Genomic DNA, 59,776 nt, shown 5'->3' on the forward strand with positions numbered 1-59,776 from the left:
CAAAACCAAACTCAACTAACTAAGGTGGCATACTAACTGAGCCACGAACTAGTGTAGATAAGGATAGCTGTCATCCAGCTATTATTCATGGGCGGTGTACCAACCGCATCTCCAGCTAACAAGTCGGTGACATAAATGCACAACAGTCACCCTGGCATATCGCGAGTGGAGCTCGATATCTCAACATGCACTGGGGTGGTTACTCATTAACAAAATGCAAGCTGGTTCAATAAAGGTTATAGAAATGCCATATGGAAAATAGCTTGTTATGCAGCAATTTGCGGATGACACTAATCTCATGCCTAGGAATTCCTCCCAAGATGTTCATGAAGTTTTGGAGTGTCTAGATATTTTCCGTATAACGTTAGGTTCTCAGATCAATCATAGCAAAATTGGGTATTGCACGCTCAGTGGGAAGCTAGAAGAGCATCTACAACACTTGGGATGTTAGAGAATCCCTAAAAGAACTATCTTCAGACTTTTATGCATCCCCATGGGATTTGATGTCTCCATGAAGGATCGGTGGGAATGGGTCCTTAATAGGTTTAGCTCCAAACTAGAGAAGTGGAGAGGCTTTCAGCCCAACCTGGCAGGAAGATGAATGGTGCTCAACCATTGCCTTTATTTGATCACTATTTTTTACCGCTCCTATTGGCACTTGAGCCAAACTGGCTTTGATAAGCTTATTTCCAAATGCAAGTCCTTCCTTTAGGGAGGTTCAAACGTGATTGCAAAAGTCAGATGGAACTTTTCCTCTAGACCAAAGAGTGAAGGTGGCCTTGGGGTAGTGGACATCAAACAGTCTGCAGCTAAACTCACATCGACTTGGATAACAAAAGCCCTACTAAATCCTAATCTTTACTGGGCATTGATCCAAAAAGTTTAAGCATGTCAGATCTGCCAAAGCCAAGGGATAGAAGAGGTACCTAGTTTTGTTTGTATATTTTAGCCCTGAACCTTGTTCTACAAAAGGAAGTACCTTGTGGAAATCCCTATGGACTGGCACTCTTGAGTCAATTAATACCCAACTCAAGTTCTCTGGGAAACGTTTGTTTATGCAACTTGACTCCATCTGGTCCTCTTCAATACACACAGGAATGCTATACTCTAGACAATGAAGATTTCATTAGGGTAGGTCAGCTTTCTAAAGAGGGTCTGCAATCATGGGGGCAGATGTGGCTTAGTAAACAATTCAAATGGAAGACTTTGCTTAAAATAAAGAGGGAATTCAAAAAACTTACAGGAAGCTCATTTTGTCACTGACAGAATATTTGGGGAGTTAGTTTTAAATTACACCTTAGAGTTTAGCTGGATCCTCACACCTCATTTGCTACCTATTCCTACTCCTTTGAGGACATCTCCTCTCAGTCCTAGAAGAGGAGATTCTCTTACACTTGGACCAAATCAATACCTAAGAGCATGTCTACACTACTCTGGCTTATCTTGCACAATGTAGTTTGGACCAATTTGAGGGGGATGAGGATTGGAAAAGGGGATGGTAAATAAATGCGCTAGCTTGGGGTACAAGACAATATCTTCCATCTCTTCATGTCATGCCCTTCTGCTAAAAGAGTCTAGACAAAGTAGTTTGGACTAATTTGAGGGGGATGAGGATTGGAAAAGGGTCTGATGGTAAATGTATGCACTGCCCTATGAGGATTGGAAAAGGGGGATGGTAAATGTATGCATTGCCCTATGGTACAAGAAGATATATTCCATCTCTTTGTGCCGTGCCCTTTTGCCCTTCGTGTCATGCCCTTCTGCCAAAAGAAGAGTTTGGAAAATTATTCAGATGCAACTAGGAGAGCCAGCGAATTGGAAAGCCATACTTTTTGGAGATGCAGCAAAAGTTAGACATTCTCATTGGGCACTTGTTTGAGAATATGACTTAGGGTTTATTTGGATTTTGAGAACCTAATTTCAATTCAATCAGAATGTTACTAACGTAGATCATCTCTTTGCTGATTGGTTAGCAGGCATCTCGAAACTACGACAGTGATCTAGACTAGTTCTTCATGGAGATTCGTGATCATGAGCAGGAACATCTTAAAGTTTTTAATAAATAATTCCAATTCAAAGAAAGAATCTACTACAAATTAAAGTCTGATTCAGAATGATGTGTTTTATGTTTGCTACTCAGATTTTTGTCATGATCCTGAAAAAGTCTTACTAATACTGTACACTTGGCTATAAATGTATATCTTTTGATCAATATATAAAACAATTATTTTTTTGCCCAAAAAAAAAGTAGTGGCCTTCAAGGTCTGGGATACTTCTATAAGGAGGTAGATGTGGTCTTCCTTCCTTGAGCCTTTTCTTTCATGTTGTCATCCAAGCACACAAAAATCTTGTTGCACAACTCAAATGATGTGGTGTTCATGGTGGTAAAAAGATGGTCATGAAGCTTATAGTCCCACAAACCTATGAGGAAGTGTGACAATAGTTTTGCATCACTCATCCTCTCATGAGGTTCACAATGAGAGTTCAAGCGTTTGATTCTAGCGATATAATCCCAAAGAGACTCGATATCTTTTTGCTTGACCTCATAGAGCTGGTTGATAGAACTCTATTTTGGTCCACTTGGGGCAAACACTACTATGAATGCCTTGTGCAAGGTTTCTCAATTAATCTTCTCCTCTAGGTCCAGATCCTTGAACCACTATCTAGCCTTGCCATCAAGGTTCAACACAAAGGAATTGACTTTATGTAGGTCTCTAATATGGGATATTGGATCTCCATTACCTAAGAATTTAGTGATTAGCTTGGAAATTGTGACTGGTTTACTTCTAGAAGGATTTTGGTGGCTCCCTGTAAATATTGGAGGCATGGTCCCCCTTCCTAGTGCTTGCACTAGGATCCTCATTCCCTCATCAGTATAAGTTACCTTTTGTGGGGTGGGAGGAACTTGAGGATATCGAGACCCTGCTCTATACATTGGTGGCCTCGATGGAGGGGTTCCATGTATTTGGTTTGTTGTACAAATGTATGATTAGAGGACTCTGATCCACTAGATGTTTGCATTGTGACTTGAGGTTGATTGGGCCTAACAGGTTGGGATGAAGGTCCTTTAGGGAGTGGCATGTTCACTCCAAGAATAGGCCTATAAGGGGTAGTTGTTCAATATGGCATACCTCCCATGTTCTATGGCCAAGTATGAAATGAAGGGACTTTAGATGTGGGGTGTCTTATTTGTGAACCTTCTATATCACTCCTTTGTCTACTATGCTCTGGCATTTGAAACTCTTGAGGGAGTCTGGGGATAAATACAACCTATATGACTGGCTTTCATCAAAGTATAGGTCTGGTGGTTTGTGTAAGGTGTAAGAACTAACTTTTGCTGACCCTTAGGATATAAAGCTAGGTGTGTAGGTCAACAAGACAAGATTTGAGGCACTATCCTAAGGCTCAGGGTTAGCTCCTAGGATATCAAGTGCATGTGTTGATCAGCACAGTTGAGGCCCCAATTCTAAGTTGATTCCACTTTGACACCAGGTCAAGAGGAGGCATCCCTTTGTGGCTTTCCTTTTTCTCTAAATTTGCAACAAGTTGTTAACACATCGAGTCAATAATGCAACGACTCAAATATAATAGCGACTTGGATAATGTCATGACTTGAGAACACAAAAACTTGGCAGTCACTGCTTTGGTAGTAATGCAACGACTTGATAACATAGTGACTTGATTATTGCAATGACTTGATAATGCATAATGTAGTGGGTTGGGAGTCACTGCTTTAGCACTAACGCACGTGGTGGTTGAATTTTTGATCTGGCCACTACTAGTGCATTTAATGACATGTGACAGGTGGTAGGTAAATTGTCAATGGTAGATGGTGTCAATACTTAATGTAATGGGTTGTTGCATTATTAACGCAGCGACCACTACATTACTAATGCAACAACTATTGCACTAAGAGTAATGCGATAGCGACACATGGGCATGCAACTCACCGACAAGTTATTACATTTTCTTGATTTTAACACTTTTTGTTCAGGGTTTGTGGGGTGGGGGGGATACTATACTACCTAATATACCTACTCAAACTGCAAAAAACAACAACAAAGAACAAAATTTTAAGGGAAAATGGCATATTTTGCAAAAAGTGAGAGTTTTCTCCTTTTCAACCCTTTGAAAATTGCTCCTAGCATCATTTCTTAGTGTTTTGTTTGGATTTTCTATCACACATACCTTAGCAATCACCTAAACTACGTTTCTATAAACTTTCGACACTTAGAAGTACCAAAATCACTTCAAAATACTCCAAATGAATTTCAACAATCTCTTTCACTCACACCTTCCTATACACCAAAAGACAATATCTTTTCTCTACAGTACTCAGCATTGGGCAATGGGTGGGTAACAAGAAAAGAAAATTCAATACAAAAGTGCACCTTGAACTCCCCAGAAATGATGCTAAAAATATGTAGTCTAGCAGTGACTCCTGTGTCATGGGAATCTTATAGTAAATGCTAATGTAGTGCTCCTCCAAGCTTTTCTAGGTTGAGAGTAATGCATGCAAATGCCATCCACTAGCATCACTCTAGTGACTCTTGACAGTTACAATCATGAATCCATAAGGAGAAGAAGAGGGAGGGGAGCGAGAAGTGGAGGAAAGAGGGGAGGAGAAGAGGAAGGGAAGAGAACATGGCTTTCACAAAAGGCACTATGAGCGAACAAGAAACAAATCCAAAGAGGAGGAGGAGAGCTTGTATTCCAATGTTTGCAACCAACAAGTAAAGACCAAAGTCAAATGCTTGGCCTTTTATATATGAAACCTTTTAAAGGGAGGGCCAACCCTATTCCCTTTATACCACTATCTTTCCTCATTCTTTACAATCACATTGGGCCCATTTGGCTCCAAGTCACATCTTAGTTCTACGGACTTTAAAATTTGTTGAGGTCTTCCTATGCTTGCTAGTTCTCTCCTCTACTTCAGGTGAAGAAGTGAAATCAGAGGAAGCTATGATAGTGACAAGAAGGGTGATGGCAACACATAAGGAGGTATTAATTGTAGAGGGTGATTACAGAAGGAGGTAAGGACATAGAGGTCTTATACAAGAAGAAAATACACTGAAAAATATCATGGCATAGAATTTGAAGCACCCATTTATTGTGTATGCAACAACAATTCATTGGAGAGATGTGCCATTGGAGTAACTACTACATGTGACACCTTGTTAAAATGATCTCCATTCCCACCCAATCATGATTGCTAGACTAGTCTAGATTAATAGCTCTATTACCACATGGCAGTTCATCACATATACTAGATTTGTACGATGTGACCAAACGAGTTGGGGATGGTTTCACTTAGATTCATTGAAGGGATTGAGAATCACCTAGCCTTATTTTCCAGTGCTAAAGACCTCAATGAGCATATAGAGACCATTCCATCCAAGTTTAAGATTGGTCTTTTATGGCCTTAGCTTGGCATAATACAACATGAGCATGGCCTTTGTTAATATTCTTCTTGACAATGTGCCAATCATGCCAAGATTTCCTTCTCCTTTGTGTCACTTGTTGTGACCATGTTGCTTGGATGCATAGCTTGTCTAGCTCAACTAGCTAGTGAAATCATCTACTGATTGCTTCTGGTTCCCCAAGCTAATGCTCTATATCTATTCGGAGAATTGGAACCAAGAATTCCAATGGTACCATGACTTCCAAGCCAAGAAATCTTGAAAGGTGTTGGATTAATGGTTTCCTTATACACCAAGTGATATGCTGAGGGTGCAAAGTGTTGCAATGAGTGCTCACGGTCTTTGTAAGCATTGACTTGAGAATTTTATTGGTTGATTTGATCTACCATTATGCCAAGGATAGTATGTCATTGCAACTTGATGCATGACCATGAACTCTTTGCTATGAGTTTGAAAGACATCGTACATGAAATGGGATTCCTAATCACTAACAAACCCAATGAGGTAGCCATACATGCATATAATGTTCTCAAAATGGAGCTTGATTGTGCTATGATCTAAGTCTTGGCTTCTTCCCACTTAGTAGCATAATCTGTGGTGATGAGAATATAATTGTTCTATGCGTACTTTGCCCCATATTCTTAAGAGGACCCCTGTAATCCAAGCTCCAATTTTAGAAAGCTTCCCATGGTTAACTCACCTGTAATGGCATGTGATCTTATCTCTTTGTTCTTTGATAAACATCACATTCTACACATGGAGCATGGTTAACTCACTTGTAATCTTATCTCTTGGTTCTTTGATAGACATCACATTCTACACATGGAGCATGCGTATCTTTGAATAGAGTGCTCCACGATAACTCTCTCTGCTGCAAAACTCTTTGAGTAGTTAGCTCACCACCATTGTAACCTCTAGCTAGCACAATATTTGTATTATGGCATGTCCCATCATAACCATGTGTGCAAAAATTTCTAAGTAGTTGGCTCACCACTAAATTGACATCCAATTGCCCAGTATGTGTACAATGGCATGTTCATGTGGTAGAACCCATCACCTCAACACTTCGTCTCAGCACCTTGGTGATACACTTGACCACCAATCAAATTATGCTTCCAGGCTTTCAAAGCCAACTGCCTATTCCTATCTTTGGGCATGTGTTCAAGAAAGGTTCCTTGTGGCAAATAGTGTAGCATCTCATCATACTTCGTTTTTGTAAAATCTACAGTAAATAAATGAGCATCTGGTATCTCAATGTTCATGCTTTAGCTTCATCTAAAACTCAGAGAAATAGTTTGCTTGCACATGATCTTTACTTGGTTTATGAATAATTCTAAAATTGAATTCCTATAATAATAGCATTCACCTTACCAAATGCCCCTAAATCATTGTTTTATTGATCAAGTAGAGAAAAGCTTGGTGATCAAGATAAAAGATGAATGGATTGTCAAGAAAATAGTGGAGAAATTTTTGTACATTGTATGCCATCCCAAGAGTTTCATGCTTGGTAGCATATAGTTGCATTCAGGTGGCATCATTAATTGGCTATTGGGTAACAATTTTCCATCCAGCTGTGCCAATATAATGCCATGGCATATCTTGAAGCATCTACATCAACATGGAAAAGAACATCCCACTACGATTGTTCATGGTGTGAATATGAGCTTTGACATCAACAAATGTACTTTTGGGCTCCAACCCAAGTCACACACTGATTTAGCTAAGTTAGCTTGCTGATAGGCTAAGTTAGCATTTTGTTTGGATAAAAGCCTTGCTAGAGGAATTTTGAGTCAAGGCATGATCTAGCTATCCTTGAGTGTGTAAATGAGGCCTGATGTCATCATATGAAAATTTTGGGCATTTTTCTATATCAACATCTTGAAGTTAACATCCTAGAGCTAAGTTAGTACCTTGGAGCTAAGTCAGCCTCTTGGAGTTAAGTGAAAAATTGGCTATGTTAGTGCATCTAAGTTAGTTCTTGCTAAGTTAGTGCTTGATATGTTAGTTCCTTGCTATGTTGGCACCTACTAATTCAATGACTGCTATGTCAGCACCTACTATGTCAATGCCCTATTAAGTCAGCATCCTAGAATGAGCTAGCTTGCCAGTTGACCCAACATTAGTTGTCCAACTGGCAATAAGTGAAATTGTCAAAGGTAGGTGGGTACTAGGCTAAATCAATGGCACTGACTTATATGTGAGTGTCCCAATTGCTATGTCAGCACGTTGGCTTAGTACTAAGTCACTGCTTGGCTGCTAAGCTATCATTCCAAAATGTACGTTTTCATCGACTAATTTTTAGAGATTTCAAGCTCACATTTGTTCAAGGTATTTTTGTTCCCTAAGGGTTCTATACCTCCTACTCTACCTACTAAAAACAATAAACAATACAAAATAACAACTTTTGTACTTTTGAAGGGGATTTCCTACTTTTTGAAAAAACTGCCTACTCTACTAATTTTGCAAATCATCAAAAAACTCAATTCTAAGTAGCTTTTCTAGCTATATATCACTTTAGCAATTATGTTGCCTTCCTCTTCTTTCAATTTCAACTTGGAATAACACTTAAAACACTGAGAAATCCAAGAAAAGTCCCACCAACTTCCTACAACTCCAAGACTAGCCACCTTTTATTACTTTGCTTGGTAGTGGGCAATGTGAAAGTAAAGCGTACCTCTAATCCTTGGCAATCATCCATGGATGCCACCTTCATAGCTCCCAAATTGCATCTCTTGAGTTGCTCCACAAGAAAATAATACCAGGAAGAGAGAGGAAAGGGGAGAGCTTGAGAGTCTTGAATGGGGAAGGGAGCGTAGGGCATAGAAGAAACAAGGAGGGAGTAGATAGGAAGACATCAAAGCTTGGAAGCAAGAGAGCTTGTATTATCCACAATGCATAATGGGCTCCAAAGCCAAAATTTTGATTTTTATACATGACCCTTGTCCAAACCATAATTTGACATAATCCTCCACTAGCCTCTATTCTCACTTCTTTAGGCAAATGTATTCTCTGGTAGTCGTAGTGGAGGGAACAAGTTACATGGCTCATCTAACCAATGATATTACATTTATTCTCCTACAAATCATAAGGTATTACAAGTATTTCCTATTTGCTAAAGACATACTATTAACCAAATCGGTTAACATGGGTGCAGAAAGACATAGCCTTCAAAGGGCAAGAGGCCCACTATGGACTTCTTGGTGGGAAAATAAACTCAATTTTATAGATGCTTGGTAGATGTGGTGAATGATATTCATTTAAGCCCAAAGGATATAAAGAGAGCCATCCTCAGATACAAGTATTACACATACGTTGAAATTTATGATGAACAAATCTTCTAGATTTATTCATTACATATGAGTTTGGTAACCTATCATTTGAGTCACTTGAACACAAGGTAGGTAAGAAGATGTATACCACAAGGGTAATGTCCATTATTTGGTGGATGGCATTGAAAGATCATAAAGGTGGTCTACTAGAAGTTATTAAGTAATGAATGCTTCTTTGGAAGGAAGAACAAACAAGGGAGCCTCTAAGTACCAAGTAATGAAAGCTAAAGTAGCATACAATGCATTAATGTTTTTACTACATTCAAATGAAGAAATGGTGGACCAAAAATGTAAAGTGAACAAGAAAGAAGCATGTAGTCTAGGAAAAATGGTTGAGAAGTGTTGGGCCATCAAGTGTATGAAATCTTTAGACAGTGATGTGGCACCAACAAAGTATTTATGAGTGAAGATTCTTGTCTACATGGAGTTCATGTATGCAGAGGTAAATTGAAATGCCCTCAAAAGTACAATAGGTTTCCATGCCTAAACTGTTGGGAGTTCATCCTCATGAGAGACTTGTTAGTGAATAAGGTTTAGAGAAGGTCATTGTACTCGAGCATTGATTGGTCATTGTGATCAATCAAGGGCTTTTGATTGGACCATCATCAAACTCACGTGTAGCCAATGCATAGTAAGATGTGGAAGATCCTAGTGGCAGTTTGCATAGTTTGCATGGCTCTTGGCAATGAACGAGGTGACAATAGACTCTTTTGGCTCCTATATTTCAAGAACATGACCTCTGAGGTCCTTTTACCGACCTGGTCAGGTCCGGGTGCGTGTGTGTTTCACGAGAGTTGGTGTAGGGATGATTCAAGAGTTGTAGTTATCGCCATGTTCTTGTGAGCTGGATCCAACAAGGTCGATCAACCTGAGAAGATTTTCATGGCAGTTTTGATAGGTTGAGTTGTTTTTCAAAGTGTCTTCACATTGATCGCGCATTAGATAGATTCAATAGAAGGCTTTCATGTGTTAGTTATTGTGCAAAATCTCTTGTCGTGTCATGTGAAGCTAAGCATCATTTTATGCAGTCCAATTATCTTTTTACTTTATGAGAAACGAGTTGTTTATGTGAGAATTTCCTTCAGTGGTATCAGAGCGAAGAACAAGTCTTGGGAGGTTCTATAAATGTCGAAGTATTCGAGTTTGAAGGTGATCACTACTCCAAAAAATGTAAGGAAGCCAAGGTCAAAGAGAATCCCGAAATCATCATTAGGAGAAGTGTGCTTTTGTGTTCGACTGAATCCTTTGCATCTCTGAGATGGATACAATGCATAGAGAGAAGTCTGGACATGGGGTAGCTCTGATTACCTTTAGTGGCAAAAATTTCCTATCGTGGCAGTTAGCCACCCGCTTATTGTTCATGTAAAAAGGAGCTCTGGAGAGTTGTTGCTAGAACACAGAAAAAGCCAAAAGGAAATGCTTCAGAAGCAGAGAAAAGTTCATGGGAAGGCGGTTGGTTACATGGGACATGCTCTGGGTCCTGAATTTTTTCATCATCTTGATGTGAAGGCGTCAGTATCAAAAAATTGGCAAATGTTGGAGACTCTTTTTGGGGTTTGCGTGAAGCACTCAAAGGTGAATTTGAAACAGGACCTCTTTGATTTGAAGATGCTCGAGGGAGAGAATTCGGGTATGTTCCTTAATAGGATGCAAAGCTTGCTTAGACAACTAAATGATGTATCGGAAAATTGGCAAATGTTGGAGACTCTTTTTGGGGTTTGCGTGAAGCACTCAAAGGTGAATTTGAAATAGCACCTCTTTGATTTGAAGATGCTCGAGGGAGAGAATTTGGGTATGTTCCTGAATAGGATGCAAAGCTTGCTTAGACAACTAAATGATCTTGGAGCTAAGGTTGAGGATGAAGACAAAAAGGCAAAACAACGAGATGAAAACCTGAAGCAAGAGAAAGGCAAAGCATTTACAGTTGATGGCAAGGAGGACAAGCAAGACACAACCATGCTAGTTGAAGCAGATCAATTGAGTGATCAAGAGTGGGCATTTTAATTCCAAGAGGGCAGTATCGACTGTCAGGCTCTTTGTGAGCAACTGTCGGTTCTTTGTGAACATGTTATAGTTGCTTTAGATCTTTGTGAATCCAAGGTGAGTTGCTCTTTGTGAGCATAAGCATTTTTTTGTCCCTCATTTTGGCTAAGGCAGGGTTTGGAGTTCATCCTCATGAGAGACTTGTTACTGACTAAGGTTTAGAAAAGGTCATTGTACTCAGCATTGATTGGTTGTTGTGATCAATCAAGGGCTTTTGATTGGACCATCATCAAACTCACGTGTAGCCAATTCATAGTAATACACGTGGTTGGCAATAGCTTGCATGCAAGACGTGGAAGATCCTAGTGGCGGTTCACATTGCTCTTGGCACAATGAATGAGGTGGCAATCGACTCTTCTAGCTCCTATATTTCTACAAGAACACGACCTCTGACTCTCCTTTTACCAACCTGAGCAGGTCCGGGTGCGTGTGTGTTTCATGAGAGTCAATGTAGAGCTTTTACATATAGCCATGTTCTTGTGAGCTCCAACAAGGTCGATCAACTTGAGGAGACTTTCATGGTAGTCTTGATAGGTGGAGTTGTCTTTGCAAAGTTTCTTCTCTGATGCGCATTAGATTGATTCAATAGAAGGATTTCATGTGTTAGTTATTGTGCAAAATCTCTTGCCATTTCATGTGAAGCTAAGCGTCAATTTATGCAGTCCAATTATCTTTCTACTTTATGAGAAACGAGTTGTTTATGTGAGAATTTCCTTTATAAACCTAATGTTAATCAAAATTAAAGCTGTGACTGTCCACAATCCTTCAAGACCACCCTCATTGTCTACATGGTGGAACCATATATTTTAAAATTTACTCTCGAAATTATGCATCTATTTGACAAGTAAGAAACAATTAAAAGCCCTTAACACAGATTATAGTTAAGGATGCAAAATTTTCATAGTTTTTCTTTGACATCCTCATTTGTGAATTTAAGACAGGAGCTTCATGTGCATTGCCAAAGCATCTTTATGACATGTCCCAAGATAATTGAATTTTATTTAATAAAAAACGCCCATTCTTTGAGCTCACAACGACAATGGTGGTTTCTTTTCAAGGGATCTCAAATTAAGTACCCATTATGTATAGATCAGCTTTTATCTCAACCCTAAAAACTACCTAAGAAGAATCTTACTTAAGTAGTTTTCCCACTACCATTGTCAATTTGAACTCTCATTTTATATATTCTAATTAGTTTCCCAGGGGTCCATGAAGTACCTATGTGAAGTGATTCAAGCGCCCCATTGCTCCAATACTCCCTCTTTGTACCTAAAGCTGTGACTATCCACAATGCTTCGAGACCACCCTCGTTGTCTACATGGTGGAACCATATATTTTAAAATTACTCTCATAATTATGTATCTATTTGGCAAGCAAGAAACTGTTAAAAATCCTTACCACATTTTATAGTTGCATGAATTTAAGGAAGGAGCTTCATATGCATTGCCAAAGCATCTTTATGACATGTTAGCCCAAGATAAGTCATTCAAAAATTTATTTATTTTTACATTATGACACCCATGCTTTGAGCTCACGATGACAACGGTCGTTTCTCTTCCAAGGATTTCAAATAAGTACCCATATTGTATAGGTTGGATTTTACCTCAACCCTAAAAGATATCTAAGAAGAATCCTACTTAAAGTAGTGTTCCCACTACCATTGTTAATTTCAACACTTATTTTATATATTTTAACTAGTTTCCCTTCATCACAAAGGGTCCTTCAAGTACCTATCTGAAGTGAGTCAAGCATCCCATTGGCCCAATTGCTTCGATGTTCCCTCCTTATATCCCATTTCTCCCAAAACCCTTCTTATACCGTATTGCTCCCACCTAGGTCTCTTGCAACTCATTCTTGCTCCTCACCACATTATTGTACCCCTCCCAACATCCCACTCATCATCCCCTATTCACCACTTCAACATTTCTCACCTATGCTTAACTAGTCCTTTAACTTGTTGTGACAATAGGCCTCTCTATGCAATGAGAAGAATACCACTCATGAAGTGGCTATGCTATCAAGATAATTTTGCCACTTTTAGTTTGAATTCAAAATATTAAGAAAGGATTAGATGAGCATAGCTTGTGAACTAACCAACCTTGCTTTGAAAATGAATGCTTGAAGAGAAAATCTCAAGCCATGTGTGTTCATGTAGCTCATGTAATTTGCAATTGTACTTTAACAAGAAACTTCATTTCCATTGTTATTTGTGATCCTAAAGTGTGTAAATCATGAAGTCATTAAACTTTAAATGTAGCAGCTTAATACCTTTATGAGCACTACCTCCTTAGCGTGAGTGCTATAGTAGAGAAGTGGAATCCCCTTTGTGAATTTCAAATGTTTTTAAAAAGTTAATTGAGTTAGGCTACTTTTTATGGAGATTATTCTACAAAGCGTTTACTCTTCAAGGTAAACCTATCCTAATGCACTAAAAATATCATATCTTCTTCTTACCGCTAACCACTATGTTAGGACATAGTGCACTTGTGCACTCATGTATGGAGTAGATTGATAGTTGATGGAGAGAGAGAGAGAGAGAGAGAGAGCAAGAATAGAAAGAGTGAATGGAGGGGATGAGTGTCCAAAATTGATTGGCAGGATGGGAGGGGTGTTGAAAAGTGATTGGGAGGATACTTTTTTGGAAAAGTGCTGTAGAGCATTGCCTTTTAGGCAGCGCTCATAAAATAAAAAATAAAAAATATATCACTTACTATATCGTAGCCAGCACTACTTTGTTGTGATGAGGTTATCTTCAGTGCCGACTTCAGGTCAGCTGAAATTTTTGAAATTCCTTTCAAACTTGAAAAGGCCCGATAATTGTTTGACCAATTTTGTGACAGCACACATTTGCAAAGCTCCTTGTGTTAGCCACAATGATGTGTCAAGAATGGAAGCCCAATAAATATTGGATCTGGATTGTTTTTTTAATTGTACGCAGAGAGTGCAGTATGTCCAGGCTTCCAACCATCAAATTCCCCCAAATTTTCATAAGAAAGGTACATGGCTATAATAGGAGAGTTGTGACATATACATAACATAAGCTGTACAGTTACATCATGAGGCACATAATATGTTCTAAAAAACAGTTCTATTGTATACGTCAAGTTTTGAAGATTTATATTAATCACTTTCAGAATAAAATAAAGAGGGGCAGAAATACTTGCCACCTAGCTGAAGCTACATGATCTGGGCTCTTCTGTGCTTCTATGGTAAATTTCTCTCGTTGCACTCTGGCATATGCCTTTCTATCTACTACATTTCCCAGACTTGAACAAATTATCATTTTGGTTGTACTGCAAGTCTACAAACACTGCCCTTGTGGGAAAATGCCCAAAAGCCTGAAAGAGCAATGTTTTGGCCAACAGATATGTTACTGGTGGACAGTGGATCTACCCTTGCTTCCAAAGCTGTTCCTAATGACATTATGTACCACAATGCAACTAGATATTAGACCCTAAGCGACAGAATCTAACTTTACTCCCAACACTGTTAGTGCCATTGTGTACAATCCTAAAAAGATGCAAAGTGTGTTGGAAAGTTCACCTCCCCATCTGTAAGCCCCCACATGAGGAGAGCATGGAGGGCAGACCTAGGGCAAGATATGCCCACAGAAGAAAGAGAGAGGGGGCTGCCACATGGGCAGCACCTCACAGAAAACCAGAGCTTCAGAGGCTGCATCAAAAGGAGCTACTGTGCAGGAGAGGTGGCAGGGCATCTACCCTTGGATCTGGCCTGGCAGGAGTTGACTGAAGAGCAGCAAGAGGCGCAACAAATGGCAGGGGAATCCTTGAAGGGTTCAACCATTGGACAGGCCTCATTATTAGGGCTGGTTGGAGCCAGCCAACCAGGGCACGTCATGGGCAGACTCAAAGGGCTGGGCCACTGCATACAAGAAGGGCTGCAAATGGGCAGTGCCCCTTAAAAATAGGGCTGGGCTGGCCAACCAGGTCGGCCAGCACACAGCCCCAAAAGGGGTGCCCACAGCCAATAAATAGGGCTATGTGGGGTCGGTTGGAGGGCAGGCTAAGTCGGCTAGCAAGGCAGCAAAGTCGGCCAGTTTTGGGGCATATTGGCCTATAAAGGGAGGCCCTTGGCCTCACTTTATCATCCAGCAGTGCAGCCTTCCAGGAGCAGTAAGGAGCAGCAGCAGACCTACAGTTGGGTCTATTTCAGGGAGGTCAAGGAGGATCAGGAGTGTGCAGAGTTAGCTCTACATCGGCTGAGACCTAGGCTGTCTACCAGTGCAGTAAGGTACTGAGATCTGGACAGAGAGTCTACATATGCTCAAGGTGGAGCACACGGGCTCAGAGATCTAGAGGCATCTGGCAGATAGTAGAAGAATCTTTTGGTAAGATCAGAGGACCACATCCTGGCGGGACTCTAGATCTATCTTTTGTATTGTGTCCGTAGCTTTGGACGGAAATATATTCTTTTTGGTGGATTCTATATCTAGCTTGGTTCACTGTCTATTTGCTAGTCTGCACAACACATCTATGTGAAGCACATTAAGTAAAGAAGTTTGTGATTCCACCCACACCACACACTGTGTGAGCTCAGTCTTCCACTGTGTGTACCCTCTGTTGGTCGATTTCTAACAAACTGGATATTAGCTACAATGAGGACTAACTCAATTGACCCAAATCAACCCACTGCATTTCTTTGCAGACTAAAATGAGGACTAACTCAATTGACCCAAATTAGCCCACTGCATTTCTTTGCAGACTAAATTTCCATATTGCACATGTGCAAAACCAATTTGCTTAGACAGCTTTATTCTCTCATTCAAGACCTGCCACAGGACTCAAGAGTAGAGATCTCTTCCCATGGATTAAAATGGGTATTTCCCTGATTCAGAGGTCAAGTATTAATCTCTTTGCCTCTTCCTTTGTGGCTTGGACAGTGTGCCAGTTAAGAATTGGGGACAGCAAAGCAAGTGCTAGGGCAGAATGCCCGGACCTCACAAGTTTCTGAAGCAGTGGCTCCATGGTCTTTTCATTGATAAGGCCACCTGCAGTGAGAAAAAACCATAGGCCTTCGTGCAAAGGAGTCATCTGTATCATTAGCCGCACACGTAACGTTGGGTGCTTCAGGTAAAATTGCACGCCGTTCCGCCCTCTTTCTCTCTCCTGTTCGTGTTATAAAAGCATAAAGCAAACCAGAAAAGAGGCAACTGCGTCAACCACATAATTGATGACAGATTTTGCAACTACCCAAAAATGACTGAAAAATCACTTTACCTTTGTGATAAGCATCGAAACTTGGTCATATGTAAAAGCTGGATGCCAGTGATATCCAACTGCAGCTGGTGCATGTTTGATCCTTGCACCTTGCTGCCTCAATCGCACTGCCATATAGGACAGAGATATAAGATGAGCTCATGAGAATGAAAATATAACGAAGCATAAATGCAGACACATCAGACAAATAAATCCAACATACAAAGAATTTCTGAGTACAATGAGGAAAGCATCTTAATGTGAAAAAAGCAAAGGACAGAGCAAGTACCCAGTGCATTTCACTTTAAAATAGAATACGTATAAAAATGTAGGCAATAGGATTGTCGAGACCTGATGCATTTACATATAAGCCGAAATGTTATGGAATTCAAATGTTATAAAAATGACCATAAAAGACTAAGAAGTGAGTTGCTATGCAACTGCTACATGAGTACTACTACAGCTACAGAGTAATGATACCGAACAGTGCATCCATACTAGATAGCAGACTACTGTCTAGGAGCATAGTTCCAGATCTGATTTGATGCAGAAGCTAGAGTGTATGGGCTTTCAGGGCAGAATACAAAGTATCCGGGCTCATGTGTAATAAAAAGGGAGAAATCTGAGATGCAGATCAGAGACGGTGTCATACGTAGTCAACCACTACATCTTTTGCCTTTTCCTTCCTCACAGGGACAGCCTCTGTCTTTAAACTATGGGTGCAGGGTCCGTCCCACCTCGAACTGTAAAAGAAATGCCCATATGGCATGATGGGGGTATAAATGTTTCCGGAGACCCTGTAAGAAAAAGGAATCTGCTATTACTAACATAATCTCATGAGACATTGCAAACTTTGACTCTGTGTGGGAGTAGCAAACTACGATAATCACATGGCCCCCATGCATGCAAAAGCTACTGACTTGACAGAAAGGATTTGTACATAGAGACATTGCATACTTTGACTCGGTGTGGGAGTAACAAACTATGATGATCACATGGCGAGAAAGATGGCCTTTCTTTGAACCTCACACCGAGGTAGTTTGCGATGTGCGTGTTCATCCTCCTCTGCCAAAGTGAGCAGCAGTTCTGTCTTTGGCATTTTCAACCCTGGATCTTTCAACGAATGCATTATCAATCTTACTTCAATCGACAAACTATATCCAAACATCAGATTCTCATGTCTATTTGCAAGGGTAATAACATTCCCTTTCCCAATGCATTCAGACAAGTTCTTTGGCAGAGTATATGAAACCTTTTTTTTTCAATGAACAGACTTCTATAAAACCCAACAGCAAAGCTCTTGGCAGAAATAGATCATGCAAGGCATGAGAAACAAAACAACCCAAGTGGGTAAAAAGCATGCTCCTCACGGCGAGGTAGATGGCAAAAGCCACCCGGAAAGACCCCTCCATGCGCACCCACAACTGGCCATCAAATTGTGTATAGTATCTATCCAAACACTAGCTAGTTTGTAAAGGGTGGGTCTGGGAGCCATCTAAAGCCTCTATGCACTTGGGTCCCCACATATGCCACATTGAAAAGCTTTCCAGAATCTCCCAAAAAGTATACACCGCAATATGTGCAAGTTTGTAAGGAGAGCGGGGATTATCATCCAGAGAACATGACTCGGCTAAATGTCAGCGAGCCGAAAGAGCCCAAGAAGAGTCATGCCTCTTGTAAAAGACATGACGTCCCATAAAAGAGCTAAGCCACCAAACCCCTAGTCATAATAAAGGAGAGGGAATAAAAATGCTCAAAAGACTAGCAATCCCCTTCTAGATGAACCTCTCTCTCTGCACTCCAATAGACAATGCTGAATAGACTCCTCAGCAAAATGGCAAAGAGCACAAGTAGAGGCTGTGTCACGATCTGTGACGTATTCCTTTCTCTATACCTTAGACTTATGGATGGTTTGATGAATGGACACTTATGGAAGGGTATGTCCTTTCGACGGGACACTTCCTATAAGGCACAACCCTTCACAAGAGACATTCTATTAAAGAGACACTTCTATTGTAATGTACCCTCTCATCAAGGGTCACACCCTTCACAAGGGGTACACACCTCTTCATGCACATACACTTTGGAGTACACACCTTTTCATGTGTGACTCTTCACTCTCTATATAAGAGAGGCCCAACTGTATGGATGACACTACAGCTACACTACAGACACTCAAGCAATACAATTATTCCTTGTTCTCTGCTATTTCAGTCTCCTTTCTGTTCCTTAGCACATTTCTAAATATAGTAAATCTAGGATTTCTTACAGTGGTATCAGAGCAAATTTCGCTCCTTCCTGTAGGAAATGCCCCCCACCTTCTAGCGCCTATCTGATACATCTTTTTCCGCTAGAAGGATATCCATGCACATTGTGCATGGAAGAGATGGAGAGAATGAGCGTAAAAATTTTTAGCGCCAACCCTGCCTAAAGTCATCATTGGCCTCTCCATCTCCCACACATCACGAGTTGATGTGAATGGACACGACAAAAATCGTGTCTTTTCATGTGCTTGGGCTGTCCCAAAACCAAGGGACGCACCTTTTCCACCATCGGACACACCTTTTGATAAAGAGTTTTGACTCCTCACCCAAGGGACACACCCCATCGTGGAAAAAAGGACACACCGCTTCATGTGGGGACACCCCTTTTGAAAACAGGGTCACACCCCTTCATGAAAAGGTACACCTATTCCAAGGGTCACACCCCTTAGAATAGGCACACCTTTTGGCACCAAGCACGTCATAAAAGGGTACCTAGAGGGGCTAAAAAGGAAAACCCAGCCCCATACCTTAGGCCTAACCCTAGACTACCCAAGGGTTAATTAAACCCACGTTTTAATTTTTGGCAACCACCCAACCTAGGCAGCCACACAAAAAAAATGACGATTCACGTTTGACGCCCGTACGGAATTTCATCACGCAGGATTCGCCTCCCTTCCACGCCATACGCAGCTCTCCATCAGCTGATTTGCTGCCCTGGGTTCGTGCCAGTCTTTCAGCGCCAGATCCCTGCCCATGCTGCCGCGAATCAGCCCTGGAAGCACGCAGCAAGCATCGCCAGATGCAAGCAGTCTCTGCCAGCGAATTAAATCAGCCTGGTCCCTGCTGCGCATAGCCTGTGAACAGCGACTTTTGGCAGCCCTCCTTTTCAGTCTAGCCAGGCTCGGTCCTCATCTAGTACCCTACAGGTTTCAGCGCAGTCCATCTTCGCCAGGCTACGAACTTCCACACAGGAAAAGTGCGCCAGATCTCATGCGATCTGCAAAACGCCTCTGCCAACGTCCCTTCTGCCTCGAAAGTCTCGCCAGGAACTTTTTGCTTGTTCACACATCTACGTGGACTTGAAAATACAGCAGTATGGACCTCCGGACAGCGATTTGCAGGCCTTTTCTACGCAACTAATTGGCAGATCTAATCTATGCCAGGTGGATTCTTTCCATTTTATTTCTAAGGATTCTCTTTCGTATTGTTATTTGACGCTGATTATCAAATTACAGCAAATGAAAGCCGCTTCCTTAAAGCATGGAAACCCCTGGTAATTCCCCAATCCTTTCAAGGACACCTCAGGCATCATCAACCACACAATATCGTGTTCAGATTGCACAACCAGCCCATTTCGGAGCTTTTGCATCGTGGGTCTTCTGTGTCACGTGCCCTTCCAGTGACTTGGACCACATCCTATACCTTCTGCGTGAGGCACCTCAGTTACATTACTTCCTCAGCACAGTCCAGGTTGTGTTCCACGAGATACGTAGATACCCAGAACCCGATATTCCTCACGAGTTTGCTGTCCATCTTTGGAGAGATTTTTACCCCTCATCTTCAACATCTCCAGGGTACTCTCCACCTCCTTCAGCTCCTAGATATCCTCCTATACATGTTGTACCTCTCCCAAGACAGTATTTACACTCTGAAGGCATTCCTTCTCTTGGATATCCTCCACTTCCGATAGCAGCTCCTTATCCCTTCTCAGATCCATGGACTCTGCAACCTACCCCTGTACTCTCACGAGCAGTAGGACCCATTTCGGCATCACCAGTGTTACCTCAGACAGGACCTCCTTTACCAGATTTCCACGGCTCGTTCCATCCTGCTTCTCCTACCCCCTCCAACATGAGCAACCTCAGGGAGCAGCCCGAATCTTCTTCCAGGAATGGTACAAACTAGAGCGTAGGTTCGTGCTTTTCTCACAGGGACCTCAGATATGTCGCAACACTCGCGTGCAACCTCTCCGGAGATAAGTGACTCAAGTCCAAAGAAGACCCCTAAAGTCAACTTACAAGGCGAAGCACTACTTCAACTTCAAATTTCCCAGCTTCAGGGCAGCATCTCCGACTTGGTCCAGAAAGTCCAACAACTCCAAGATTCTCGCAGTACCACACATACAGAGGATGACGTGACACAACCAGACGACTATGTGGACTCATTCCCACCACAGGTAGAAAACACTGAACTCCGTGCCCTCTACCATTTACTCCAAGCTTCCAAAACTAAAAGACTTGACATTAAACTTCCGGAAGCCTACACTGGTCAACGAAATCGCTGGACAATTGACCAATGGCTTGCAAAACTGCGCATGTACTTTGATACTGTTGACCTCACTGAAGGCAAAAAGATTGCCTTGGCAGCCTCCCTCCTTAAGGATACAGCTTTCCTATGGTGGCAACGACGCTTAAAGGACGGCAAAAGTGTGTTAACTTGGGAACGTTTTGAACACGTGCTCCGTAAGCAGTTCATACCTGCCAATGCAGACTTCCAAGCACGTTCAAAACTCTGACAGTTGGAGCAAACAGGCTCCCTGTCTTCCTACATCTCTCAGTTCACCACATTGGTGCTGGAGATTGATGGGTTAACTAATGATGATCGCCTTCATGCTTTCATCTCAGGCCTAAATCCCTCGTTACGCATTGATGTCCTTAAAGCAAACATCACCACCACAGCTGTTATTGCTTTTGACAGCCATAAACATTCCGATATCCAAACCCGATACCCAGTTTATGATAAGGAGTTTCTTGCCGTTGTGCATGCTTATCGCTCTTGGAAACATTATCTCATGGGAGTTGACTCGCTGGTCAAGACAGACCATCACTCTCTAAAGTATATCTTTACTCAGCCAGTCATGAACGCTCGACAAGCACGCTGGGTTGAGTTTCTGGCCAACTTTCACATGACCATTGAGTACATTCTAGGAGTATGCAATGTAGTTGCAGATGCTCTCAGCAGGTTAACTCTAGCATCAGCTATGGTAATCGCTACACTATCTGTGGATGTTCCGAATTCATTCAAAGGAAAGTATTTCAATGATAAAGACTTCGGCACAACAGTACAAGTTCTTTCCAAAGATCAACCTTCGACTTCCGAACAGAAGATTTTCTCATCCTATTCTTATACAGACGACCTTTTGTATTATCAAGATCGTGTCTGTGTACCACATGACAAGGATGTTCATCGTCTTTTGTTAAAAGAGCATCATGTAGTTTCTTATGCTGCCCATCCAAGCATCAACAAGACTTATAGGTTACTCAGTGCAACATACTACTGGCCTCAGATGAAAAGCGACGTCATCAAAATGGTTACATCTTGCTTATCTTGTCAACAAATGAAAGCAAGCCGACGACTTCCAGCAGGACTTCTTCAGCCTCTTCCAGTTCCAACTGAAAGGTGGGAAAGTATTTCCATGGATTTCATTACAACACTACCACGATCCTCCAGAGGTAACACTCAGATTATGGTAATTGTTGATCGATTGTCCAAAATGGCACACTTTGTTGCTTGCAAAAGCAGTGCACAGGCTTCGTACATCGCCAAACTCTTCATACAACACATCTTCCGACACCATGGATTGCCCAAGAATATCATACCCGACAGAGATCCTAAGTTTACCAGTCACTTTTGGATTTCACTATTTGAATCTTTGGGTACAACTCTACTGTTCAATTCAGCCTACCACCCAGAATTAGATGGCCAGACTGAAAGAGTCAACCAAGTTTTGGAAGAAATGCTTCGACATTATATTCAGTCACGCCTAGCAGCTTGGGAAGAGTATCTACCACTCCTTGAGTTTGCTTATAATAACTCTTTCCATAGTGCCATCAGCATGACTCCATTCCAAGCAGCTTATGGACACACTCCGATCGTACCAACGAATTTTGTACTTCAACATCGAGTGGCCCTAGCTGATCAACTGGTTCAAGGAATGCAAGACATTCTACTCCAAGTCAGGGATCATATGCGAAAAGCGCAAGAGCGGTATCAACGGTCTGCCAACAAACATAGACGTCACCTGGAATTTGACACTGGTGACATGGTGCTATTATTTGTAGCCCCACATCGCTATAAGACGGTTAAGTCTGTGTTTCCTAAGTTGCGACCAAGATACTATGGACCTTTCTGGATCATCAAGAAAAATTCACCTTTAAGTTACAAATTGGAATTACCACCATCATGGGGTAAAATCCATCCGACATTTCATATTTCTTGGCTAAAGACGTACATTCCAGGCGATGAAGCAGTTCCTCCTACAGGTGATTATGTCCCAGAAATCGAAGACGATTATGTTCTCCTTATTCCTGAGTGTATTCTGGACCATCAACAGCGAGAGACTCGACATCGACTTATCACAGAATTCCTTGTTCTTTGGCGAGATCTGGACGACTCCGACGCTACTTGGCAATCTGATGAAGACTTACAGCAGTACCCTGACATTTTACAGCAGTATTTTCAGAATTTACCGTGATATTTTCTACATCAGTTCATTATCTCCACCAGGGTCTTATTTTGAGTGGGAGGGGATGTCACGATCTGTGACGTATTCCTTTCTCTATACCTTAGACTTATGGATGGTTTGATGAATGGACACTTGTGGAAAGGTATGCCCTTTCGACGGGACATTTCCTATAAGGCACAACCCTTCACAAGAGACATTCTATTGAAGAGACACTTCTATTGTAATGTACCCTCTCATCAAGGGTCACACCCTTCAGAAGGGGTACACACCTCTTCATGCACATACACTTTGGAGTACAAACCTTTTCATGTGTGACTCTTCACTCTCTATATAAGAGAGGCCCAATTGTATGGATGACACTACAGCTACACTACAGACACTCAAGCAGTACAATTATTCCTTGTTCTCTGCTATTTCAGTCTCCTTTCTGTTCCTTAGCACATTTCTAAATATAGTAAATCTAGGATTTCTTACAGGCTGCCCGAACATGGATCTCCACTCATTCAATGCAATCTCTCCGTGTATAGAAAGCCAAAAGAAAAGAATGATTTGTCTATTCGTGAGGGATTTCTAAAGTCTCTTCCAAAAGTATTTCTGCAGATCAGCAGAAATTACATGGAATCTTTTAAATTCCACTCTGCCAGCAAAAGATGGGCCATAGTGTTGGAAAGGTCACCTCCCCATCTGTAAGCCCCCAAATGAGGAGAGCGTGGGGGAGGGAGACCTAGGGCAGGATGTGCCCAAGAGAGAAAAAGAGAGGGGGCTGCCACATGGGCAGCACCTCACAGCCAAGAGTGAAGAGATGGCTGCCACATGGACAGCTGCAAGGCTGTCATGTGGGCAGCACTGCTCAAGAGCACCTGGAGAGCCTAGAGCAAAGGCGCGGTACAGGCGGGTCAGGAGCGTAAGTGTACGGAGCAGGACAAGGCTGTGCAGATCTAGGACAGGTGGCACTGACATCAGCATGTGTACGGGGCAGGGTACAAAGCTGTACAGGGCTGTATGAGGCCTGGTGGAGCAGCAAATGGGGCTGCCAGTGGGCAGTGGCATGCCTTATATAGGGCTGGGCCTTTGCCTAGATTGGAGGGCCAAAGGCCCTAGAAGTGTGGGCCAAAGGGCCCCGGTTTTAGAGCCCTTAAAGGACTGGACCAGCCACAGTCTGGTCGGCCAGATTAGGGCAGGCTGGTTGGTCTTTTACAGCAGGCCTCATTTCACATCCAGCAGCCAGCAGTTCCAGGGCAGAAAGGAGCAGCAGGAAGCCTACTCTCTGGGCCTATCTACAGGAGGTGAAAGAGTGCAACAAGGGCTGCAGACTTAGCCAGGAAGGGCTGGACCTTGGCTGTCTTCTAGGGCAGCAAGGTGCTGAGATCATCACACCTTTTGGAGCAGCCATTCACAAGCAGGTTGGAGCAGTGGAACAGCTATCTTGGGGCCTACATTCAAGAGGACCAAGGGGACCTGTGTGCTGCAGACAAAGCTTGGCAGGGGCTGCCCACCTAGGCTGATTCACAGGCAGTAAGGTGGAGAAGAACACACTGGACGGAAAGTCTACAGACGCTCGACAAGGAGCACACGGGCTCGAGTCTAGAGATAGCCGGCAGATAGGAGAAGGACCTTGTGGTAAGATCAGAGGACCACACCATTGGTGGGACTCTGGATCTCTCTCTTTTATATTGTGTCCATAGTTTTGGACGGAAATATATTATTTTGGTGGTTTCTCTATCTGGCTGGTTCATTGTCTACTGATGAGTCTGCACATCTATTTTATGCACATAAGTTAAGAAGTTTGTGATTCCACACCCCACACCACACTGTGTGAGCTCCTGGGCATTAGTCTTCCGCTGTGCGTACCCTCTGTTGGGTCATTTTTAACACATAGACAGTGCTGTATTTCCTTCCTGTGTGCATGCCCTAGCAAGGCGACATGGTTAAGTTGTGGAGCAGTGTCATAACATAATACATACATACATACATATATTTATATTGATTTATAATGTACCTAGAACCTATGGCTAGGTGATAAGCCTCACATCTCTCCTCCTTATGGTTTGTTGAAACACAGTGCATCCTCTATCGATAGGATCCCCGTTGTTGGATTCTTTAGATGTGTTTTCTTCTCGTGTCCAGGCCTTGGAAAGGTGTTGTTAGGTTGTCGAGTAGTGTGATGTGATAGTGTGTGTATGTGTAGTTTTGATCTAGTAATTTCTGTTCTCAACTTTGGAGACAGTAATATAAAGACACATGGATTTCACTTTAAAAAAAGAGTGTGCGTGTGTGTGTGTGTGTACATACATATATTTATTTATATTCTTACTAAAGATGGTCACTCTAGGTGTGGGACATAACATTAGTATAAGAGAAAAGTAAGAGAGAGTGGTGAGAAAATCACATTTTGATCTTATAAAATCCACATATAGCGTTTGGATTCATACTTATCTAAACTTGTAAACCATAGACCTATGGCCTTAGGAGTAATGTGAAGGCACATGGTGGAGAGAGAGAGAGAGAGAGAGAGAGAGAGAGAAAGAAAGAAAGAAAGTGTATTATTGTCCACTAAAGGCCAAAATGGGCCCATGGGACATCAAGAACTCTGCATACAAGATAGCACAAAATCAACGTGCCACAAAGAAGAGGCATCGTCGAATATCATCTAAGTGCTACGCAATACAATGCAAGTGAAAGTACATAATGTCAAATCTGAGCCTAAATACAAAGTAAACTAGATGCAAGGAAACCGCCCCTGGGTGCATGGGGGGATGAGTACAATATGCCAATGCAAAGATACAAGTCCAGGTGTCACAGAGTCTGAGAACCAAAATAATACTGGAAATCCTGTCCATCGACTCTGCCTCCTGCTATGAGAGTACAAATCTGAGCAAAGGTGAGGTGAGCGGCTGGTGGGGCGAGATCTCCATGAGTAAGTCTCCTCCGAAAAGCTGCCATCATCCTGGATCGTCTGGAGATGAAGCGGCGAGTACGTCCCCTATGTAACAAGATCCTGCGGCGTCTACAAACCATCTCATATGTACATCCACAGGGTGGAGGCATGTGTCCTGGAGAGAGAGAGAGAGAGGGTAGGCTAGGGAGAGAGATAGTGATACTCAAAGAGAAAGAGAAAGAAAGAAAGATATATTAATGTCCACAGGAGACCTCACAGGCCTATGGAACAAAGCGCACAGAAAAGCGAACTCATACAAGTGGGCTGAAGCAAAGGGTACGCTAGAACCCTTGCTGAGTACTAGTCTATGCTAACAGAATCATAATCATAGACAAAGACAAGTCAACTACGGCTGCAGAGTGGGCCATATCAATCAATCTATCCAGGCGTTGGGACAAACTGAAGCCTAGTACAGTGATGGCTCTCAGGTGGGCTGTGAAGATGTCTCATATCTGCGTTTGTGGAGCTGTCTCGCGCTGCAGTGGGGGACGCGGTCTCGTCGCTCTCTAGACTCTCTGGGCTATGTCTAGAGTGACCCCTCATCTCACTCGGTCCCCCTTGAGGAAAGCTGTTATAGGTTGGACCTCAATAGAGTGTACTCTAGGGGCTCTCTGTCGCACATGTGGCCTCTGCGCTCCCGATGGTACTGTGCCCGCTGCTCATCCAGACTGCTCTAATATCGGCTAGCTCCTCTTCCTCCACTCCATTGTGTCCAGGGGCTAACTCAAATGTATAAAAGTCTGTGATGTGCCACTGTGCCCAGTCACCCTCTATGTCCTGTAGTGGTCTGACCATCCCTTGCTGCTCTCTGATCTGTCGTAGAAGCGTCTTCCTATGTCGCCGCATCTCCATCAGATGAACCTTTTGGTATTGTATCCTATCCTAGTTTTTGGACGGACGGAGATATTAAGTGTTGCTTCTATATTTATCTTTGAGCATTGTCTATTAACTATGCACATAAGTTAAGAAGTTTGTGGTTCACACTGTGTAAGCTCTTGGGCGATACTATCAATCTTCCGCTGTGTGTACCCTCTGTTAGGTAATTTCTAACATGGTATCAGAGCCCAAGTAGCAGGCTCACAGATGTGGGAGTATGAAGGCAGGGACCTTATTGAAGGACGACCCTGATTCAGACGCTCCTGGGAATTGACTTCCACGACTGGAGGATTGTGCCCTTGCGATAAGGAGGGTGACTCAGGTTCAATCAGGTGCGTTCAGAGTTCTGGTCTACTGAAAATTGAGTTTGGTTGACTTTGCTGTGTGGTATAAACAGTAGAGATGTCGACCTCTACAGCCTCTTCAGCCCCTACTCTCCCTTCCTCCTACCCCAGTTTTCTCTCATTCACTATCCCTAACTTCGGAGAGTCTCGGAAACTAGACAGGACCAACTACCCGATCTGGAAGGTGAAAATCCGGAGACAGATAGGAGCTCGAAGCTTGGGAGGATAGAAATGCCCATGCCTTGGCATTAATCATAGGGACTACGACGGACTCTGTTCTTCCACATATCCAGATAACCGACACGTCAGTAGAGGCGTGGGTCACTCTGAAGTATCTATACGAGATGGACAACACCTCCCGGATTTTGCTTCTTCAGCATCAACTCTACAATCTTGATATGGAAGAAGGAGATACGGTACATAGGCACTTGACGAAGGTCAAGGTGGTGAGGGATCAACTCGCAACAGTTGGTCAGAAGACAGACTCGTGCCATTTGGCCTTGATGGTACTGAGGAGGCTACCTCTGAGTTTCAAGAGCTTTGTTACGGCCGTGACAGCATGACAAAGGACTAAACCTCTGACGTTTGAGGAGTTGGGTCCATTATTGCTACAGGAGGAAGCTCGGGAGAAGCTCTACAACGACGACAAAGATGACAAGGCGATGTTGGCGAAGGATTACGCTGGCAAAGGAAAGGGCAAGCCTAACGGTGGCAAGTCCAAGAAAGACGACTCTGACGACAAGGAGACTTCGAAGAGGAAGCAAAAGAAGAAGTGCTTCTACTGTGATACGCCGGGACATTTTGCAAAGGACTGTAGAAAGAAAAAGGTGGATCAGAAAAACAAAAAGGAGTCCGACTCAGATTCAGAGGGAGAGGCCAAAGCAAATGTGGTAATCAAAGAGTTGTTCCTGGTGACATCACCAAGTGTTACCAAGGTCAGATATGTTGAACTAGAAATCATAGTAAGGATGTCTGACATAGAGATGTGGGTCGACAAGGAGTCAGATGCCTTTGTGAAGGTGAAAGACAGCATGGAGTGCTTGGTACCTTCCAGGTGCGTGGCATTTGACACTAACACGAGGGTGGATTCCATGGAGGGCCCTGGGTCTCATGGTCTGATGGATGCTGTCCTTCAGAAGGGGACAGTACAGATTACACACACTTTTGGTGGGTGCCTCGATGAGGTACAGGATTTGCTTTCAGAGCAAACACACCGGCAATACAACAGTCTGGTATGTACTTGATATTTTGCATTTGAGCCTTTATAGCATGCTTTGGAGAGACTCTGCTCTTCATTTTTCTAAGGAGATATGAGATTGGAAGGAATTGGCCTTCTTCGAAGGCAGAAGGAGAAGTATTGGTGCTTCTTCAAATCTCGGTCGCAGATTGCTAGAAGGTGATCGACAAAGAGTACTGAAGCCAGAAGAGTACCTACTTGAGAACTCAGCGAGAGTTCATGGTCCAAGTTATTTGGAAATATTCATTGGTTGCAGACCTTGCCAAAGGAAGGACAGGTTGAGACAGACCCTAAGAGCATGGTGCCTGGAAGACTCCAGGTTGTTCACTCATTATGAGGGGGACAACTGGAAGATCGTGACGGCTAGATTGCTCGAGTTCGAAGGCGGGAACGTGACTGAAGGAGGTGGTACCAAGAGGTGCTACCAAAGATGGACTTGTGTACCAGGATGGTGTGCAGAAGCGGAACCAGACCTGGTGGAGCAAGAGCCACTGGATGAAAAGCCAGGAAAAGATTTTGACATCGAAAAGTTCCAAAGGACTACGACCAGGGAGTTACTGGAGCATCGTCATCGACGTATTGGCATTGGGCCTGGATGTGTCGGTGAGAGGGGGTGTTGGAATGGTCACCTCCCCATCTGTAAGCCCCCATACGAGGACAGCATGGGGGAGGGAGACCTAGGGCAGTACCCCACAGGAAAAGAGAGAAAGGGGCTGCCACATGGACAGCATCATGGCTGTCTTTATATAGGCTGGGCCCTTGCCTTGATTGGAGGGCCAAGGCCCTAGAAGAGTGGGCCCAAAAGGCCCCGGGTTGTGAGCCCTAATAGGGCTGGACCAGCCACAGACTGGTCGGCCAGTTTGCTGCAGGCTGGTCGGTTTTTGCCAGCCCCCTTGGGGCCTATAAAAGGAGGGCCTCCAGCCCTCATTCAAAATCATCTAGAGCAGCCTTCACACAAGCAGCAGGAGTAGTCTTCGACCTATCTTGGAGCCTATACTTTGGAGGACCAAGAGACCTAGAGAAGCTGCAGACGGAGCTTGAAGGGTTGCCCACCTAGGCTGATCTATAGGCAGCAAGGTGGAGAGGATCACTCTAGACAGAGAGTCTACATATGCTCGAGGTGGAGCACACGGGCTCAGAGATCTAGAAGTGCCAGGCTTGTAGTTGAAGAACCTTTTGGTATTGTATCCTGTCCTAGTTTTGGACGGACAGAAATATAAAGTGTTGCTTCTATATTTGTCTCAGAGCATTCTCTATTTACTGGCTTGCACATCTATGCACATAAGTTAAGAAGTTTGTGATTCCACACCCCACACCACACTGTGTGAGCTCCTGGGAAATACTAACAGTCTTCCGCTGTGCGTACCCTCTGTTGGGTAATTTCTAACACTAGTAAGCTTGATACCTAATTAATGTGACAAGTGACAAGTACAGCACTTATATAGAGCACACACACACATATAAATACCAATGCATATGGGATAGCTCCCAATGTGACACATGGCATCCATAGGACACACTAGACTAAAACTACACTAGACTAGAACACACTAAACTGACTCAACCTGACTCCATTTCCTAATATACCCCTGTGGAGGAAAGGCGAGTGACTATTGGAATGGAACCAAGATCATGACAATGACGGTCATCGAACGGTCTAGAACTAGGCATGGCTTCCATGCTAACTCAGATGCAAGTGAGTATGGCTTTGAGGCTAGTGAGCATGGTACACACTCAGAGACTCAACTAGCATGGCTTAGAGGCTCATCATGCATGGATGTATGACCAACTCAGAGGTCTAGGAGACCAATGCACCAACATCCTGGAACTCACATGCCAGGCTTGATAAATAGATCTATCAAAGCTAAAGCCAATACATGGCTCCCACAGTACATCCCCCTCCTGGCTCCAGGGACTAATGAGGGACATGGAGCCACACACAAGAAAATGAAAAAATGAATACATCATTTTAGGAGGACTATCCAAGGCAGAGGACCTTTATTGACCCAACACACATAATTTCTTTCATTCATTGTTGGGAAACAACCCAGGGCAGAGTACCCAAATATTACTAACAATCATCTATCACTTCGGAGAGTGATAGATAGATCATGCATTTCACAGATAAAGCTCATCAGTCAGGTCCAATAGATGTGACATAAAGATTCTTGAGCTTGGCTTTGATCTCCGTGGCTGAAGCATTGAGAAGTAATTTGTTATCCAACCTCACACCAATAAGGGCTATTGCTTTCTCTCGTGTTGGTGTGACTTCTCCACGAGGACGAAGCTCCATGGTATCAACTTGAGGTAGCAAATCCAGCAGGCTGAAAAGAATAGCCAGCAAATGGAGGAGCTCATCTAAGGCTCTGAAAATCATGGGCACAACCGAATCGGGGGCCCCTGCGAATTGGGACCAAAGTGAGGGCAACTGAGCTCAGTAGCTCATGCACAATTGGAGCGGCAATAAGGGATGAAACTGAGGGCTGGAACTGAAGGCAAAAGAGGCGGAATTAGCAGGGCAGAAGCAGGCTAGTGCGGACAGGTGTACGGACAGTTGGGCAGTCCGTACAGGCGGGTACGGTTCGGTACGCGATGGCAAGAGCAGCAGTAGTCCCGAGTGCTGGTATGGGCCTGTACAGCCTGTTGTACGGCACGGGTGCAGTACAGAACAGTCTGTACAGGCTGTGCGGACTGTACGGCTGGCTGTACGGGCTAATGGGCAGCTGATGGTGATGCTAATGGGGCGGCTAATGGCGAGACATAGGTCCGGGCTGAAGGGGTAGCTGATGGCAAGGCATTCCAAGGAAATAAGCAGCAACAAATGGTGCGGCAAACGATGTAGATCAGCTCCAACAGCTCCCCAAATTGATGGTGAGGCTAAGGGAAGGGAGCTCTACCTTGGAGGAGAGGGTAGCTTCCTTTTGCGGGCTTCTCTCATCCTCTAAGTAGAGCAAGAAGAAGGGGAAGGTAGGAAGGGAGGTTCTGATACCATATGAAGGCACATGATGGAGAGGCAAAGAGAGAGAGAGAGAGAGAGAGGGTAGGCTAGGGAGAGAGATAGTGATACTCAAAGAGAGACATAATGAAATGGAAATGAAATGACAAGAGCAATGAACCAAAATGTAAGTACTCACATGTAGACAAAGAGCATATGGGATAGCTCCGAATGTGACACGTGGCATCCATAGGACACACTAGACTAAAACTCACACTAGAACTCACTAGAACACACTAAACTGACTCAACTTGACTCCATTTCCTAACATAGTGGGTTGGAGGCTAGTGTAGGGCCAGACACACGCAGCCAACCAAAGACAACCAAGTGTCATGATAGCACCGAGTGCAAGGGGTCCCAATCCCCTGCCTCCTAGCCATGCAGTCCTCCACAGCCTCCCAACAAATCCCGGGAGGCATACTCTGGAGATGTTTCTGATCTGCCCAAATATTCAAGTACTAACCAAATTCCAATCTGCCCATATATTCAAGTATTAACCAGCTCCACATTTGATTATGGGAATATTTCTAGAACTCACACTAGAACTCACTAGAACACACTAAACTAACTCAACTTGACTCCATTTCCTAACATAGTGGGTTGGAGGCTAGTGTAGGGCTAGATACACGCAGCCAACCAAAGACTACCAAGTGTCACAAATGCACCGAGTGCAAGGGGTCCCAATCCCCTGCCAGCCACGCAGTCCTCCACAGCCTCCCAACAAATCCCCGGAGGCATACTCTGGATATGTTTCTGATCTGCCCATATATTCAAGTATTAACCAGCTGCACATTTGATTATGGGACTATTTCTAAAACTCACACTAGAACTCACTAGAACACACTAAACTGACTCAACTTGACTCCATTTCCTAACATAGTGGGTTGGAGGCTAATTTAGGGCCAGACACACGCAGCCAACCAAAGACTACCAAGTGTCACGAATGCACCGAGTGCAAGGGGTCCCAATCCCCTACCTCCTAGCCACACAGTCCTCCACAGCCTCCCAACAAATCCCGGGAGGCATACTCTGGAGATGTTTCTGATCTGCCCAAATATTCAAGTATTAACCAAATTACAATCTGCCCATATATTCAAGTATTAACCAGCTGCACATTTGATTATGGGACTATTTCAAGCCCCCAATGCCACGTCATTTAGCGCGAAGGGCCACTTTTAGCCTTTGACAATTTTCCATGAAGTCCACACCAAACAAGGGAGTTTGCCCATATTCCAACAGCTGGGGCATGTGGTATTGGACACATGACCTGACCCTCACTGTACTATCTACCTCGTTCTTCTGCTTGATTTCCAGGTCATGGGTTCACTGTTTATGCACCATCTTGTGAGAGATCGAAGAGAGTTTGATTGATCATTTTGCTGCATAGGGTAGCTATAGCACGTAGACCCTTACTCTAACACACCTTTTATTAGAATCATGGTTCTACAAAGAGATCTGAAAATTTCATAGTCACATGAAAACCCGTTTCATCCTCTTCGAAACCTCGAAACGCAAAACAGACGAAACGTTTCGAAATAGAACGAAACGCTCTCAACGAAACCTTTGTTTCGCCCAAATCAAAATAAACGTTTTTGTCCCGTTTTTTCTAGAATCCAAGGTGTTTATGTTTTGAATTTCCTTTTAGTATCTTGACTTTATATTTCTCTTTGTTCACTCTAGCTTAAATATAACATATCTTTTTGTACCTATAAGGGTATATATTAAGTATCAATTCGAAACCTATCCGTTTCGTCTGACAACACGAAACGAAACGAAACAAAACTTGTCGAAACAGCGAAAAGGCGAAACAGACGAAACGTTTCTTGTGACTATGTCTGAAATTAAAATGGAATCTCATAAATAGGGCACTTGGATAAATCGAGACAAACACCCAACGCATTACATGAAAGAAAAAGTATTAATTCAATTTCGAACCTCATGATCTTGTCTATAAGGTTACAAACCATTAACTCCATTATGCACAACAAGGACTATGACAATGACATCGCCAACAACCTCATCAGCACCCAACGGCATGTGCACATCATTGTATGGATATGTGTTTTTACTCATGCACACATTCACACTGATGCTCCAATGAACCTCATCAGGATTCAGCACCCAATATGATGTGCACATCCTTGGGATATGTGCTTTTACTCATGCACACATCCACATTGATACTGCAATGAGCCTATGATTAACAAAGGTCTGCGCACCCACCTGAAATCAAACTGAAACAAAATGTCACACCAACCCTATCACCCCTGTTATTTATATGCATCATGAAAGAAAGGGAGATCGTTCCAAAATTACTTCACCTTTTCTTCACCCCAAGCTACAATTGTTGGTAAAGACAAGATTGCTATCCAAATGCGCTTTAAAAGTGTATTGATAGGGCATATGCATAAAAAAGAAGACAGAACTATCAGATTCGAGAATCTGCGTAATAGCCGATTTCTATTGAACATCAATCAATATAAAGCAAGCAAACGATCCATTAGAAACTTGAATACTTTTTATGGAAAAGATGAATCAGATTGAAAGATAAGATCTAGGAGGATACTTGGAACATACCCCCTAGCTCAAGATCTTCCCAGCCATATTCACTAAAATTTGTGTCAAAAGGACCCTTTACACAATTGTTAACATTTACACAAGCTTCAGCCAGTCTGCGTCTAGATATGGCTACATTCCCTGTTGCAAAGAAGGCAGCAGAGTAGTCCTGCCATTACAAAGAAGAAGATCAGCGGCACTTCGCACATGTTGACACAAATCACTTCAACAGACTGTTAACAGTGAGATTGTAGCGTGCATATGCCCTTGTTAACTGCCAAGAGTCGAAGGAAAGGAGCTATGGAAATTAGTGATACAAGGAAGTATGATGACTTCCAATTTACAACCTTCACACAAAGCATTAAATCATTCTCGATGAAATGTGAGAAGACAAGAAAAAGGTACAAGATTTGTGAGAATCTGTCATGCTGACTACCAAAGCTTCCACGTGCACACTTTAGGAATCGTATTGAACAAGTTTGACCAGGTTGGCCAACTTCGACCAACTTTGACAAAGTTGACCAGAGCATCCAAAGTGATCTTTTGTATCCCAAACATCTTTATATTGCATTGTTACTACTGTCTGTAACATCTTCCACGCCCGAAACTTGACCTGTCACCTCACTTGCAAAGCTTCAACATCATTTGAAGGAGGAATGGACAATCTTCATAGAATTATCTTGGCAGCCATTGAGCAATAGTGAAATTATAATTCTCAAAAAAGGACTTCTCCCTCTCTGGTGCTTGCCCAGAAATCTAGGGCATAATAACACCTACAACAAAAACAATGGGCAGCCCTAATGCCCATATGAAGGGGCTCACAGGCAGGCTCACAGCCCTAATGCCCATATGAAGGGACTAGCCTCTGCCCAAGGAAGATTTTTTATTTCTTCTAGCTTAGACCATGAAGGGCTTCCCATTGACCTTAATTGGAGCAGAAGAGAGTGGATGGGGTCTGTGGTGTGTGGGCAGGAAAGCGACCTGCTGCAAGCCCTGGTTATGGCACACAGATGGCTGGAGATGCCAGCAGCAAAGGCCGCCAGTAGACAGGCTGGTTGGGCTGTTCAGAGCCAGCATACCAGACCTGGAACAGGTCAGAACCAAGAGGGCTGGGCCCCGCACTGTATGAAGGGCGTTTGCCCTGGTTTTATAACCCCACAGGCTGGTGGGGGGGATGGATCTGGCCGGCCACATGGCCGAGCACACGGCCCCAAGCATGGGAGGGAGTGGAGGGGGCCAGCCAGTCAGCTGGCACACACAACAAGGGGAGCTGGGCCCCCACTTATAGGCAGCAGCACAAGTCGGCCAGCAGGGGGTCAGTCAATCCCTCTGCTGGGTCGGTTGGTTCAAGTACTGCCTTGCTCTATAAAAGGAGGGGCCATAGGCCCCATTTCATCATCCAGCACTCCAGCAAATCAATGAGCAGAAGGAGCAGCACCAGCCCCACCTTTGGGCCTATGTCCAAGAGGCAAAGCAAGGGCAAGAGTTGCTGTAGACTGAGCTCACAGAGGGCTGGTACCTTGGCTGTCTTCTAGGGCAGCAAGGAGCTGAGGTCTTTGGACGGAAAGTCTACATACACTCGAGGTGGAGCACGGGGGCTCAGTGATCTAGAGATATCCAAACGATGGTAGAAGTACCTTATGGTAAGATCAGAGGACCACACCCTGGTGGGACTCTAGATCTATCTCTTTTGTATTGTGTCCATAGCCTCGGACGGAAATATATTGTTTTGGTGGTTTCTATATCTGGCTGGATCATTGTCTATTTACTAGTCTTTACATCTATGTGAAGCACATTAAGTGAAGAAGTTTGTGCTTCCACTCACCACACACTGTGTGAGCTCCTGGGCTATTCTATCAGTCTTCCGCTATGCATACCCTCTGTCGGTTATTTCTAACAGTTTGTTGCAGCGTAGTGATGGGACGGGCAGCAGACTCGGCCTGCAGCCACCCCATCAACATCTGGCATGATATTATCTACACCCTGTGAGGCCCTACGGAGCAAGGCCTAGAGGGGTCTCGGAGGAACGCCAAAAGGTAGGAGAGTCACTGCAAGGCATGGCCTGCAGGCATCTTTTACACTCTCACAGGTCAGGGCATCCACTGGTTGTGTACCCCTACACACCCAGGCAGGTTTGGCTGGCCCCTTGGCCCCATGAAAGGCAGCCCTAGGCCCCATAAAAGGTGGCCTAGGGAGGGGTGCAAGGTAGCCTATAAAGGCAGCCCTTCCCTTGCCATTTCCCTTCACTTGTTCCAGCCCTGAGGGGGCCCAAAAGGGCTCCTATCCTAGGCTGGACCTAATAAGACGGAAACACTACCCTACTGTTCTCCAGTGGGTACCAGTGAACAAGGACTGATCAGTGAACAAGGACTAAGACAGGAAACACTACCCTACTGTTCTCAAGTGGGTACCAGTGAACAAGGACTGATCTGTCTAACTTGAGGTAAGGCTGAGAGACTAACTTATGTAGCTTGTGCCTGACTATCCCTGGACAAGGGCTCACAAAGGGGTCACGACATACGACAAAATCTCCTGTTAGGGAACTATTATGCACTTGTCGATGTAGCCCATTGTACCCGGGTGCAAGGGTGCATGTGACATCCCTCTTACTACCTAGGCCTGCTTCCTTACCCTCTACCAAGCTCAACGCTTCCTCTCCTCAAGATGAACTGCCCAATTTGCACATAAACCAATCATGGGAATCTGCCCCAACTGCTCTACCTTGATTCTGCTATCCACTTGCCTAGCCATGCTGCTTCACCTTCTACCAAACCAAAGGTTCCCTCTCCTCAAGACAATCCCCATCTATAGCAGCTCATGAGAACCTACAATGAAGGCCGTAGCCAACCCCTTGCTGTATACTTGACCTTGTTTCCTAAGGGCTGGCTTGGAAGATCACAATTTTTATCACTACCACAGCCGCACACAGCTGACCATCCGAGAGTGTAACTGGAGCATTCACCTCCACGCAAAGAGGAAGGTTCATTCAACGCAGGTACGGGAGTGGTTTCGTTGCAGATATACTTGGGCAATCAAGTAAGAAGCCCTTGGGACTGCGGCCCATATCATGCATACAACTCTCCGTCATCTTTCAATTTATTGCCTTATTCTATTTCCATTCAAAGTACATGCATTGTCAGCACTCAGCTTTTTTTATAGCCTTACTCTATTTCAAATTAAGTACATGCATTGTCATCTCTCAGCTTTTTTTTTCCCCCTCATTTACTCACAATTTTGTTCAAAATAGCCTTTGTTCTTTTGCTTGTTTTACAAAAAGATTTAATTATGTATGTATGTACATGTATATGTATGTATATGTGTGTGTATGTGTGTGACAATCTCTGCAGCAATCTTTCTATGATTGTGTTCAGACTCGTTTGATTGATCAGGATATGTATACAGCTTATACTGAGATCTTTAGTTGAGTAGTAGTTACTTCATTTTCGAAGTAACTATGAATGTAATTATTTTACAGCAATAAAAGATTTCTTCTCACAAAAAAAAAGTGTGTGTGTGTGAGAGAGCAAGAGAGTGCATATCAGAGTGTGTGTAGTGTGTGTGTGAGTGGAGAGGGTGCGACCTCTGCTGTTCAGCCTCATCAAGGTTTCCGTACAGCCTTCCCCTTCTGTCCATACACCTGTATGGTCCCGTACAGGTTTCGTATGTCCGTACATTTCGTGTGTCCATACAGCCCCGTCTGCATCCCCGTTTCATACGTCCGTATAGGTTTCGTAAGTTCGTGCAGGTTTCGTATGTCCGTACAGCCCTGTCTGCATCTCCGTACAGTCTTGTCTGCAGCTCCGTACACATTTGTTGTTTCTGTACTTCTCTGTGCAGTCCTGTGTCTGTACACTCTTTTTTCCCTTCTTGTCTTGTCGTAGTTCAATCATGGCTTCAAATTTGGATGTTTGTACATATGCTCGAAAAGAAAGACCCGCAGATGCTAAGCGCCGCCTATCAGAGCCTGCATTACAAGATGATGAACTTACTATGGAAGCTCAGTACGTGTTTGACACCCTTAAGGATGACTTTCAGCAGTCACGACAAGAATGGGGCAAACCGGTTCCAGAGGTCGCGTACAAATTGAAATTGCCGTCCCTCGTGAATCCTCTCAGGAAGTTGTCTCAAACTGCGGTTATAATTTTCTTCCAGGAAGAAGCCCAGTAGCCAGTGATGTCGCGCAGTGGATTAAATCCATCCTTGGAGGATGCTTGAGGCTTCTTGAGTTCTCTCCCCTGTTTTACGGGAAGCAAATGGTACATGCTATGCCCTGGTCCCCAAACAAGGATTATCAAAGTCTTATACGACATCATTGTCCTGTATGGGTTGAAGTTGTTAACTTCCCGGACTATATGCGTGAAGAGTTGCCTGGCCTAGCTGCTTCTTTGGGACAGGTCATTTGTCCTCCACGCCCCATGGGAAACCGTAACACGTTCTGCATTCTCTGGGACACTGATACACCTACCCCTCCTTCTATTGCAGTGGAAGTTGAGAGAGTGCAATTGGGAAAAAAGTATTTTGAATTGAAGTGGGGCGTGTTTGCACGAGCTTGTTTTGCCTGCCACAAGTTTGGGCATCTAGCCTCTGAATGCCCAATGGTTCTGCATCAACCCCCTTCCAATGCCTTGCCGCCCCAGACACGGGAAATGAATGAGAATTTGCAAGCTAAGACAGCAAATGGAAATGGAGCAAAGAATGCCAAACCAATCAATCAGGTGCAATCACTTGCTGGAAAAGGAAAAGATAAAGGAAAAGAGAAGATGAAGGAATCTGTGGGGATTGATCAGGATGGTTTTCAACAACCTAAGAAGGGGGTTGTATTGAAGCAACGCCCCCTTCAATCTCGTCAATGGGATGCTTCTTCTCCCTCACCCGGACAGGCTTCTACTTCAGCTCCTATCCTTCAAAATTGGGTGGGGGTATTGAAGGAGGGCATCCCCATATGTGATTCAGAAGAAGGGGAAAATGCTATGTCTTTCATGGATCATGAAGTAATGCAGCCCATGTAGGCAGAGGCTATGCCTCTCTGATGTCTTGTTTTATTCTGATACTTTGCTGTATATACCTCTTTCATGCCTCAAACACTTAAATGCTTTACATACAATGTACAGAGCCTTTGCACTGTCTCCAAGTGGAGGCTTTTATGGAATTATGTACATAAAATGCAGCCAGATATTGTTTGTTTGCAAGAGCATAATCAACACTCCATGGTTGGTCATCATGATTATTTTGGCGGTTATGATATATATTATGCTGGTACCACTACCTACTCAGGTGTATGCATACTGGTTAGACATGAGCTAGAACCTCACTTAGCCTTCAATGACAGCAGTGGCAGATGGATGGTCATACAATGTAATGTCAATGGTGATATCCTTGAGTTTGCATCAGTCTATGCTTCCTAAACCTCTGCCATGAGGGCTTCATTATGGGATTCTTTATGCAGATATCCATGGAGATCCAATGCATTCATCTGTGGAGATTTTAATAATTCCCCTCTACCAAGAGATAACACCACTTCAAGATCTCATATGCTATCATTGGAAAGGCAGAAATGGGATATCATGCTTCTTTCTGTGCAGGCTGAAGATTTATGGCTGCTTCTCCAAGGGTCAGTACCTGGATATACTTTTCATCATAATACACTTACTACATACTGGGCAAGGCTTGACAGATGGCATTTGTTTTACCCACAACAATTTGCAGATTTTAGCCCTCATCTCCTTATAGATTTCTCATTGGGCTTGTCAGATCATGCCCCGTTGTGGATGAATTTGCAGCTTGGCATGCCTCTGGATGATTTGCCACTCCTTTCCAGTAGATTATTGAAGTTAATCACGCTTATTTCCGACATCACTATTTCCAGCAAATGATCAGACTTGCAATTCATCCCTTGCCTTTGCATGCCCAGGAGGACATGAATTATGCTTGGGACAGTTTTGTCTCTCGTATGCAGAATGTCATTAGGGAGTATGGCAACTGGCATATGACTGAATGGAGGAATGAGGTTAAATGGGCAAAAAGGACAGCACAACAATTGACTGAATTTTCTCAGTTAAGGCCTCTCTCTGATTCAGAAAACGATTCCCTTTCACATGCTCAGATTAAATTGACAGTTAATGATCAGAGGAAATTGCACAAATGGCAGATTAGGGCAAGAATGAAGCCCCTCATGGATAAGGGCTGCTCATCAAAAGCTTTTTCCAGGGCTTGCATGCTACTCGAAAGAAAAACTCATGTCTAAGGGTAAGGAAGCTCAATGGCTCTTAGACGCACTCTTTCTCTGATCTCCAAGATGAATGCCAAAATTATTTCCAGAAATTGTTCTCCGCTCCTGGTTCCCCATCAAATCAAATGACTGATGCTAGGACTGAATTTCTCCAATATGTTTCTGGAATAGTGGAAATGGATGATGCTCTTATCTTGGAGAGACCTTTTACTGACACAGAACTTGATAATGCATTGTTCGACCTCAGCAAATACAAGTCCCTTGGCTGGGATGGCCTTACGGTGGAATTTTATATTTCCTTTTGGGATGATTTGAAAGAAGTCCTCTTGCAAATGATCAATGTTGCCTGGCAAGAAAATCAGTCGCCGCACTCTTGGAAGCATAGCATAGTCAAACTTGTGCCCAAAAAACATCTGTGTGACCATATGTCAGATTGGAGGCCTATTACTTTGATGCCTGTAGTTTACAAACTCATTGCCAAAATGATTGTGCATAGGCTTCACAGGATACTGGATGCGGGACTTCATCCTCATCAGTATGGGTTTGTGCCGCGAAGACAAATCCATGACAATATATCCAATGCCTTGACTGCAATTGAATATGCTAAGTATTCGCATCAAGATGTGCTCATATTGCAGGTGGATATTGCTAAGGCATTTGACACTGTGTTCAATGGGATTTTATCTCTCAAATCATGACAAAGTTGGGCTTTGGTCCCAAGATAGCAAATGCAGTTTACAGGCTTTATTCTGGCTCTACTTCTCAGTGCATTCTTGGGGGTCATCTGTCTCGGTCATGGACATTGGGTCAATCAGTTAGACAGGGCTGCCCTCTTAGTGCTCTCTTCTATGCCATTGCGACCCATCCCCTTTTAATGTATCTTGATCATCTTACAAACACAGGACAGATGACTGGTCTTAAAATCTCTGGGGCAGCATCCTTTTTAGCACAAGCATATGCTGATGATTCCTTCTTTATGCCATAGAATTCTTCCCGGGAAGTTCACATGCTTATGACCACTCTTTCATTGTATGGTTTGGCAGCGGGATTGCATGTCAATTTTGACAAATCTAAATTACTTCCCCTGAAACAATGTGACTGGCATTCTATTCTTTGGCCAGGTCAGGTGGTGCATTCCAAAGATGTAATCAGGCATTTGGGATATCCCATAGGATGGCATATCACCAGGAAGCAGCAGCTAAAATGGATCTTTCAAAGACTTCAACATAAACTGGAATACTGGAAGATTTCTACTTGGCCTCTTCATGTCAGGCTCAGATAGTACAGTCCATTGTAATGTCCTATGTCCAGTTCTATTTGCCTTTGCTGCATTGGTCCTCCAGGGATATTTCAGTTTCTTTGTCTCAAGCTATGGAGATGTTATGGAGGACAAAAACTACTGTGAAAGCATTGAGACTGATGAAGATGGAAATGGTGTGCTCTCCTAGGATGCATGGTGGACTTAATGTCCTCAATATAAGATATCATATACTTGCAAGGAAGGCGACTATGCTGCATACTTTTTTCCGCCAACAACAGCCATGGACTTGTATGCTAGCATCCATGTGTGTCAACATGAGGACTTGTGCTTATGGTCATTGGACTACTAATCATTGGGAGGTTGTCATTGGGAGATTTGTAGGGAAGATACCTGGCTGTCCTTTCTCTACTGCTCTGATACTTGACTGGAAACAAGTACTTGCTAAGGTCAAATGGGCTCCTCATAATTGCTCGGGGACAAACTCAATGAGGAAAGAAAGTATTCATTGGAGTGTCATCTTTCACATTCCACTCGCTTTACAGGAACCTGTTCGGGCATACAATCTCATGAAATTGGGAATTAGATACATACATGATGTGGTAGATGATCAAGGCTATGTCTTATCTTTTCCTCAGGCCACTACTTCCTATGCATTGGGAATGCATCATAGGTCTATATGGAAGAAAATTGCTGATCTGTTACATCCTTTTCTACATGTTCCTCCTGTGGCTGACACAAATAGGCTTACGGATTGGCAATTGCAACCCTCTGCTACATGCACTCATCCTGTTTCTCTTCCTGCCTTAACCTCCATCAAAGCCTACACGCTTCTTCAGCCTGCTCCATGGATTTAGCAATATGCTAATTCTCTGTGGCATATAAGGAAGCCCCTCTCATGGTGGCGGAAGAATCTCGGGATGTTATGGAAGTGTAAAATGCCATTGAAACAAAGACTTTTTCTTTGGAGATGTATGACAGGCACATTGTCAGTGAGGGTCACACTTGCTAAACGTCGCATTGCACCATCCACATGTTTTAAGATGTCAGGCTCCTTCAGAGATTGTTCTTCATTTGCTTTGGCACTCCCCGTGTTCTAGGATCCTCCTCAGGAGAATTTCAGATCATCTTCGGCTCCGTTTCCCGAGTCACTGATTTGGGAAACATTTCTGGCTCTTTGGCAGATTTATGAGGTCTTTGTCTCAATACTCACTATTTCTCTCTTGGGTGAGATATTGGGCTCTTTCGACAACAATCTGGAGTGAGCATAATTTGGCATACTTGGGTCGGCAGATTCACAAGTCATATGAATCTTTCCAAGCCTCATTGCAGCAATCCTTATATGATGCCTGCCATGAGGGTGATATGGATGCTTCTTGCATAGAGCTTTTTTTTTTATGTTTCTGATCTTTGGGATACTCTCCATTTCGGAGACCTCCCATCATGTAAATTTATGAGCATATAAATATACTGCACTGGATATTACTATTAAAAAAATATGTGTGTGTGTGTGTGTGTGTGTGTGTGTGTGAGATAGATAGATAGATAGATAGATATATATTAACGTCTCTAAAAGGCCAAACGGCCTATGAGACTAAAACAGTTGATACATCTGCTAGTGTTGTCTCATCAACGAGAACAACAAAATAAATAAGCTGAAGGCTGAGAGCTACTAAAGGTACTTACAGTCAGAGGGACTGCAAGTGACCCAAAACTAATGAAATACCAAGCAAGTATTTACTAAAAGTGCCGATTGATCAGCATAGGCAGAAAGCTAATCAATAAAAAGGTTGCACTCTTCTTATGTCAAAAATCCCAATCATGGGCAGCTCTGGGATCTCATAGCTCGGTGCCACACGTTTCCAGTGTTTGGCAATGATGGCATGGATCCAATGAAGATATGGGTGCCGGGCACGGGATCTTGGGGGCCTAGGCCTCTGTGACCTGGATATGGCGATGGCTCGGTCCAAAATCACACCACTAGAGTGTGGCAATCTGCCTGTGTGTGATAAGGTGGTGGTGGCACCAGGGGTTTTTGATGGCAGGGAGGGCATAAAACTAGTTGAGGTGCTGGCAGTGAAGAAGTCTCTAAGTGTACTTTGCCTGGGTGGGGCTGGTCTCAGCTGTCTGTCTCCCAACAAAGTCTCTCTATGTCGCTTGAGCTCTGATAAAAACAAACCCAAGCATCTTCGTACTCCATCACCCTACGGAGTGGGCCAAATCCCTTTCTGAATAGTCAGTGGTATCTTCCTCGGATTTCATAATATAGCGTGCATCTACATATGTAATGCTCCTCTGTCTCCTCCTCCTGCTGGCATAACTGACATATCCGATCCTGAGGGGCTGTGTGGGTGCATCTCCCTGTCTCTATTCTCAACTGATGCAATGAGGTTCGAATTTGGCCAATAATACTACGTAGCCCGTGAGATAGGTGTGTGTCCATGTATGCTGGCCTGGCTATAAGTTCATCTGGAGATAAATGAAAAAAATGGCTCTGGTAGTGTGCCATCTTCTTCCCTAAGGGCTCATGTGGTCTAGTCGTTCTCTCAGTCTCCAACTTGACAATATCAGCTCTACTGATCTTGTTTCGGTCATGGCGAGACAAGTCTAACTTGGAACAATCCAAACTGTATTGAAAGGGTGGGAGTGCATCCATTGTCAACTCATGCTCTACAAACCATCTCAGTAGCTGAGCATACCAGCACCATGTTCGACCCTCCTCTGCTAGCTGCCTGGATGATATCATAGCCAACCGTGCATATCTGGAGCCAGGTAGATCCCACAATCTATGTATGCAAGTTACTGCCTGGAACAGAGCCTCAGTCACTAGTGGAGCAGCTGCTAATTCAGCTCGTATACATCTATGTATACATCTTGAGAGAGAGAGAGAGAGAGAGAGATACGTGTATACATTTATGTATAACTCTTCTTATTAGCTCGCCCCTAGCTAGCCCTTCAGCTTGTTTATCTCAATGATAACAAGAATGAACTCTTTTCGATGGTCTGTTGGTAAGATAATGTGCCAAGCCTCTTTTAACAAGGCCTCGACATTGTGTACACAAAACTCTAACACGATGCAAAAGCAACGTACTGTAATTTTACCATTGGGTGTGTGCAACATCAATTTCACCATGTCCCCTTCGAGACCTGGATGAAGACTGTAGCTGCATTCTCGCTAAGGCTGAACATGTGCTTTTTGGCATCGGAAGAGAACTATGAAACTCGCTAAAGCCGACGAGCGTTCGACACCTGTTGAATTAGATCTATAGCCCGAATTTATTTTCCTAAAGCTGACGAAAAAGATCTAACTGGGACAACATGCAAACTCACTTGAAGCCTGCACACTTGGCAGCCTTGGGGCTAGACACTCCTATACTTGAATTTTGAAATCCGTAGAGAAGAACTGCACATTATTTTTCTCCCGAGATAAGTCTGCAAAGTTTAGAAAGTAGACCTTTGAAACTAGAATTCCGGATTTACAAAGGTGCATTTACCCATCCGTTGAGGCCATAGTGCAGTCGATTCCACCATTAATCCCCGTCTTGTTTTGCCACAAGAGCCAAGAAGGTGGGATGTAACGATGCGGCGATGGAAGAGAACTCAAGAAGGGACTGAATGGCTCTGTACTTTTCTTTTTGAGCTTTGTTTGTGTGAATGACTCGTTGTAAGGAGAAACGTTTCGCTTGTTCGAAAAGTTTGCAATTAACCTCTCATTTACAACGTACCTCTCGGGATAAGTATATAAGCATCCAAATATGTTTGAGAAGGTACTTGCCGTTAACTTGAACGGTTCTGATTGCGGGTTCTCAAAATTGTTAGTGTTAACAACACGACCATAAGTGAATGCCCTGTCATCACCATCTTCCTGAAAGGCGTCCCGCAGGGCTTCCCCGTGTGCTCTCAAGAACTGTTCGGTCACAACGAGGTCAGAGTCAATGAATACAATGATCGACCCCTGCGAATGTGCAAAACCCAAGTTCCTTGCAGTTGCGGCGCCAAGGTGCTGCTGTTGGAGAACTTTCACGTGCCGGAATCGAGGACTGTGCTTTGGAAAACAAACAGGGAGACGGCCCTCTACGTCCACTGGCGACCTTGTCGTTCCGGATTCGCCGCTTTGAATGAACTCAACCGTCCCGTCAGTGGAGCCGTCGTCAACGACAATAACTTCATAATCCTCAATTCCTACGTGCCGATAACATTGTTGGCTCTCCAGCGCAGCGAGGCACTTCTGCAGAATCGGAAGGCGATTGTAAGTGGGAATGATAACGCTCCAGAATCCGTCTCGTCCGGAGCTTGAAAGTTCAAACAGGGGTTCAGTAATCTGTTCATGAGGGGAACCTAGCAAGCGTGCGTCTGAGAAATTGAGGGAAACGAGTGATTGTGCAGTGAAGCTGCTCCAAAAGGAAGAGGAAAACCGTAGGCAACATCTCTTCAGTCCTGAACTACTACGAACCGCTTTACCCTCGCTTGATTCACAGAGAAGGAAGATCTTGGGAGACCCATAATTGGTGTGATGAAACTGAGCAGGGTAAGAGATGGATGAGAAAGCAGCCATTGTGCTAGAAAACAACTGGCAGCCAAGTGATTGGAATTTCGAACAACACAAAGCTCTGCCTTAGGCAAGGTTCAACTTTCAAAAACCAAAAATAATTTCTAGCAATTTCTAGATTGTTTTTTTTGCAAATTCTTTGATTTGTTGATGTCTTGACTTTAGAGCATGTCTTTCAAATTTGTCTCTCTCTTGGCAGGCAAAAAGGCAAAAAGCATACATACAAAGTAAAAAACATACATTATGCTATTCCATACCTTATCTCACATAATCACTCACACACAACTCCACCATTTTCCCACCGCTTCCTCGCCGTTTTGTGATCGAACGTCTTCTTGTGGCGATGATCCAGCATCTCCTTTTGTCGCCTGCCTTCACTGGCCTCTTCCTTGTCTTAACCTCTTCCAACTTCTTGATGCGTAATTGTTGCATGGCTTATTTTGGTCACGACTTCCCTTACTACGTAGCCGTTTTGCTTGCGACTTGGCTATGGTCAAGCAATGGACTTACTCCCTTGCTTCCAACCTTGTGGCAAGTTCTCTTATGGCCTCACACTTACTTTCTTGTGTGACTTCTCTACATCTCAGGTTTACGTCTCCTTCCCTCTGACTTAAACTCTACCTTGCTTAAAGCTTATGGTCGACTATTGCGGCCTTTTTTCTACCTGAAGAGGCAACATGTCTCCTTTTGGCTAGCCACCCTCCTCACGTAGCTTTCCCTCCACCCTTAAACCTTTCGATTTGTTTGTTCAACCGGGTTGGCAAGCTCAGAGGCAAAATACTTTCCGCCATGGTTTTGTTTTCATTAAAGCTCTCTTCCTTTCTATACGTGCGTGACGAGTTTTTACGCCTTTTCAACTCTTTCCTTAACCTGGTTCTACATTCATAGTTTTTCAGCGGGTGTGTGAGCCCTTTTGTCTTCAATAGAACATGTAATGGGCATTGCGACCTGCATAAGTTCTGCTTTTGAAGCTTTGGTATTGGCGTTCCATTGTTGTCGGGCATTGTTCATTGGTGCTACGGTTTTTTCTTTCATTCTTCTTATCGGCTACGTGAGGACTACGTGCTACTCCTAACAATGCCGCTTTTCACCTCTTATTCTCTGTTTCAAGGTCGCATTGTAGGTGATCAACAATGGCACCTCTAAGCGTTTGAGTTTGTCATCGCAACCAAGTTTGGAATCACCCCGCTTTTCCTTCTTGGCATCACCCTGCTATGGGATAGAACAAGAAAATACGGAGTTCCATTGTGTAGGAGTCGTCTTAATTCCGGAAGAAAAAGATATAATAATTTGACAAGCTCATGGAAACGAGCTTTGTAGGTATGATTGCGGATCCCAGCAATGTCTTCGACCATTCTCTGCACACAATTGTGTAGAGTGCTTGACATAAGTTTACCATTATCTTGCTGGGTAACGAATTTCATCAAAGACTAAGACCATCAAGTACGAGCCCATTTTGAGAAGTATGGCTGGAGTGCTCTATACAATGAGAGGAAGTTAATTGGTGCAATATTATATTGCATGTGTAGTCAAACGCACAATTACAAGCTCCTATGCTTCACTTGCCGAACTTTTCTCTTCGGCTACACAGTTGCGCATATTGCATGGTCGTCTATCAATAGCCATCTACCATTTGTTGCCTTCTTTATGGCAGGCAGCCTAGGGGGACGTTTGTGTTTTTTGTGCTCTTCTTGAGCCACTAGTCACAATCATGGGCATTGATTTCAAACAAATCTAACGGTGTTAAAAGCAAGGTGCACAAGCATAGTTAAGCTCTTTATCAAAAGGATGGGAGAAAAGCATAGAAGTGCTTTGTCATAAATCTATATAATTCGTAACCAAGCACATGATTATCAGCATTGTCTGTGTCTTCAAGCAACAGTGGAGAGGTCTGGTTGTTTGCAGTGTCTTTAACCAACAGTGTAGAGATTTCGAGGTATGATTCTTTCCCTATCGATGTGCGTTCCGTATTTTTTGTTTATAGATTTGAGGTTACGAGACAATTGAATGATTAGAGCTCTATGGGAATGGTGTTGATAGATCTATCTATCTGTCTATCACTCCGCGCATCATGTTAGCCACAATGCAGACACTGCGGTGAGGTTGTTGGAAGCCGACAAGCCTCCAAGATTTACTGTTAAGCAATTGTAAGCAGCCAAGATGGATTTGTGTTTAAGCCACCGTGCCATAGCCTTGGCATGTGAAGCTTGGGAGGGCCTCGTGATGGCCTTATGCTCTACTCTAACAAGCCTAAAAGCTTGACTTACTATAGTGTTCAGACTCCCATTTTCCCGAGGTTAGAGAGGCACATAATGCTGGCTAAATGGAGAGTGAGAATATTGCATGCTCTACTTCTTCAGACTTTCTCTAATGATAGTTGTCTTTTTGTATTGTCCACAGTCTACTGAACGATCTGTGAATGTTGGAATCATCCCGCTCAAGGACACAAGCAGGTCCTCTCAAGCTCACATTGGCAAGTTTTCAGGATATTGTCTTCAAGATCAAAGAAATCGCCAAAAGGCAACAAGAATTTGAATTTTGCCTATCACATTGCACGTAGTAACTTTATCGACGTTCGACTATGATTATGACTATTGACATTCAAGTAATATGCCAGTTTTATATCAATTCGTGAGACTTATCCTCGACGCCAATATTCTCGGTGTTTATATTCTCGATATTATCTCGATACCCACGGAAGGGCCCGTTCCCTTGGATTATAACCCTTTGGGAAAGGAAGCACGCCGCCTCCTCGCCCACACTATGTGTGGTTATAATAATTATATATTATATATTATCATATAAATATTTTTAATTCCTCGTCCATTCAAAATTTCTTGTTTTCAATTTAAATTCTTACAAAATTTCTCTTGTTTAATGCATGTTATCGATGCGAGGGAGCAAGGAAATCCAAGATGGATGCAAGATTGAAGGATAACAACACCTTTATTGATATGGTTGTAGTCCATGTGGCAATATTGCTACAACAATTATTGTATCGGCTTATTCATGTATATGTTGGACTTCAACTTCCAAACTATGAATATCATGAAATCAATAATATATCACCACCCTGAGATTTGCAGGGAGGATTGGGTCCTAATGGACCTTGTGTCACATCTCATATCCACCATTTTACTCGTTTGCTTTTTTCCTTAAATTTTTGATAAAATACTAGGATTCAACTTCAATTTTGAGTTAGTAGTTACGTGCTCCATGATGGCAAGGCTGCCTACTTGCAAATCTAGTTGATTGACTTTTATTAAGCCTCCAATGTCCCCATAATGTGCTCTCCACTCAATGCGCCTCAACCAACTTTCACAAAGTGTGCTTGCACATCTCTCTTGTCTTTAGCAAAGAAAACCACGTCATTTGCGTAAATCAACAATAGTAATGCATGTTCAGCAACCTAGACTCCTTCTTTGTTGGTTATTGTCATCCAATCTTGTACCTCATCTAGACTAGAGAGAGTTGGTGATGAGGAACATCCTTGCTTGACCCCTATATCATTGCTTATGATGACCTTCTCCTTGGAATGAAAACCATCTCCAAGTGGGCTAGGCCACTACCTTCTCATAAGTCTGTATGTAGCTTCTTTAAGTTCCAAAGGGACTCATAGCTTTCCTAGTCTCTCCCATAGTTTTTAACATGGTACTGTGTCAAAATGCTTTCTTGAAGTCTACAAAGCAATAATAGATAGGCCATTTCATGTTCTTTGCTACCTCAGTTACTACTTTTGTGGTGACCAGATACTGTTAAGTGGTTGGGATGAAATCCTACCTATGATGGTGCCGTGATCCTGAGTGAGAGAGAGAGAGAGAGAGAGAGTGAGTGAGAGAGAGAGTCCACAATTTCAGGGGACTTCATGCCCAAGAAAAAAACTACACAAAAATGTGATATTTCTCCATAGTATGTGTCATTGAGTCATAGTAAGACAGAGAAACATAGATTTCGGGGGATGTCATGCCCAAGAAAAAGACTACACAAAAATAAGATATTTCTCCATAGTATGTGTCATTGAGTCATAGTAAGATATAGAATCATAGATTACATGAAACCTTAAGTGGCTATATCAATGGCTTGATTGTTCCCTTAAAGGAGAGCTACAGCAACATGAGGCCTAATGGTGGAAGATATGATGAACAAGGGAGAGGAGGGCTCCTTTTATAGAGATTTTGTCACCCTCCTTTACCCATTTACAATTGCTGCATGTAGATTCTTTTCCCCATCAATCACATAAGCCTGTATGTCACCATCCATGTCCTTGAGGCTACTCTTGCCATGTGTTCTAGCAAAGGATGCTCAAGACTCTTAAAATATTGAGAAAGTCAAGAGTCTCCCCACATGGAGCCCATAGGGACCCTCTCTTTTCCATATGTCCACATCCTCCTTATTCCACATAGGAATTCTAGAAGGATTCCTCTTGACTCCACACTCCTCCACATGCCTTCCACACGCTTGGCATGTGGCCTCTCTTGTATTATTGAAACATATGGACATGAGCCCAGCTCTTTATATGACTCACTCTTCCTATTTTCTAAAAACCCCATAATATCCCATACACAAATAACTCTCACCCCATACCCAAGTATTTATAATTCATACCTATGGTATTTACAATGATCCATTCCACTCATCCTCTCAATCCCATACAATATCTTAGAAAATAGAAATAAGTGAGAGCCACTAGGCTATCACTTGATACTCAAACTCTTATCAAACATAAAAGAAAACAATATCAATGCCAAATAAAAAATATCAATTTTTGGCGTCACACTACCTAAGTCCATGTTGGCACAGAGACAACATAACCTGGATTCATTTTATTACCCATCCTCATGTTATAGCTTATTGTGATCATGGAGTTGGGATGCCATGCGTGTAACCCAGTGGCTATGGAACTTGTGGCGTGCCAGTCGATCCTGCCTTGGCACCATATAATTTTTGCTCTGTTTTCAGGAAGCCTGTATCCACCATTTGTTTGGACAGAGATATGTGGCGTGCTTCTAAGAAGATGACTCTTTGATAGAGTTGGATTGTAGTTTGAGCATCGATCCGTTCATTGGGATTGAAACTGAGTGGAGGAAAATGGCAGTTGATGTGGCTGGGGACCTCCAAAATGTATTCCAATGTTTTGCAGAAGATAGCACTTTGGCGAAGGATGCAGTAAATGTTGCCACACATTATTTTCTCATACTGTTGAAGTGCTCAGATCAATGTGCCTTGGATATTCCATTCTACACCAGAGTATGGCTTGATCATTGGCCAATTAATGGTGCGATCCTCACCCAAAGTGTGCATATTGGCTTCCCATCTGTGACATCATGGACCTACATAGAACTTGGGATGGGTTTTGAGACATGGAGGTGCACACCGATATTCTTTCAAGAAGATTACATTAAAGAGTTTGGGGCGGCGCCAATCAGGTTGGGGATCCAATTTGCTGATCCAAGCTTCACTAATTTTATGTTGATGAAGGTTGGTAGGAAAGTTGTCCCGGGTCCACCATCCACCTCGAGTTTTCATATCAAGATATTTGCTCTAGAAATCCTTGATGGGGTTACTCGAAAGTGGTATAACATCAAAATCATACCCATCATTGGAATTTGGCATGGGAGTATGAATTCGATTATCTGGATCTTGATATTCAAAATCAAATATTGGGTCATTTTCTGCTGATGGCAGCACAATTAGTGTGGGAGGTGATGGCGGGGCAGGGAGAGAATCTAGGGACATGGGGGAGAATTATGGAAGAGTGTTAGTTGTGGGAGGGGAATCAGAGGGGAGGGAGGGAAGAGTTGAAAGTGGTGAGAGGCATGGTGAGAGTTATTTGTGTATGGGATATTATGGGGTTTTTAGAAAATAGGAAGAGTGAGTCATATAAAGAGCTGGGCTCATGTCCATGTGTTCCAATAATATAAGAGAGGCCACATGCCAAGCGTGTGGAAGGCATGTGGAGGAGTGTGGAGTCAAGAGGAATCCTTCTAGAATTCCTATGTGGAATAAGGAGGATGTGGACATATGGAAAAGAGAGGGTCCCTATGGGCTCCATGTGGGGAGACTCATTGATTTTCTCAATATTTTAAGAGTCTTGAGCATCTTTTGATGGGACACATGGCAAGAGTAGCCAAAAAGGACATGGATGGTGACATACGAGCTTATGTGATTGATGGGGAAAGGAATCTACAGGCAGCAATTGTAAATGGATGAAAGAGGGTGATAAAATCTCTAGCAAAGGAGCCCTCCTCTCCCTTGATCATCATCTCTTCCACCATTACGCCTCATGTTGCTATAGCTCTAGTCTCCTCAAGCCTCTTCCATGAGCCTTCTCTCCCTCTTGTAGATATTCTCTTATGTAGACTCTTGAGTCCATCTCTCTCTAGTTTATTCTCTATTTATGAGTAGTCTTGGAGCTTCCACTCCCTCTTTTATATATGAAATCTCTTGTTCTCCCTTGTGTTTGTAGTATTTTGAGTTGCATTGGAGTGGATTCTTACTCTATTGGTAATGAAGGTCACTTCAGGTTCTCTCTCTTGAGTGTCTCTTCCTTTTTTCCATTGCTTTCTCTTCCAAAGTGCTCAGAAGCGTTGTCTATTCGGCTGCTCATTGCGCATACATGGTTTATCTATTTTCCAAGCCACAAAGGAGACTCTTGCTTCCCTCCTAGGCGATCTCTATGGGACTTGGATTGTTGATGAAGTCTAAGCATGGAGGTAGTATTCTCCCAAGTCGGCACCAATAGAAGGACTAGGTGTTTTTCATGACAGTTTAACCCCCTGTTAGTATTTTGCTCATAACTTTTTGCTCGGTGGTCCAATTTGGATGAAACTTATATCAACGCAAAGCTCTCTTTAGAGAGCATCATTTTATTTCTTCAGTTATTGTATTAGATTTCAGACCAAAAATCTATGACTATGTGTGTGTGACTATTTCTTTTTCAGACAATTTTTACCCCCGTCTAGTAAAGTGCCCATATCTTTCCGACCGCTTCTCTATTTTTTATGAAACTTATATCAGAGCGAAGAGCTTCCACTCTCTCTTGTATGTACAAAACCTCTTGTTCTCCCTTATGTTTGTAGTATTTTGAGTTGTATTGGAGTGGATTCTTACTCTATTGGTAATGAAGGTCACTTCAAGTTCTCTCTCGAGTGTTTCTTCCCTTTTTCCATTGCTTTCTCCTCCAAAGTGCTCAGAAGTGTTGTCTATTCGGCTGCTCATTGCGCATACATGGTTTATCTATTTTTCGAGCCACAAAGGAGGCTCTTGCTTCCCTCCTAAGTGACCTCTATGTGACTTGGATCATTGATGAAGTCTAAGCATGGAGGTAGTATTGTCCCAAGTCGGCACCAATAGAAGGAGTAGGTGTTTTTCATGACAGTTTGACCCCCTGTTAGTATTTTGCTCATAACTTTTTGCTCGGTGGTCCAATTTGAACGAAACTTATATCAACGCAAAGCTCTCTTTAGAGAGCATCATTTTATTTCTTCAGTTATTGTATTAGATTTCAGACCAAAAATCTATGACTCTATGTGTGTGACTATTTGTTTTTCAGACAATTTTTACCCCTGTCCAGTAAACTGCCCATATCTTTCCGACCGCTTCTCTGTTTTTTATGAAACTTATATCAGAGCGATGCCCATTTCAAGGCACATCCACATATGTGTTTGAATATTTTATATCATTCTCTACTAAAAGTTATGGGTCTCTGTGTCTTATAACAGTTTGGAGAGTGTTTTGAGCTAAGTGTAAAGGTGTCTATGAAGGAGGTGCAATTTTTCCTCGAAACCTATCCATCCGACCCAATTAGCCCCTTCAAACTCCTCGATATATATAAGTTCATGTCATGTTGAGCTACAAGATCTTTCAATAGCGTATCGCTCTTTTCTTTAGCACAAACCAGCTTGCTGTCTTTCAATAGCGTATCGCTCTTTTCTTTAGCACAAACCAGCTTGCTGAGATTATGGCCTCCGTTGATCCTTTCCTTCTCCCTATGCTTGAGTACAACATTAATTGGGATGTTACCATCTTCATTCTCATCTAAGGGAGGAAAGTATGGTGTGGTCTCTTGGTATAAAAGCTTCTTTTTAATGTCCCTTTCCCATTGATAAATATCTCTATCATTCAGTTTGAAAGCAGTAGGAAGTGAAGAGGTGCGTGAAGTTTATTACCCCCAATTTCATGTCACAGTACCAAGAGCTTGTGGCTGCTCTACAAGCGGAAGATCACTTGAAAGCACGAGTGCTTATCCAATGGAAGCAAATCCAACTCAGGATCATATTTGCTCATCCAAACATCAAATGGGAACATTCCATAGGGGCAAAAACTCTGCACAAAATTTTCCAAGACGTGTCCGAAGATGAAAAAAATATCTTTTGCCTATCTACATATGCTGAATTTATAGCACTTAGGATGGATGCTTTCATTGCACCTCATGGGTAGTCCTCCCCTCATGGTTATTTGATCCCATCACACCAACAAAAAGAAGTGTCAGAGGATGACAGGGCCTATCTCACATCTAACTTCCCATATCTCACCACTCTCTAATGCCAACCTCAACCTCACTTACCCTTGCTGCTACCACCCTCATTCATACACATGGTATTTACAATGATCCATTCCACTTATCCTCTCAATCCCATACAATATCTTAGAAAATAGAAATAAGTAAGAGCCGCTAGGCTATCACTTGATACTCAAACTCTTATCACAAACATAGAATAAAACAATACCAATGCCAAATAAAACATATCAATTTTTGGCGTCACATCTTTCCCCCCCCAGCAGATGCTCTCTAGTGATAGAGAGGGTTTGTTGGCTCTCAAGGTGGTTGAGCATAGAAGAATTTAAGGCGATACTCATTGGTACATCCGGGTATCACCATGCCATCAACATCTGCAAGCTGATAGGTTCCATTGGTGACATTCATATACATCCTTATAGAGGCGTGGCCAAAAGTAACCAATCTCTGCTTCTATTGTGGAGTTAACCCTCGAGGAAACATGCCTTCTTCCACATATTGCTGAACATCTTGCAATTCTGGCCATCCAGTGTCTACCAAAGAAACCACCCCTCAATCTTGTACTACAATGGCTTGAGTAGCTAACTAATCTGCCCTTTGATTTTCTTTTCTGTTTATATGAACAAACTTGCAAAAATCGAACTGACTACATAGTGCCATAGCCTTTTGATTAAGCTCCTTCAAATGAGGACTTCTTGTCTTCTAATGCCCTTTCATTTGCCTTATAATAAGCTGAGAATCTCCTGTTACTTCTAATTCTTTAACTTGACTTTGAAGACAACCCTCAAAACCAAGAATTAAAGCATTATACTCAGCTGCATTGTTAGTTGTGATACTTGGAAGCTCTTGTCCTCTTACCCACACCTCTTGACCTTCAGAATTCATCAAGACTACCCCCCCGGCTCCTTATTAGCATGAAGGACTAAAAGTCCCATCAAAATACAAGACAAAAGATGTTGGTGGTGTCTCCCTTTCATCATTAATGTTCTCCTTATATTTCTTTTCTTCTCTTAGATCGTGCCGTCCTGTGAGCAAATCCGCCATAGTGGACCTAGTGATATTTTCAATGACAAAAGAGAAAGAGAACTCTTGAAGCTCTGACAACCATTTTGCAAATCTCCTCCCAGGATTAGGCTTGCGAACTAGATATGCTAATACCGATTGAGAGGTAAGGAAGGAAAATGGCCGAGGTAATAAATAGGAGCGAAACTTTCTGACTAAAAACACCAAAGAGAGGGCTTGTTGCTCCATTTCTTCATACCTTGTTTCCACCTCTATAAGTTGTCGGCTGGCATAATAGATGGGTTGCATTCTACCTGCCTCTCCTTTTTGTAGCAATACAGCACCAACTGAATGCAAAGATACACTTGGATTTACATTAAAGTCTTGAGACCAATCAGGGGGCTTCAATATTAGGCCCTTACTCATGGCCTCCTTAAGTTGGTGAAAAGACTCTTGTTGCTTCACACCCCATTGGAAAGAAACTCCTTTCCTTGTCAACAAGTTCATGGGGTGCACTATCTCTGTGAAATCATCACAAAAGCATTGATAATACTTGCTTTTTCCTTGAATTCTACAAACACCAGTGACACTCTCAGTACTTGGCAATGCCATGATTGCTTGAATCTTGTTAAGATCCATTTGTAGGCCTTCTTTAGACATAATATGCCCTAACAAGACTACTTTTGTTTGAGCCAAATGACACTTGCTAGGATTTAGACACCCTTTTGCTTCATCAATCCTAGCGAAGGCCATCTTCAACTTCTCCATGTGATCTATGCACCGAGAATAAATGCAAAAATCATCCAAAAACACCCTTATGAACTTTCCCAAGTAAGGCTCGAGCACTTGACTCATGAACCTTTGAAATGTAGCCGGTGCATTGGTCAACCCAAAAGGCATCACTCTGTAAGCAAAAACTCCCCAAGTTATGACAAATGATGTTTTCTTTTTATCTTCCTCCCAAATACGAATTTGAAAGTACCCAGAATACCCATCACATATAGAATACATCTCATGCTCTTCACTCTTTGGTGCTCTAGGTTGTGCATTAACCAAATGCAATTTTAAATTAGCAAACTCTGCCATTAATTGGGAGATATTATGATCTAACTCAGAGGACTTTGGTACCTGAGGAGTACCCATTATCTCCACCTTAGAAGTTGAAGTTGTTGAAGACACAAAAGAGGATTCGATCTTTAGAGAAGCTTCTTTCTTGGTTGCAATGCAAAGTGCCTCCATGTACGTTGTTGGATCTTTACTCATTGCTTTTGATCAAAGACAAGGCTCCAAAGCCATAACAAATTTGCTCATCTTTAAGTGCTCCATCCCTGAGAGACTTTGAGGGGCCGATGATGTAGGTGCCACAGGTCGCAAAGCTGCCCTTTCATACTTTGTCCATAAAGTTTCATATTAGATTGCTAATGCAGAGACCATCTCACCCTCTCCTTGATAGAACCGGTCCAACTGCAACATCAAAGCATTTGACGACTCCAATATCTCAAATCTCTGCTTCATTGCAGCCACCACTTGGTCCCACTCCTCCTCGGTAGAGTCATAATATCCCAAACAAGATCCCACTGAGCCTTATTATACCAAGACCAACGTATTGTGCATAACCACTTGTTGAAAACCCTCCACAATGTGATCCTCAACAAAATCTTCAAAATTAAGTGACCCTTGAAACACTATCCCTTAGATGAGAATGAAGATGGTAACATCCCAATTGATGTTGTACTCAGGCATAGGGAGAAGGAAAGAATTAGTAGAGGCCATAATCTCAGCAAGCCGGTCTGTGCCAAAGAAAAGAGTGATGCGTTGTTGAAAGAAGATCTTGTAGCTCAACATGACATGAACTGATATATATCGAGGAGTTTGAAGGGGTTGATTGGGTCAGATGGGCAAGTTCCGAGGAAACATTGCACCTCCTTCACATACACTTTACACTTAGCTCAAAACACTCTCAAAACTATCATAAGACACAGAGACCCATAACTTTCAGCAAAGACATGATATAAAACATTCAAACAATATCAAGATGTGCCTTGAAATGTGCTTTGCTTGGATATAAGTTTCATAAAACACAGAGAAGCGATCGAAAAGATATGAGCAGTTTACTGGACGGGGGTAAAAACTATCTGAAAAAGAAATAGTCACACACAGAAAGTCATACATTTTTTGTCTGAAATCTAATACAATAACTAAACACATAAGATGATGCTTCTTAAAGAGAGCTTCGAGTTGACATAAGTTTCGTCTAAATTGAACCATCGAGCAAAAAGTTATGAGCAAAATACTAACCGGGGGTTAAACTATCATGAAAAACACCTACTCCTTCTACTAGTGCTGACTTGGGAGAATACTACCTCCATGCTTAGACTTCATCAATGATACAAGTCCCATAGAGGTCACCTAGGAGGGAAAGAAGAGCCCCCTTTGTGGCTTGGGAAGTAGATAAACCATGTATGTGCAATGAGCAGCCGAATAGACAACACTTCTGAGCACTTTGGAAGAGAAAGCAATGGAAAAAGGGAAGAGACACTCAAGAGAGAGAACTTGAAGTGACCTTCATTACCAATAGAGTAAGAATCCACTCCAATGCAACTCAAAATACTACAAACACAAGGGAGAACAAGAGTTTTCATACATACAAGAGGGAGCGGAAGCTGCAAGATTACTCATAGAGAGAATAAACTAGAGAGAGGTGGACTCAAGAGTCTACATAAGAGAATATTTACAAGAGGGAGAGAAGGCTCATGGAAGAGGCTTGAGGAGACTAGAGCTACAACAACATGAGGCCTAATGGTGGAAGAGATGATGAACAAGGGAGAGGAGGGCTCCTTTTATAGAGATTTTATCACCCTCCTTCACCCATTTACAATTGCTGCCTATAGATTCTTTTCCCCATCAATCACATAAGCGTGTATGTCACCATCCATGTCCTTTTTGTCTACTCTTGCCATGTTTCTCATCAAAAGATGCTCAAGACTCTTAAAATATTGAGAAAGTCAAGAGTCTCCCCACATGGAGCCCATAGGGACCCTCTCTTTTCCATATGTCCACATCCTCCTTATTCCACATAGGAATTCTAGAAGGATTCCTCTTGACTCCACACTCCTCCACATGCCTTCCACATGCTTGGCATGTGGCCTCTCCTATATTATTGGAACACATAAACATGATCCCACGTCTTGATATGACTCACTCTTCCTATTTTCTAAAAACCCCATAATATCCCATACACAAATAACTCTCACCCCATACCAAGGTATTTATCATTCATACACATGGTATTTACAATGATCCATTCCACTCATCCTCTCAATCCCATATAATATCTTAGAAAATAGAAATAAGTGAGAGCTGCTAGGCTATCACTTGATACTCAAACTCTTATCAAACATAGAAAAAACAATACCAATGCCAAACAAAAAATATCAATTTTTGGCGTCATAGTACACCACCGTTGTGCATTGTAGTGGGACTTCATTAGTGTTATCTTCCATTGCCTCATTGTTTTGCACTAGCAATTGGAGTTAAAGCTTTGATATGACTATCTTTTGGGATTGCATCTCATCCATTTTTTCCTTATACTTATGCTAGATGGATGTATATGCCTCCTTAAGATTTTTCATTTGCAAGGTGACGTGCGCGTGTTGAGGATTGACTTCAATGGTATTGGACCATTGGTCCCAGACTTGTGCTTGAGAAGTGTTGGCCTCTTTAGTGGTAGCAAGTTGGTCCCTTGTAAGCTCTTCAATGGTGAATATGCATGTTGCCAAAGACTGTTGCATGTCTTCAAGCTTTTCTTAGAAATCCTAGAGCTCTTCTTCTTTTTGGATTTGGGCAGTTTGTATGAGAGCCTGGAGGGAAGTCCTACAATGACCATGTACATCAGAGACTTTCTCCATTCTTACCACTCCATCGATGCACAGGTTGGCAAGTATGGCATCATAACTGTACATCAGAGCCAACTCAAGACTATCCTCGATAGTACAGTAATTCAAAGGGCCTTCTCACTCCCAAGTCAAGGTGCAAAATACCCTACAAGGCCTAGTGATACTAAATTTCTCAAAATACAGCCTCTCCTCGCCAAGGGTACCATCATTTACCCTCGACTCAGGAAGCAACACAATTCCTATCCACAATCCAGGGGGTTAAGTGCCGCAAGAATCAATCCCTCCCACTCTGCACTTATTTTGCTTAGTAGGTAACTAAAGCAAGACTAGATCCAACACTTAGTCATCTTCTTCACAAAAAAGTTGATGGTTCATCAGGCCAAAAATGTAAAATTCCACACTTATTGGTTGTAGTCATCAATAAAGAGCTATAGGAATGAGAAATGACTCTGCCCCAGTCTCGCCAAAACCTATTGAGGAATTGGACATTCCCTTCTCACCACAGAATGGGAGCCGTCACCACCTTCTCCTATTATCACATTGGCAAATGCAGATACCTAGGAAGAAAGTCCTATACTGGAGGTAGGAATTGAGGAATTGCCCCACAAAATATTGCAGCTTGGCACACAATTGCAACCAAT

General features: G+C 42.9%; 1 protein-coding gene across 1 annotated transcript; it reads right to left on the minus strand.

Moving 5' to 3' along the window:
• Positions 1–15,433: 15,433 nt before the first annotated feature.
• Positions 15,434–45,778, minus strand: LOC147905447 (uncharacterized). The gene is made up of 4 exons (XM_087372692.1): positions 44,946–45,778; positions 33,705–33,852; positions 16,030–16,136; positions 15,434–15,918 (listed from the first exon to the last, which is right to left on the minus strand). Exons 1-4 carry the CDS (start codon positions 45,723–45,725, stop codon positions 15,643–15,645), a joined length of 1,311 nt encoding a protein of 436 aa, XP_087228818.1. The 5' UTR covers positions 45,726–45,778; the 3' UTR covers positions 15,434–15,642.
• Positions 45,779–59,776: the final 13,998 nt, after the last annotated feature.

The sequence above is a fragment of the Dipteris shenzhenensis genome, chromosome 1, assembly GCF_047967505.1.
Source record: "Dipteris shenzhenensis isolate YYH24624 ecotype China chromosome 1, Dip_SZ_1.0, whole genome shotgun sequence".
Lineage (NCBI taxonomy): Eukaryota > Viridiplantae > Streptophyta > Polypodiopsida > Gleicheniales > Dipteridaceae > Dipteris > Dipteris shenzhenensis.

Coding starts and splice junctions, on each gene's coding strand:
- LOC147905447 (XM_087372692.1), bottom strand. CDS start 45,725: ATGGCTGCTTTCTCATCCATCTCTTACCCTGCTCAGTTTCATCACACC. Junction 33,853..44,945: donor CAGAACCGTTCAAGTTAACG/GCAAGTACCTTC, acceptor TTGTAATGGCAG/GACTACTCTGCTGCCTTCTT. Junction 16,137..33,704: donor GGAAGATCTTGAGCTAGGGG/GTATGTTCCAAG, acceptor CCTATATGGCAG/TGCGATTGAGGCAGCAAGGT.